Genomic DNA, 72,089 nt, shown 5'->3' on the forward strand with positions numbered 1-72,089 from the left:
AGCTGCTAAGTCCCATCTAGAAAGCACAAAACAAGGAGGCGATTGACAGCTTGCTGCCTCCAGGTCAATAACCCCCACTTGAGAGCACACCCCTGGGTTGCCCTGAATCTCATGCCTCAGCCCGAGGGAAGGGGTCAAGGACTAGTCGCCGAGGGCGACTTTTAGGTCCAACCATTTTTCTGGACAACAGGCTAGGAGGACCAATGCTTGGGATGGCCCCAAGGCCTTCCAAGACGGCTGCTGGTGGGGCTGATGCTCAAATCTCTCAAGGGAAGGGACACGTGGCAGCTCATGGAACCTTAAGGGAAATTGGAATTTCTGGCTGGAACATCATGGCAGAGGAGCTGTGTATTAAGTAAGAGCTGTCCCCAAAAGTGCCTGAAGCAGCATCGCTGAAAGCCTAAATAACAGTGACTCCGCCTAGGCTTCCGAACGCCATTGGCCTAAGCCTGGGCCACGGAAAAGCAGCCTGTAAGAAGGAACAAACCAAATCTGGAAGAACACTAGCCCTATAACGCCTCAAGTTTTAAATTTGGAAATATTTTTTTTGGTTTTTATTATTTACTTTCATAGTTATCAATATATATGGCATTCAAAATATATTTTAAAAGCATAAAATTTTCAGTGTTTTTGAAATGTGACCAAATTGTCACATTAATAATTTGGGTACCAGATACGTTTTCATTAAGAATTATGACAATTTTGTGCTTGGCGTTATAGGGCTAGAGCAGCTTGTTTGAAAAACCAGGAGAAAGGCAAAGGGAATGGAGGGGAAAAGGGAAACTTTTGGCTCCCGGGACCAGGCAGGGCTAACTCCCAGGCCTCTTCACCCAGCTCCCTAGGCAGCGCCCTTCCACATGTTTGGACTGGTGGGTGCCATCTTGGCCATGGTCACAGCCCCTGTTACCTCTCGGCTACAATGGCGACTGTGTAGGATCTCTGGGAAAAGCTGAAACAGCTTTGACAAGAGTGAAGCCATTTGGGGCTGACAGAAGCCACCATGAAAAAAAAATAAAGTAGCTAGGAAGTGTAAATCAACTAGCTGATATTGGGGAGGTAGGCTGTGCAGACGTCGCCCAAGGGAATGTCATGAAGGAAATGGGTGTTCAGAAGTCTTGCGAGAACGACCAGAGCAGTTTTGGTTCAACTAAGAATGGCTAACCCTAATACCCCGCTTCTCACTCGCCTAGTCCTGAGGAAGTATCCATGTACCTACTACACAAAACAGTGACATTGGAAAAATCAGTGCCTTGAAAAGCCCAGGAGATGCGGACGAGCCACCACTAGAGAGAACGGGCCTAGTCCTCGCCTAGAAAAATCGAAGCTACAGACAATAATGCTCGAAGCAGAATAAAGGTGTCCAGGCTCTGTTTCACTTGACCCCAAAGAGCCCATGCTAACTCTCCATGTAGGGAGCCAGCCAGTAAATTTCTAGGTGGACAAAGGGGTCACCTTCTTGGTTTCAGAAAAGACTACAGGTGCCTTGTCAAAAGGAAAGGCTTTCTTTACAGGGGCCCCAGGGCAGACCCAAGCACACCCATGGACAACGGCCAGAATAACAGATTTAGCACAAGAGACAGTTACACGCTCACCCTGGTAATGCCTCAATGCCCCTTTCCCCTAATTGATCGTGACTTATTATGAAAAATGGCAGCCATAATTACTTTCTCATCTGCTACAACCACCTTAACCCTTGAACTTGAAAAGCCAAAAGTTTTGCTCACCACTCCAATGTCAGAGTGATATGTGTTTTATCAAGGAGCAGAAGAGACTTCCTCAAAGGAACTTCTTGATAAATCACTAAAAGATATTCCTTTTGTTTGGGCAGAGAACAACCTGCCAGACCTTTCTGAACTTCAGGTGCCTGGGGTCGTACAACTTCTGAGCTCAGCTACACTGGTGTGTCAAGCTAACCCAACTCCCTGGATAGCAAAAGTGGGTATTTCTGTTCCCATTTGCAGACTAAAGAGGACAGGCATTTTGGTCCTCTGCAAGTCCACATGGAATGCTCCCCTGCTGCCCATGCAGAAGCCGGGAACTGAGGACTTCCAACCGGTGCAGGATCTCAGAGAGGCAAATGAGAGGATAGAAACTGGCCACCCCACGTGCCAAACCCTGAGATCCTCCTGAGTACTATCCCATCAAACTGAATTTGTTATACTGTTTTGCACTTAAAGATGCTTTGTTCTCCATACCCGTGTCCCCTGCACATCAACCCAGTGAAGACTTACAGGGACACAAGGAGGAACACCCCCAAACCACCTTGCTCCAGTATGCAGATGACCTCCTACTGGCCTCCAAAACCCTGGAGGAATGCCAACGGGCTACCAAGGACCTGATAATAGTCCTTGGCCCATTGGGGTACAGGGTATCTGCAAGAAAGGATCAACTGTGTGTCCATAAAGCTGTATCCCTAGGCTACCAACTGGAGGAGGGAAAACGGACCCTGTCCCCCAGCCGCACTGAGGCGATCCTCAAAATCCCAGTCCCTGAGACGAAGAAGCAGTTGCAAGAGTTTCTAGGAACTGTGGGGTACTGTCCATTGTGGAATTTGGGATTTGCAAAAACAACGAAACCCCTATATGCAAGTACTGGGGAAAGGAAAAAGAACTTAAATGGACTGAAGTAGAACAACAAGCGTTTGAATCCTTTAAAAAGTCGCTCATATGGGCAACGTCCCTTGCCCTACTAGACATAGTAAAGCCCTTCCAATTGTCTATGTGAGGCCAGAGGCACAGCAAAAGAAGTGCTAACTGAGAACTTGCGGCCATGGAAGAGACCTGTGACCTATCTTTCAAAGAAACTGGACTCTGTAGCTGCAGGATGGCTGAGCTGCATGCGAGCTGTGGCTGCCACGGCCATCCTAGTCATAGAAGCTAGGAAGCTTACACTGGGACAGGATATTGCTGTGGTAGGGGGACCTATGGTTGAACCACTCCTAACCAGTCCCCCGGACCGGTGGATCTCGAATGCCAGGACTATACCACACACCCCAAGGTAGTGGCTGTGACCATGCCATCCCCAGTGTTACAGCCACAACCTACATACTCAGAAAATGATCTAAAGATAAGCCATGAGCTGGCCTGCCAAAAAGGCTGGGAGCATCCAGGGTGGCTGCTCCATCCTGATGGAAGAAGATTCATGCCAGAAGCTCTGGGAGAGATCTGACTCAAGGACTACATGAAGGTATGCATTTGGGATCCTCTCTAAACTGTCTCAGTTGCTTCTCAGGCACTTTTACATACCCAGGCTTGGACACTGGGTGGCAGATGTCACCCACCGTTGATTGCACTGTGCTCGGGTAAACAACCCCAGAAAGAAAAGGAGCAACCCCAACCACGAGCTTGAGGTTGTAGTCCTGGAGAATTCTGGGAGGTGGACTTTATGGATATCAAATTTAGAAAGTATGACTACCGATATTTGCTGTTGTTCGTAGACACCTGTTCTGGATGGGTGGAAGCCTTCCCAACAAAGAAGGAAACTGCTGCCACTGTGTGTAAATTATTAGTAACTAAAATTGTCCCTAGATTTGGCCTTCCCACCACCTTGGGGTCCAACAATGGGCCAACATTTATTGCTCAAATTACTAAAGTCTTAGCAATGCTTCTAAATATTAACTGGAAGCTCTTCAGGGCAAGTAGAAAAAAATAAACAGAACCCTAAATGAATTGTTCGTTAAGTTGCATTTAGGACCTGGCGAGAACTGGGTTGATCCTTACTTTACCTTTTGCCCTACTTCAAGTCCGATGCACTCCCTATGTGAAAAGCATGACCCCATTTGAATTTATGTTTGGCAGACCTTCCCCAAATCCTCCCAAGATTGAAAGAAGTAGAAATAATGGAAGTCACTAATCATTCCTTCATCGAGTGCCTGCAGGCTGTGCAACAGGTCAGAGACAAATCATCTGCTCTGACACCTTCATTTTGGGCCTAACCAAGGGAAAGGGAACAGGCAGCCAACAACGTGCAACCAGGAAACTGGACATGGGTAAAGAAGCACCAACCTGACACCTTAGAACCTAGGTGGACTGGCCCATACCAAGTGATACTTACAACACCAACTGCAGTTAAAATAGTGGGGAGGGGGCCGTGGATTCCTCAGTCATAAGTAAAAAAAAAAAAAGCCCTCCCTGGGCATATCCTGGAAAGATGGACACCGAGAAAGACGGAAAATCCCTCAAAATTAAGGCTTTACAGAACTTAATTGTTTTTCTCTGAGTATTGCTGACAACACCCAGTGTTTCCCCCAAGTACAAACACATCTGTGGACTGCTATTCTAACCTCCAGCAGTGAATATGTAACCTCTTATACTGGGTATGACCCCCTTTTTTCATTTTGATTTGTTTGATTTGCTAGGAAAGAATTGGCATTCTGGATCCTTTAAAGGTAAAGGGCACAATGGGACCTATACTCGAATCCCGTCCTATGGGTGCGGAATACCCTCTATAGAAAGAAGGCTCCAAACAAACCATGTCTATATATGCCCGGCTCATGGACTCCCTAACTGCCAAGGGGAGGGACATTACCATTGCGCAGCTTGGGGTTGTGAAACCATCATTTTCAGAGTGGAAACTTGTTAAAGATGACCCTATTATTTTTACAAGAATGAGACTCAAGTCGGAAGGGTTTGATCCCACTACGTGTATGGTTTCCAAATATAACCCAATAAGAATTGGATTCAAGCGTTATTGGGTTCACCGGGAAAACATGGGGAATTCAACATTATGTAAATGATAGAGATCCCGGGACAACCTTTTCTATCCAGCAAAGTAAAATATGGCAACCTGCCATCAGTACAAAGGCCCAAACCTCGGGATAAATCCTGAAGAGCCACAGCTTGTGTCATTAAGATTCCTTTGCCGCACCCTCCAGACTCTCCAGTAACTTTCCCGTTCACTGCCAGCCCAACTCACAGGGCCCTTCTCATTCAGGAGCCACCTCAAGGTTCTGTGTTTGATTCTCGGGATGCTGTATTCCAATTTATGAACTCAAATCCTCACCTCACAGCTGATTGTTGGCTTTGTCTGAACGCTGCTTCCCCTTACTATGTAGGCACAGGTACAAATAGCACTATTGGTACAGAGTGTAATCCAATTAGAAATGTTAGTAAAAAGGATTACACGAAGCAGCAGTCTATAGGTGATGTTAGTATGGACTCAAGTCTAAGCTCACTTTAAAAGATTTGCAAGGGCAAGACTGTGTTTTTATTCATCTAAGTATCCCTTTAATATATCAAGATATCGAGATTTTTGCCTTCAAGCTGTTCCCATTGAACCAAATGTTGATCCTAATTTGTTATCTGCTCCAATGAGTACTTGCTTTACTTGTTCCACAGGATGAACACCCTGTCTCTTTTCCCCGGGTATTTGTGTGCTAGTGCATGTTAGTCCTCAAGTGTACCTGTGTTCTGGTGAAGGAGGTGTAGGGATAACTTTGGAATTTCCGGATGAGTTCAAAGAGCCCCAGTATTGGTCCCACTGGTAACAGGGCTTGGGATTATGGGATTAGCTGCAGTCGGGTCAGTTGCTTTAATAAAAGGAAACTTAAACTATCAGACTCTTAGTCAGCAAATTGCTTTAGATCTACAGGGATTAAAAAAAACCTGTCTCCCATTTAGAAAGATCCCTAGACTCCCTGGTAGCAGTTGTGTTGCAAACCCGCCGAGGGCTTGACTTGCTCTTTTGGAAACAAGGAATGCTGTGCACAGCATTGGGAGAAACTAATTCTATGCAAAGCATTCGGGAATCAATAAACATAGATGAGCCCTGGTTAGGAAAGGATTAGAACAAAGAGTCAAGAAAAGAAATGGAGGAACCAATTGGTTTGAAAAGCTACTTAATTGGTCAGCCTGGCTAACTACCCTATGAACCGCCCTAACAGGCCCCTAATCCTCCTCCTGCTAAGCCTCACATTTGGCCCAGTAATAACCAATAAGCTAGTGGCATTCCTTACACAGAAAGTACAAGCCACAAAACTCTTAGTGCTGAGCCCACCATACACTGGGCTGGCTACCGAAGATTCAATGATTTGAACTTGGCTAAGAACAGGAGAGTATATAGCAGCTCTGGGCAAAGCTTAAGTAGCCTTGACAAGAGAAGTCATTTTGAGCTTTCAGAAGCCATTATGAATGGTAAATAAACTAGCTATGAACTGCCAATGAACTAGCTGATACTGGGGAGTTAGGCTGTGCAGACATAGCCCAAGGGAACGTACAGAAGGAAACGGATGTTCAGAAGGCTTTCGAGAACGACCAGAGCAGTTTTGGTTCAACTAAGAATGGCTAACCACAATACCCCGCTTCTGAGCTCTGCCTGCTTGCACACCTGCACATTGCAAAAGTATAAAAACCTTTGGAAAATTAGACTGGGGGGCCGCTCAGTCTCCCCTCAAGAGAGCTGATGGTCTGGTCCCTGAGCAGGAAATGAAACTTGTTCTGCTGAACTTTCCGGCAGTCTGGGCGGTTTGCTGTCTGGGAATGGAGTGTAGCTACAACAGACACAGGTGGTGCCATTCTGCCTGTGAGTGGAGTCACGTGGCTGGGAAAATGGAGGCCCCAGGTTGCGGCCTAGCCGAAAGCCAGCCTGGAGCCGGCCACCCAGCCAGAGTCCTGCCCAAACCAACAGGGTGGACGCAGGCGCCCCCAGGCCTGCTGCTTGCCGGAGCCGCGGCACAACACCGTTTCCCAGTCTTGGCACAACAGACTCCATTTTGAGTCCTGCACCTCCATCTTAGCTCTCAAGGCTGACCCCTAACCGACCTCCCCTCCCCAGCTCAACCCCAAATTCCTGGAACCAGCTCGTCACAAACCCAGAATGTTTTCTGAAGATATGGTCACTCCACGCGTCCCTGACATATAGGTAAGATTAACGACCTTCTCCCTTCTGAAGCACCTGTGTGCGCAGATCCTCCCCAGCTTTGATCCTCCCCAGCTGTGCCTGCCAGCAGTGGGCATAAAAACGCTGCCAGGATTTTTTCCCCCTGCGCGGCTTCAACAGCTCAATACCCTGAGTTGCTGAACCCGCCCGCAAGCTTCTCAATAAAGCCTGCTTCTAAAACTTCGTTAATTGCATCTTTGATTCTGTTTTCACGTCCAAATAAACCTTATACACTGAGCCTCGGGAAGGCTTTTGGAGTCAAAATCCTCCCAGCCTCCAGGCAGCAGCGTCCCAGCCCCCTCACAAATGCAGCCCAGGAAGGCAGGCGAGTTCCTGGGAAAGCAGGCACGTCAAGTCCCGCACACCAGCAAGAAACGGCGCAAAGACGGACACCAGCAAGAAACGGCGCAAAGACGGACACCAGCAAGAAACGGCGCAAAGACGAACACCGTGAATTCAACCCAACAATTCTCCCGAGGGTGTTGAGGTAAAAGGAGCCCAGAGGGGCCCCCAATCCGTGAGACCAACATGGGAGGGCCCACTCCTGGGGCCGGCTTACCTCATAGCTCCAAATCACACAGCACCGCTTCTTTTCGACCTCTCCGGGGACAGGTGTGCCTCGGTCCATGGCTCCACGCGAGAAACAGCTCACGGCGAGGCCTGGTTTGGGATCCCCGTGAGTTTTATGAGCGGTTAGGGAGGCGTGGTCGATGATGTGGGTCGACCCCATTGGCTGAATTGTTGAATTGAATTCACCTGGCCTAGGTGAGCCAATGCAGGTACAGCCCCACCCAGGTATAGCTCCCCCTCCTGGCTGGAAACCTGAACTGCTGAGCATGCAGTGAGCCACTGCTTCATGAGCCGGTAGCTCGGACATCTGAGCATGTGTAATAGGCCTGCCAGTCCCTATGCTAGCTCCCTAACAGGTTTTCCAGCCAAAGGTCTGCCTTCTGGAGCTGTTCTACAGAAAGCACTTAGTTCCTGACCCCTATGCATTTGGGGTAATGGATGCCCTCGCTTCCGTGCTTGCTTCTATTTCATTCTGGAATGGTCCTTGTTTCACAGGTCGGCGAGGTCAGGAATTCTGGGCTGGTTGGCTACCAAGCACAAAATAAATAGCCAACAGATTGAAATCTCAACCCCTATATTGGTTTATTATCGACCACACAAACTTGTCTTCTGGAACTTCCCTCCTAAATTTCTGAACCCTTGAACTCCTTGACACATGTACTTGGAAAGCAAGGATTCCAAACTCTGATCACCATATCTGACTGCTCCCCCAGTCCCTCTGCACTGTCAACCAGCAAAGTCGGGCCTCTCCATTTCTCAGAAGCTGCAGATTGTTACGTGACATCACCCTGTGTTTAAATGTTAGTGATTATGCCATTTAAAAAACAAATGTGTGAGCCAACTGGGGGCAAACAAGACTCGTTTCAAACACCAGCTCTGTCTCCTCTAAGGGCCCGTGTACAACTGCGACAACACAACAGTGGGTCCTGCTGGGTCTCCATTAGCATCTGGGAGGAAGGTTATTTATTACAGGGAATCCTACCTTTGTCCCTTGGTGTTAATGGCAGACTCACTGGGTGACGGATTGTATCTGACACACACCACGTTTGCCGCAGCAAACACCAACACTTTGTCAAACTCCGTTTGGTATTGCTCCATCCCTCCATTATTCTCCCTAATCACAAAAATAATTAACACATTCATATAAAAGCACAGGATGAGGATAGCTTTAATTTATGCATCTAGTTCAGGGTCATCCCTCTTATCAAGATATGACAATCTAATGAGGCTTAATTAAAAGTAGCAGTGAAGCAATTTAGGAAACTGAGGGATTGTCACGAGTCCTGGTTGTGACAGCATGTTCTGTGCACCATGGAAGATAACAGATTTGTCTTCTGTGGTATCTCATATCCATCATCCCCAAACTACCTGCTCTTAGGGGTAGAGAGAGCGAGCTTGTCTTTGAAAAAAGTGCCTGGGTTTGGTAGCTGCTCACAGGATGGCAGGTATAATGTATTATGAGAACTTAACAAGGCTCTGAGAAGATGGCTATTGGAAGGTCTGGCTGGAGGGCAAGGTCATGGCCCTGAAGGATTCAGGATCCAGAAGTCAAGTCAGAACTGGATGCCAGAGACTTTCTCAATCCAGCCCTCTTTGCCCCTCCCCTAAGGCCAATACATTTCTAAGGGTTATGGATTCTACTGCAGAATCTTTCTCAAACCCAGGGCACTCTTCACCATTATTGTCTAGACCTGGTCACCTCTTGCCTTATAAATACAAATATGGGTTTATTGTAAGTCTGGGTCTGTTAGGTTTCTCGGGTGGGAAATGTCTCGGTCCTTGGCTACACACTGGAAAGAAATTCACACCAAAGCCTGGGTGGTAATCCGAGTGGGTTTATAGACATGAGAGAAGAAGGTTCCGGCGTTACACTAAACTGAACACGGGCACCCTCATGACACTGCACACTCAGCCCTGCTGAGTGGAAGGCAGAGAAGCAGCTGAAGGGAAGGGGCGGTGGTCTCCAGATTCCAGCCTTGTAAGGGCTTTCAGCTGGGAGGCATCAATTAAGCTCTCCTGGCTTGGGCTTAGCCCGCATTGGCTTCCAACCTCCTGAAGGGGGCCCCCTAAGCATGGAGAGGAACAACCCCTTGTCTTGCTACCTAACCGGTCTACATTCCTGCATGGCTACATTGAGATGGAACTAGCCCCTTTAGACAGCCTGAGGGGTTCACCAGGAGACACGGGCCCCAGTGTTCCCTGTGACCACCTTAAACCTTAAACTGCTGTTGGAGTTTATATTACCTGTGTGGGTCTGTGGGCATGGGACGTTTCCATGACAGAGACCTGAAGTTACACAAATAGGCATCCAGAACAGAACTCATACAGGCTCTAATAAGATGCTCGGATGCTTCTCGCTAGGATGAGAATTTAACGAAGTGTGTGAGCAGTTCAGATCTTGTAAGGGAGAACAGGTCAGTAGGGTATCCAGAGAAGAGAGCAAAGGTCAGGGGAAAGGGAGGGGGCCCACAGACATCTGTGCTCTGTGTTTGGCCACAAGACAAGAAACCGGGTCTTCTTGCAAAAGAAAGCAGAACAGCAAGTCCCTCAGAACTACGACATTTTTAAACATGACCTATACAACACTCGGCTCTGGGAGGCGCCTTGGAAAACCATAAAAGCCCTAAAAGAGGGGCAAGGAGGAAGCCCAAGTCTTTGATTTTCCCTGCTGTGTTTCAGTGTTGAAATGTCTGTGCACGGAGCCTTTGAAATTTCAGAATCAGAGAGTGGATTCACAAGCCAAGCTCCTGCTTTATTCTTCAGTGCATTTTGGCCCAGCTTCTCCTTGGTGAGACATATAACAGAAATTCTGGACTTAGGAGCCACTTGGTCCTTGGACACTAGGAGATTTCAGTGGAATCTGAAACAGGGCTCTAACCACCAGCTGGACTGGCCTAGGAAGCCCAAGTATTCAGTCTCCCAAACACCAACCTCCCGTTGCTCTTCATCTGCCTGCACCTTGTTCAGCTTTAGTTGTCCGTGGAAGCGTTTGGCACCCATCTGATGCTTCGGAACCCAGAAAGGAGGAAAGGTAAAACTGGGATTCAAATGAAACAGACTTAAGCAGGACCATAGCCAAGATGTGCCCAGGGCTCCTCGCAGCATTTGTTACCTTCATTTCCCTCTTCGGACTCAGACGTGGCAAGGTTCAGAAACAAGCTTTACCAGACAGAACAGCTGTGAACCCAGCCTGCTTCCAAGTGAGAAAAAGCCCTTTACACATGAGTTCCTGAGGTCAGCCCAGCCCTGTGCGTCCCCACCCCTCCCAGAGTCCCTGGCTCTCTGGCGAAGCATTAAAGCAAGTGGAAGCAGAGATTTGCTCAGAATAAAAAAATCGTTTTTCACAATAGCACGGCACGTTCTGGATGGCAATCACGGCTGCACAAACCATATCCGTCCTCCAGCCATAATGTTGGCACCTCAGTGACCATGCACATACATTGTGTGGCGAGACTCAGAGCCTGTTCCATTTGTGGTCAATTGTTTCCTCCCTCTCCATACTTTGCACTTAGGAGACATGCTCTCTGGAAGTGGTTGAGGCTTGTCTTGTCACCAATAATCATCTCCTACACCTTCCTTTACAGTCACTAATTTGATGTGTTCACTCAAAGAAATGCCAATAATATGAGGTTTCAGAGGAGAGCTCCTAGAGCTCCCCCAGACAACAAGGAGGCCGAGTGTCACCGTCATTATCCTGAGCTGGGAGGGGGCACTAGTGTTCTGGAAGCTGGGGATCCGTCACTGCCTGCCCACCGCACAGACAGAGCAGGTGCTGGTTATAATTGCTTCTAGACGTCCTGCCATGCTGAGTTGAAAGTCAAACCCGTAAACGCTGCCCGACTACAATAAAACTGGAGTACACAGACATTTCTGCATCATTGCTGGGTGAAAATATACTGAGTGGAGTTGGATGAGATGGCAGCAAGTGCCTAAGGAGGGGATGCTGTGGGAATACCAACAAGATGACTGTCAGTCGCCGTTTCCTCCTCTCGTCTGCTTTTTCCCCCCTTTCTTTCAGGCCCAAAAGACATGACAAATATGTAAGGAAACAAATTTGTTCATTTTTAGAGGAGTCTCCCACCCCACCCCACCCCCATCCAACTCTGGCCTCCTTTGACCAAGCCAGTAGAACTTTTTTTTTTTTTTTTTAAACCTGGCTTCTGCTATGGCAATTTCCGGAGTTGCTATGTGGCTGTGTTTAAAAGTCGCCTTTGGGATCCAGAGCACAATCCTTGTCACAAAGGCATTCTCCCAGTCCCAAATAGCAATGCGACCTCCTTTCAGAAGGTTGTTCTTGTTTCTGTAGACCCAGAAAGGAGTTCAAGCTGTTGATCTTGACCGTGGTTGTCAAGTCAGCCTCTCATGGACACCTCATGGGAAGCGGAGCAAACTATGCCAGTCTGTGCTATCACCATGGCTGGGAAGGGAAGCCAACCGTGGAGGGCCATAGGTCGATGTGTGGATGGAGATAATCAGGTCTTTCGTCCTTATTCTATTTCAGTCTGGAAACATCCCTGAAGCCTGCTCAGTGTCATAGCAACACACAAACTTTCACTGACAGTCTGGGGCACATTGGCTGCAAATCGAACCCGGGTCTTCCCGGTGAAAGACGATGAGAGATCTACCACTGAAGCACCGTGGCCCTCACCTCAAACCAGGGCAGTCATTTCCCACAGATCTACCAGAGTTCAAACCAGACCACAATGCGTGATGACTAAGATTGCCACCAGAATCTGATACTGATGCAGAAAAAAACCTAACTACCATTTTATTGACTCCCACTCATACCGGCCCAATAGGACAAAGAACTGCCCCTTTGGGGTTTTGAGACTTTAAATCCTTACAGTAGCGGTTCTCAACCTGTGGGTCGCGACCCCTCTGGGGATCAAATAACCCTTTCACAGGGGTCAACCATTTCATAACAATAGCAAAATTACAGTTATGAAGTAGCAATGAAAATAATTTTATGGTTGCATGTGACCACAACATGAACTGTATTAAAGGGTGGGGGCATTATGAAGGTTGAGAACCACTGCCTTACAGAAATAGACAACCTCATATTTCTCCCACGGACGGGCTAGTCAGTTCAAACCCCCGACCTTGCGATTAGCAGCTTAATGCACAGTCCACTACACCACCTGGGCTCCTAATGCTATAATAAGAGATACTATTGTTAGATCTCTCCTGGGAGAGATATACCTCAGGCCTTGGCTTCGCGCGAGAAAGAATTCAATTCGAAGCCTGGATTGTGATCCAAGTGGGTTTTTTGAGAGAAGAAGTTTCAGGTTTACACAGGCACCTCGGGGCCCCTCACGGGGCACAGCCTACCTAGAAGCTGCTGGAGAGAAAGTCACTCAGTGGGCTCCGGGATCCTGCCTTTTTTTCTTTTTTTAAAAATCGTTTTATTAGGGGCTCATACAACTCTTATCACAATCCATATATACATCAATTGTGTAAAGCACATTTGTACATTCATTGCCCTCATTATTCTCAAAACATTTGCTCTACACTTAAGCCCCTGGCATCAAGTCCTCATTTTTCCCCTCCCTCCCCACTCCCCCATCCCTCAAGAAACCTTGATAATTTGTGAGTGGTGATACTGAGAGGGTTGTGGGAGGGTGGATTGGAAAGAGGGAACTGATTACAAGTATCTACATGTGACCTCCTCTCTGGGGGAAGGACAACAGAAAAGTGGGTGAAGGGAGACATCGGAGCGGTCAAGATCCTGCCTTTTCAATTCCTCCATAGGGAGGCATGGTTGACGGTCATGGTCAACCCCAATGGCTGGATTGAATTCACCTGGCCCAGATGGGCCAATCTAGGTGTAATGCCCACCTAGGTGTACCACCCCTTCCTGGCCGGAAGTTTGAACCTGAGCATATGTAATGGATGACCCAGTCCCTATGCTAAACCACCTAATAGTATTTGCAAGATGCCAAGCACCGTTCTAAGCTTTTTGTGTATAATAATTCAATTATTCCACTTAACAAGCCTATGTGTGGACTCTATTTGGTCTCCTTTTACAGATGAAAAATCAGTGGCACAGAATGATAAAGTCATGAGCCTAGGACCACACAGTGAGGAAGTGGGAAGGAGAGATTTGGACCCAGGCTACAGAGCCCATGCCTTGGGTGCCTACAGCTGCCATGTAGGACACAGAAAAGCATGGAGCAGACTCGGCGTAAGATATTAGGGAGTTGGGAGGACTGTAGCATGAATGTATGTGCTATGACTTCATGAGAGTAGCTGCTACTCAGATCCAGAAGAGAATACAAGCCTTTTGCAAAAATTATTTTTGCCAAGAGAGGGTGGAAAACTGCATCTTGTGCGAAATCCCCCCAACCTGCACATGTGCATAGCTATTTCAGAAGGTTCCAAACAATGTGTGCTGTGCGGCAAACCAAACTGAGCTCAGGGGGAGCTGGTCTGTGGGTTATGTTAGCCAGAAAGTGAGCAGTTTGAACTCACCAGCCACCACTCCAAGGGATAAAGAGGAGGCTTTCTGCTCCCATGGACTTACAGCCTTTGAAGTGGCAGGGAGCATTTCCATGCGTCCTATGATTAGGATCTCAGAGGGTGAGGGTGGAGTTGGTTGAGACCTGTCTTCAGGGCATTTCCCAGAAGGGCTTCCTGCAGTGGCTCTGCCTTCAGGAATGTCTGATGACCTTGAGGGCAGCAAAGTCCTAAACACACTCAGGCAGAGGTTCTCAACCTTCCTAATACAGGTCCTCTTGTTGTGGTGATGCCCCCTTCCCCCAACCATTAAATGATTTTCTTGCTACTTCATCACTGTAATTTTGCTACAGTTATGAATTGGGTGAGCCCTGTGAAAGGGTCATATGACTCCCAAAGGGGTCGCAACCCACAGGTTGAGAACCACTGCACTAAGGGTTCCCCTCCCAGGCAGCCCTACCAGTGTCTGGTGTGCATAGTTCTGTGAGGTGAGAGAAATGGACTTAGTGTCTGCTTCTGGTGACAGTTGATGTGGGTGGGCTTTCTCCCTATGTCAAATCCCTCTCAAGCCATTTGTCACCACAACAGAGGGAGCCATGCACAAAAAAGCAAGAAGAGGATGCAGCACAGCAGGACAGCAAGCAGAACAAAGATAGAATAAGCACAATTCACTTCAATCATGAATCGGGTGCCCTTGAGATGTGAGGAAGACCCCAGTCTAGTGACATTAGATCAGGTTTAGGGATTGAGTGAAGCGACCCCTCTGGGCTCCCCTCAGCCCCTATTTTGCTTTCCCATTGATCCTGACCCTTGCATCGTGATTGGTCCTTATTCCAGCATGATGGTTGGTTTCATAACCACGGCATATGGGAATGTGTTAGTCGATAGGTTATACAGGCACAGCCTCTGGAATGGGTAAGTGAGGAGGCGATTTGGGCTCACTCATGCAGACCTCTAGTTGTCCTTGACATGACTGGTAGAATGGATCATGTGAAGTGATTTGAGATCGGCGTTGAGATCTGATAGGTCATGCAGACTTCTAGCTGATCCTGGCAGTACCCTATTTTAAGGAAACAGAATGTTTGGCGTTTAAGTCGTATTTGAGCTTAAATTTTGAGCAATAGGCTGTGGCTCACAGTGAGAGTCTATGTGGAGACCCTACATCCATTTTGAGGGGCCACAGATTCAGCCGCCATTGAGTTCTTTCCTACTCTGACTGGCAGTGGAAAGCTTGTCCCTCAGGCAGTGTGCTTGCGTCCACTCCCCGGGCCACACTCAACGATATACGGTAGTGTGCACATCCCAATGAAGGTCCCGCTCATGCTCTCACAGGCCCTCCTGAAACTCCAGGAATTGATCTGTCTTCAGTCACAATTTTGTGACAAAGTTGTTTGTTTTCTATGTCTTATTTAAGTTTTCAGGAGCCCAGGTGGTAATGCTGGATAGTGTTGGACTATTAAGAGCAAGGTCGCTGGTTCAAAGCCACTAGTCATTCCACAGGAGAAAGATGAGGTTATTGCTTCCTGTAAAGGTAGCAACTTCAGGATCCCTACACAGAGTCACTATGAGTCAGAGTCAGCAGGACAGAATGGGTGTCATTTTATTTAAGTCACTGTGGCTGTGGGTCCTTCCAACACCATTGTGGCCACATGCGGATGCTCTCCTTCATCCAGAACAGCAGTTTGTGCCTTTTTCTTGTGTAAAACTTAGCAAAGGAGTTCCTAATAAAATATAGTTGGATTGGGAGTCTTTTTCCCCTAAAAACAAAGTAAATACAAAAATAGAAATGAGACTATGGTGCTAATAACCAGTTGGAGAGTTGAGAGAGCTGAACTCTCAATCCTGATAGAAAACCATTGTGACTGAGCACCTGCTCAAGGTCATCCACAGCCTATGAGGTTGAGCCTATGTGTTGGGGAGTAATTGTGTACATAAAGTTAACCATTTCTCTTTCTAAAGATTCTGTCTAAAGCTTACTTTAAATAATAAGTTTTCCCCTGGGCTAGGTAAAGTTCAGCATTCATCATGTTAGGCCAGAGGAGGCAAATCACACCCACTACCCAGGGAGCACTGCTTCCAAAAGCACATTGCCTGTGCCGGGGAAGAGGGGAGGTACCCGGACCAGAAATGCTGACAGAGTGGAACCAGAGAGCTCAACCCCCAGCTTCCCGAGGGAGCAGCTGTGATGGTTCACTTCTGGATGAATATGTTTAAGCAAAGGCCAAGGGCATGACTTGGGCAGCACGAAAAGCAGATGTGCAGAGGTTGTTCACTGCATTCCCGAAGTTCACACACTCTCCTGAGGCTCCTTGGCTCAATGGTAGGAAGTCATTGGTGGCTTCCACCTTCAATCCCAAAAGGTCACTGCCGTCCAGTGGATTCCAACCACAGTGACCCTATATGGAGTTTTCAAGACTGTAAATTTTCATGGGAGCCAGCAGTCTCATTGTCCCCCCTGGGACAGCGAGCTAGCAGCCCGTTTTGCCACCAGGGCTCCTTCCTCTCAAATTCTGGATCCAGTCCCTCCGAATATCCTGCCCTGCCCTTGTCTAGGCTTCTTAAATGCGTTCCACGCTGCTTATGTTGGTCTGGGTGCATTCGAGAAACAAATCCACAGAAACACGTATGTATAAGAGAGTTGTATATAAAGGGTGAGTGCACATCAAGAAAACATGCTCACATGTGCTTATGCACCCGCTTTGTCTTCAGCGATCATGTTGGTGTAGGCTGGTGTGCTTTTTCCATGTGGACTTTGTTGTTTCTTAGCTACATGGCCCCCTGTTTATCTTCTAGCCTTTAAGACCCCAGACGCTATATGCTTTGATAGCCGGGCACCATGGTGCTTAACTACTACACCACCAGGGTTCATTAGCATGTGACTTATCTCCTGTCATTCACACTAGATGCTCAAAATAGCAGGAGACCAGGTTTCTCCTTTGTGGCCACACCAGGTACTGACAGAACCAAGAACAGAGACACAGTTATATATCTTGACTATCATTTGCATATTATATGCCAGGAATCCCTAGGAAGTGTCTTGGAATTGTTCTACTCTGGTTCAAATTTCACACACCCTCCCAGTTTCCATACTGACTCTGCCAAACCCCTAGTAACTGATTTGCACCTCCTATCAACTTGGAGAAAACACCCTAGGCCAGATATAGAAGTGGACATACTTGGTACCCAGAAAAACTGTTCAGTGTTTTGAGGGCGGCTCAGCAAACAAAATGGGCACAGTGATTAAGCATTCAGCTGCTAACACAACGCTCAACTCTGTAGTGGTTCTGCAAGAGAAGGATATGGTAGTTGACCCCCCAAAAGAGTTACAAACTTGGAAACCCTACGGGTATTTGTATAGGGTCGCTATGTGTTCCAATTGAGATGATTGTCATAGGTTTTGTTTGGTTCAACCCGTCTTACTGAGGAGACTCCTTCTTTACACGCGATCAGTTACTTTAGAGGAAAAAGGCATGCCTGTCCCAGAACAATCCAAGGACTGGTAAAGGCAACACCCACAAAGACACTCCCTCTGCCTGCCTAACTCTAAAATGCTGCCCATAAAACACTCTGCCTGGTAATATCTGGGCAGCACACTGGGGAGGTGCAGCAAATGTGTGTTGAATGTATGAGGCCATTTCATAGTTTGGTTGCACGATCAGGGTGTCTGTCATAAAGCCCATCTCTTTGACTCCACCTCTCAGCAGAGATGAACACAAGCTTCCCGTTTTTTTCTCGGCAATGTCCTTGTCAAATAAAAGTTCCTTGTAGATCAGTAACTTGCCACAGAGCAAAATATATGGGAAGAGGCTCATCTTTCTCCTGGTTATGAAATAGAATGGCAAGCCCCTCCCTTCAACACACACACACACGCACGCACACACACACACGCGTACACGCACACCCCTGCCTTACAACTACATTCGGTTGATTAGCAAACAAAGCTCTACAACCCAACTATGTGTTTTTCTTCTCCAGAGGAATGACGGACTTATATACCCTGCATTGTCTTTTTTTAATGGAATTGCCCCAGTTCTCCTCACCTTTCCTTAGATAGTGCAGTGAACTATTAGATGACTGCAGGTATTGAAAACTAGTATTGATTTCCGGTTTGTGTCACCTTTGGCTTTTAGCACCCTCCACTTCTCTAGTAAGCTTTCCATTGCTTTGGGGAAATTTTCTCTCTCTGAATTTATTATGTGAGGGTGGTAGTGTAATAATCAATGTGCCTATGGAGGACTATCCTTCATGACCTAAACTCATTAAGGGGCAGTGCCTGATGGAGCATCAGGTTGGAGGAAGGCCTATTAACAACCTGCATTATACAGATGACACAATTTTGCTGAAAATGAGAAGGACTTGATTCACTTGCTGATGAAGATGAAGGATTGATTAAAGCCTTCAGTTTGGATTATGACTCAATGTAAAGAAAGCCCAGACCCTCACAACTGGACCTATTGATAACATCATGATAAATGGAGGAAAGATCGAAATTGTCAAGGATTTTGTCTTGCTTGAATCCACAATCAATTCTCATGGAAGCAGCAGAGAAGAGAACAAATGACACATTTCACTAGTCAAATCTGCTACACGAGACCTCTTTAAAGTGTTGAAAAGCAAGAGATTACTTTGAGGACTGGGGCGGGTTGACCCAGGCCATGGTATTTTTAACTGTCTCATATTTATGTGAAAGTTGAACACTGAATAAGGAAGACCAAAGAAGAATAGATATATTTGATTAATAGTGATGTAAAAGAGTAATGAATGTACCATGGACTGCCAAAAGAACAAACCCATCTAACTTGGATGAAGTACAGCCAGAATGTTCCTCAGGGCAAGGATAATGAGACTTCGCCTTAACTTTGATATGTTGTCCGGAGAGATCAGTCCCTGGAGCAGGACATCGTGTTCTGGAAAGTAGAGGGGCAATGAAAAAGAGGAAAGCCCTCAACAAATGGGATTGACACAGTGGCTGCAACAATGGGCTCAAACTTAAGAACAACTGTGAGAATGGTACAGGACCGGGCAGTGTATGATTATGTTGTATGTATGGTCACAATGAATCCAAACCCTCACTATGACACTGAACAACAACCTGACTGAATCCTCTAGGAGGACTCTTGAATGTGAGAAAAATGGAACGAAGCCAGAGGAAGGATTGGAGGATGTCTTAAGTTTCTGTCTTAATCTCCTTAACCAAAAATTATCCAACAAGTCAGTAGCCTTAAAACACTTTTCCCCCTGCTTTGGAGCTTACAGGTTCAAATTTGGGGTGCGACTCTAGGTCAGGGTCCTTCTTTGTGGATACCAGAAAGTTCCTTGGCATTCCTCGCTATCTTTCTCCCCGTACTGTGTGTTACTGGGTCTATCCTGGCCTTTAACTCAGAAGTGTTTAGGTTTAGGCTCAAGCCTATTCCCATATGGCCTCATTTTTTTAAACATTTTATTAGGGACTCATACAACTCTTATCACAATCCATACATATACATATATCAATTGTACAAAGCACATCTGTACATTCTTTGCCTTAATCATTTTCTTTTTTTTACATTTTATTAGGGGCTCATACAACTCTTATCACAATCCATACATATACATACATCAATTATATAAAGCACATCCGCACATTCCCTGCCCCAATCATTCTCAAAGCATTTGCTCTCCACTTATGCACTTTGCATCAGGTCCTCTTTTTTTTTCCACTCCCTCCCCGCTCCCCCCTCCCTCATGTACCCTTGGTAATTTACACATTGTTATTTTGTCATATCTTGCTCTATCCCGAGTCTCCCTCCCCCCCCTTCTCTGCTGTCCATCTCCCAGGGAGGAGGTCACATGTGGATCCTCGTAATCAGTTCCCCCTTTCCAACCCACTCACCCTCCACTCTCCCAGCATCGCCCCTCACACCTTTGGTCCTGAAGGTATCATCCACCCTGGATTCCCTGTGCCTCCAGCCCCCATATGCACCAGTGTACAACCTCTGCCCTATCCAGCCCTGCAAGGTAGAATTTGGATCATGGTAGTTGGGGGGAGGAAGCATACAGGATCTGGGAGAAAGCTGTGTTCTTCATCGGTACTACCTCGCACCCTGACTGACCCATCTCCTCTTCTAAACCCCTCTATGAAGGGATCTCCAGTGGCCATACGGCCTCATTTATATTACAAAAGAACTCCCTTCTTTTCAAACAGGATCATGTCCACCAAGGTTCAAATTTCTCACATATTTTGAGAGGGCTACAGATCAATCCATAATGGTTCTTTTGGGTAGCTGTAACAACTGGCTACCAATCGAGTGACTTAAACAGCAGGCATTTGTTCTCTCACTTTTCTGAAGGACAAAGGGTTAAAATTAAGGTGTGGGCAAGATTCATTCCTTCTGAGAGCTCTGAAGGAGAATCAAAGTAGCCTCTCTCTGCTTCTGGTCACTGCTGCTAATCCTTGATATTTCTTGGCTTATAGATGCACTGATCCAATCTCTGCCAGTGTCTTCACACGGGGTCTCTGTGTGCCCACTCCCCTTCTTATAAGAACACACCAATCAGTGCATGTAGTATCCATCTGAAATCTAAACCCAGAAAGATGGAGCTCTTGAAATACTTATCTAAGCACATCTGCCAAGACCTCCTCTCCAAGTAAGGCCATAGCCTCAGGTCCCATGTGAACATGAATGGGTGTGTGTGAATGTGATTTAATGTACTACAGAGGGCACGCTTTGGCCTCAGGAGGAGTGTTTCGCCATTACCTGCTTCACAGCCCTGAGATTGCCCAGGCATTTGCCACATTTTCTTCTCTTCCCAACATTTATCCACCATTAGGCCTTTTTCCCTAAGTTAGTCAAGCGTCAGTTTCTGTCACTTGTGATCATGACCCTCCCTCCCGCCCAGGTCACAAATTTAAAGTGACACAGGCAGTTTCTTTAATGGGCACTATGTTATCCTGACTAGCAAGCATTGCTAAGGAGGGAGGATGAATCAGGGAGAACCCGCTTGCTTCATCTAGCTTCGGGGCAGTCCACAGAGGATTGATCCCTGAGCCACTAACGAATTTTGCAACTGTCACAGAACAATGCAAATAAGTAAGATCCACATCTGCTGAACACCATCATGAGGTCAAACTGTGTGTAAATAAATGCCTGTTTCAAAGAGTGAGTAAATCCTATGGTAAGGAGTGACAGGGCTTTGTTGGCATAAACCCAGCAAGGCATTATGGGTCGGATATTAATGAACTCATGCTCCTGGGCCTCACAGAGCCCCAGCTCAACTGCTTCAGCTTGTTGACAAACTGAACTCAGGGTACCCGGAGAGAGCACTACCATTTTGATGAACAAGGTTGATTGGGGATGATGCTTCCTAACTTGCATTTTATTATAAATTTGATGATTCATCTGAGCAATGTGGAAAGAGCATTCAGATAAAAGAGAGGGACAAACATCAAGTGACCAGAGGATGAAACTTCTTTCTAATCTGTGCCCACTGGAATTGCTTCTTGGGAAGGTATTTTTTGGGGGTGTGGGGTTGTTCCCCTACCCTGCTCCAAGCCTTCCTCCTCATGCCCACCCCCACCCCAGCATACATCCTACTGGGAGAATGTCTATGAATAATGAAGTTTTAATAAATGAAGCTTTAATGAGCCTGATAGTCTGCCTAAGACCCCTTCAAACTGTAGTCTTTCATTTGTATTCTTCCATCCTTTCTGAAGAAATGAACCTGATGGCAGGTAGTATGTTTCCTTTCCAGGATGAGCTGATAGAGCCTCTCGCTGCTGCAGTGGGAGGTGAAACATTAAAAGGCCCTCTGTGGCCATGAGACATGCCCACTCTCCAAGAGACACTGGGCAGGTTTGCTGAAGCTCCTCAGAATTGACTAGTGGCCCTGGTCCACCCATCTCAACCAACCCAGTCTTCATTTGCACTCCATGCCCTCTCTGAGCTCCAAATGCATGCTTCATTTGAGGATGACAAAGCCTCTATTTTCTGAGAAGATGCGCAGACATGTGAACTAATCAATGCTCCCCCTGTCCCCGGGGAGTGTGAAATTCTCCCATCATGACCCACCAGCTTCCCTGGAAATTCATGTCTTAACTCAGGCACTTAATATCAATGGTGTCTCTGCTTCCTTTCTTCTTGCACACCCCCCAGGCATTAACTGTCATCCTTCCTCTCCCTAAAATATACTTTGAATCTATTCACTTCATGCCATCCCTACTGCCCCAAGGTGTGTCTTGCATTGACTATGAAACTAGATTCTGTATCCATTTTCCAGGGCTGTCAAAACAAAGCATCGTAAATCAGGTGGCTTTTAAGAACAGTCCACCACCTGTCTATCAGTTCGTGGTGCAGTGGTAGCTAGAGTGCTGCTGTGAAATTGGAAGCTGTGCCACCGATATGACAAACCCCAGAAGGGTCAGCAATGATGGGCAGGCTTCAGTGGAACCTCGAGCCCTGTGGTGCTCAACCTTCCTTTAATACAATTCCTCATGTTGTGGTGACCCCCAACCATAAAATCATTTTCCTTGCTACTTCATAACTGTAATGTTGCTACTGCCATGAATCGGGTGACTCGTGTTAAAAGGTCGCTGGACCCCAAAAGGGGTCACAACCCACAGATTGAGAACCACTGCTCTAGCCTAAGGCAGACTAGGAAGAAAGACCTGGTGATCTACTTCCAAATATTAACAAATGAAAGCCTATGGGTCACAAAAAAATATGGTCCTATAGAGTGATGGAAGATGAGCCACTGACCTGCAAACAACAGCTACAAAAATAGACTCAAACACACCAACAAAGGCCTGCTGAACTCCAAAGCCCTAACAAACCCACTGCCCTCAAGTCCATGCCAACTCATAGCGGCCCTATAGGACAGGGGCGAACTGTGTATTAGTCTGGGTATGCTAGAGGAAAATCGAGGGAGACTCATGTGTATGAGAGAGAGTTGGTGGTTTTTAAAAATCATTTCCCTATTATTTAATCATTATATTAGGGATTTATACAACTCTTATCACAATCCATCCATCCATCGATTATAAAGCACATTTATACATTCATTGCCCTCATCATTGTCAAAACATTTGCTCTCCACATAAGCCCCTGGCACCTGCTCCTCATTTTTCTCCTCCCTCCCCACTCCCCCCTCCTTATGAACCCTTGATAATTTTATTGGGGGCTCATACAACTCTTATCACAGTCATTCCATCCATCCATCCATCCATCCATCCATCCATCCATCCATCCATCCATCCACCCATTGTGTGTCAAGTACATTTGTACATGTGTTGCCCTCATCCTTCTCAAAACATTTGCTTTCTACTTGAGCCCTTCGTATCAGCTCCTCATTTCCCCACTTCCATCCTCCTCCCCCTCCCTCATAAATCCTTGGTAATATATAAATTATTTTGTCATATCTTACACGTCAAACATCTCACTTCCCCCACTTTTCTGTTGTCCGTCCCCCAGGGCAGAGGTTTTATGTAGATCCTTGTAATCGATTCACCCTTTCTACCCCACCTTCCCTCCACCCTCCTGGTATTGCCACTCTCACCACTGGTCCTGAAGGGAACATCTGTCGTGGATTCCCTGTGTTTCCAGCTCCTTTCTGTACCAGAGTACATGTTCTGGTCTAATTCTACCTTATAAATCCAGAGAGAGAGTTTTATATCAAACAGTAATTGTACATTAAGCAAACGTCCCAGCCCAGTGCAGATCAAATCCATAAGTCTGGTATTAGCCCATATGTCTGATACCAATCTATAAATTCCTTTTCAGACCCATAAAACATGTGCAGTGATGCTGAATGCAGGATAATCACAGGCCAATGGGTGGAAAGTCTTGTGGATCCAGTGGCATTGTAAGCATCTCAGTGCTGGCTGCGATCTCTCTGAGGCTTCTTTGGCTTCAGAGGTCTGGTCGCATCCATTTGGCTTGCCTTCTGCAATGTCTCCCAAGGAGTAGCAGAGAGAGAGAGAGAGAGAGAGAGAGAGAGGTGTCTTCCACCTCCAAGGAGGAAGTACCAGATTTCTCAGAGTTCTCAGAAGGAGGCTATGCCCACATAAAAATCTCACTGACTATCTCCAGATTGGCAGCCTAAACTCCACGCCTACACTCCTAATCCTTAACTTGACACAAGATTAGGTGACTACCACAGGCTCCTAATCCATAACAAGCCCATTTATTTTTTCCCTGCATACCGACACCAATCCAATACCCAAAGCTTTACACAATGGGTGGAGATCTACTTCTAAAACATGAATATAGAAAAATCGCTTTTGCTTGAAGGCTCTCAAGGAAATGCTCACTGAAAACTCCATTCCTATTATCTCATCTCCCCCAAATTAGTCTTCTTCTGGGCTTTCAGTCACAACAAGATCTCTCCTGCCCCAAGGCCTTTACATGCACTGTCACCTCTTCCAAGCCCTGAAGTGCCAAGTTCAAAGTTCCAGTTAATCTCCCTGATCCTGAATTTTAAGAACTGTGTGTGTGGGAGGGAAGGGGTTGGGCTGTTTGTTGAACTGCTGGGTTTTGGAGCCATTTGTCATGCAACCTCATTTTGTCAATGACTGCTTAATTAATGCAGCATTCATTTGCCCTTCTTCCACTCACAGAACATGGCTTGTATCTTTGGGATCACACTTCCACCATGCTCCATCTCCATGCTTCTGCTGGCATTGACCCAATCTGCCAGCTCCAGGCCTGGCTAGTCAGGGCATGACTTTCCTCTGTCCAAAGGGACTGGGTCAGACTCAGTATGAGACTCATGCTAGGTTAATGATATCTAACCCTAAAAAATGCCCCAGAAACAATTTCCCCATTGCCAATGAGTCCATTTTGAATCATAGAAGGTCCCTGTGGGGTTTCTCAGACTGTAAATATTTATGTGAGCAGAAAGTTCCATCTTTTTCCCTATGAGGTAGCTGGTAGGGTAGCACTGCCAACCTTGCAGTTAGCAATCCAATGCTTACCTGATAGTACCACCAATGATTAGAAAGGAAAAGAGCCTCTCTCTAATAGAATTCCTGAGCTTCTAGATAAAACTACAGCTGTCATCAGGAAGCCTGCGTGAAACTCAAAAGGAAACAGCTCTGAAAGGAAAAGGTTCAAACTCTGATGGTATCAACTGAGTGCCAGAACCCAGCTATTCCTGATGCTCTGTCTCCAGACTTACAAATTCCATAAACCTACCCATTAATTCCTTCTCCTGCTCCTTCCCTTCTCACGCCCCAAGGTACTTTGACTTAGCTTTGAAGGCACTCACAACTTCACGGGTTCTGCCTTGCACAGGTGTCTGCTTGCTTCCAGTTCAGTCCTGACATTGTCCCTATCTTTAGCCATGTTAGGCTTGCGTCCTAGAGCTTTCCTTTGCTTGTCTCCCTATTGCTCTTGTCCTATGAAGTCTGTGGCTTTATCTTTAAGTCTAAGTCCTGCCCTTTCGCTTTCGTAGAAATCTGTCTCTGTATCTTGGCTCATGGCAGGTTGTGTCCTTCAAAGATGACTGTCCTAATGTTGCACATCGCACATTCTCTTGTTACAAGATGAGTTTGTGTTCATTTTTCCAAAAACAGGGCCTGCTTTCCCTCTTCCTTGCATCTTGGCAGGCCTTTGACTATGGCAGAAGTGTTGCTCTGTGACTTCCACCTGGTCGTATTGGGTTGTTCACCATTGGGACCCTGTCAGGATGTTGCAAGGAAGACCAAGCCAAATGAAAATGTCACATATAGGGTTCTTCTTGAGCTCCAACCAATAGAAGTATCAGTCGTGTGAGGGAGTGAGTCTTAAGAGAGCTGCAGCCTCTGTCCTTTGAGCTACCCCAGCTAATGCTTGATGAAGCCAAAACTAGTGTCCTCACTGAAATCTGCCCAGATTGCAGATTTGTGAGCAAAATTGATATTATCATTACTTTAAGATGTTATTTGTGGGGATACTTTCTGTTAGCAGCAGATTATCAGAATACTGCCTAATCAGACTGCATTGCCAGTTTTACTCTCTCTCTCTCTCCATATATAGATATAGATATCCTCCACTCATCTGTCAGTTGGTTGTACTATAATGGTTTGTGTATTGTTATGGTGCTGGAAGCTCTGTTCCCAGAATTTCAAATACCAGCAGGATTGCCCATGGTGGACAGGTTTCAGTGAAGCTTCTAGACTAAGACAGACAAGGAAGAGGGGCCTGCTAGTCCACTTCCAAAAATTACTGAAAGAAAACCTTATGGATCACAAGAGAACACTGACTGACTAATGTGTTTTGGACACACTATCAGTGGACAATTGCTAGAGGAAGACATCATATTTGATGAAATAGAGGGACATGGAAGATCCTTATTGAGGCAGATTGACCTAATCGCTGCAACAATGGACTTCAACATTCAGGAATGTGTGACAACGGTGCAAGATCAGACAGCACTCCATTCCATTTCATATAAGGTCTCAATGGATCACAGTAGACTTGATGGCACTCTCTATATGTTTGTCTTCAGTGACTTCCCAGAGGGCTGCTCTGCCTGGCAGCCTCTATTCTTCATGCTTCCAAATGGGGAGCACAACAGGTCCATAGTCACTGATATTCCCCTCAATCCCCAGGTCAAGTAAGGAGGCATGAAACTAACTATGTTGTTCTCTTTGCCTTGTCTCTCTTCCTTTTCCCCTCCTCCAACATGGCTAGAGGGGGTAAATACTTACCTTGCAGTCTAGAAGAGAATTTCTTCCACACCAAAATCTTCTCCTTCCTCAAAAGGCACATACATGCTTTTCGCCTTGTTTTGAATTAAAATGGCAGATGGGATGGTAGGAAAGAAAATGAACTAGTCTAACAGAATGGCCAAACAGATTTACCTTCCACATAAGAATGTAAATAACTCCTCAATCTTGTTATAGAGTCATGATATGATGAGCTCCATCAAAGCAGAGTAGAACACCACGGAGGTCAGACCAGAAAGACCATATTGAGTTGATTTTGTATGAGAGATTCTAGTTGCTAATTATACTTTTCATAACAGACAGATGGCAGGTATAGAAGCCCAGACTTAAAATGTCTTTATCTAATTGCCTGCCTAAATATATATTTGCAATATGGTCCTCAAAGGGAATACTTTCTTTACCTTAAATTCCATTTCTTTTTCCGCTCTTTTATGTAATTTTATTTAAGTATCATTGATGTACAATAAACCATAGTGTGTTTTGCTCTTTGAGGTTTTTAAAAAGAATCATTTTATTGGGGGCTCCTAAAACTCTTATCACAATCTATACATACATCCACTGCGTACATTTGTTGCCATCATCATTCTCAAAACATTTGCTTTCTACTTGAGCCCTTGGTAGTAGCTCCTCATTTCCCCTCCTTCCCCCTTCCCCTCCCTCATGGACCCTTGATAATTTATAAATTATTATTCTGTCCTATCTTACACTGTCCGAAATCTACCTTCACCCACTTTTTTGTTGTCCCTCCCTCATGGAGGAGGTTATATGTAGATCCTTGTAATCAGATCCCTCTTTCTACCCCACCTTTCCTCCATCCTCCTGTTATTGCTACTCTCAGCACTGGTCCTGAAGGGGTCATCTGTCCTGGTTTCCCTGTGTTTCCAGTTCCTATATGGACCAGTGTATATTCTCTGGTCTAGCCAGGTTTGTAAGGTAGAATTGGGATCATGATAGTGGGCGCGGTAGCATTTAGGAATGAGAGGAAAGTTTCATCGTTGCTACACTGCATCCTGACTGGCTCATCTCCTCCCAGCGACCCTTCTGTAAGGGGTTGTCCAGTTGCCTACAGATAGATCTTGGATCCCCTAACTGTACCCCCTCTCATTCACAATGATATGATTTTTTTGTTCTTTGATGCCTGATACCTGATCCCTTCTACATCTTGTGACCGCACAGGCTGGTGTGCTTCTTTCATGTGCGCTTTATTACTTCTGAGTTAGATGGCCAATTGTGAACCTTTTAGTCTTTAAAACCCTAGACTCTTTATCTTTTGATAGCTAGGCTCCATAAGCTTTCTTCACCACATTTGTTTATACACCCACTTTTTGTCTTGAGTGATTGTGTCGGGAAGGTGACCATCATGGAATACCAGTTCCTTAAATTCCATATCTATAGGCTTAAGTCTTACCCACAGGAAACCTATTTTTATTTTATCCCTGGAACAAAATCTTGCAATAATTTTCTCTTTTTGGGCAAGTCCATCCTGAATCACTTATCCTTTAACATTTACAAGAATTTATCTGTAACCAACCCCATTTACATAGTCTCATTCATGCTATTTCCACAATAATTGCTAATAACCCTATTTTTTAGAATCGGCAGAAAGCATCAGCATCAATATCCCATTGCCACTGGGTTGATTTCAACTCAGTGGTACCCTATAGGACAGAATAGTATTGCCTCATAGGTTTCCAAGGCTGAAAAAAAATATCTTTATTGTGAGTTGGGTGAAGGTTTACAGAATACATCTGTTTTCCATTTGACAGTTCACACATATTTTGCTTCATGATATTGACTGCAATCTGCTCAACGTAATATCACTTATCGCACTTCCTCCTTGTATTTCCTGTTTCCATTCCCCCTTCTTTCCTGACCCTTCTGAACTTTATCTTTGAATAAATTATATCCTTTTGATTCAAAGAGTTGATTAGTGTTACTTTTTACCTTATAGATCTACCTATTGTTTGGCTGAAGATTGAGCCAAGGGAGTGAGTTCAGTTCCAGATCTGAAGGTGCCTAAGGACAACAGTCTTGTGGGTTCCAAGAATCTCTCTCTGAGCAATACCACTGAACATTTAAAATAAGTTTAAACTTTGTTGCACATATTTCTCCTATTCTATCCCAAAATTCAAAAGCAAACTCATTATCATTGTGTTGAAGCTGACTCATAGAGACCCTACAAGATAGAATAGAACTTCACCCTTTGATTTTCCAAGGCTTATATCTTTACCAGAGCAGACAAACTCCTATTTCTCACATGGACCAACTGATAGGTTAGAACCACTTTCCTTGTGGTTAGGAGATCAATGAGGAGTCCACTCTGCCATTAGAGCTCGTTAAGAATGCGATCCAGCATCCCCTAATTCTATCCCTCTCAGATCAGTTGGTAGTGGTAATCAATGTAAATCTTAAGGGGGTCAGACTGCCACATCATAACTCTTCCTTGGGGAAGATGGTGGGTTTGAACTGCTGATTGATTAGCCCTTAAGTGCTTAATTACTGCCTCACCAGGGTTCTCCTTAACATCAGAACAGTGGACACTTATTGGTTTATCTTTCTGGTCTCTGTTCCCTAAAAATTGCACTTCATCCACAGGGTTTTCTTCCACAACACACAGCTGCTAGTGTTTTTGGTTTGTTTTTTCACATGACTTCACCTTCCTGGTCAAAGCTGATTTGTCCAGGGCTAAACACACAATGAAAACATAGCCATATTTGCACACTACAAAATTTGAAGTGAGACAGCAAGCTATTTGTTGAGTTTTTTGAATGACTGAAGTCTATAAGGAAGTGTTATGATACAGGAAACAGTGAGTTTTGATGTCCAGGATCTATGCTGGGGACCCAGTTGGCACTCCGAATGACTATTCAAAGTGATGGTATGAATTCTCCTCTTCCATGATCTACACATATAATAGCTATAACCACTAAGTCCATGATTTGACACATGTCTTGTGTGATTGAGTTTGGGTTCCCCATAGGATTAGATCCTGAGACAAAGGTTTTAATTAAGCCATTTTCTGGGGAGATATCAATAAGGAAATGGGAAATAGAAAAGAGAAAGAAGGCAGCCAATGAAAAGTACATTATCAAACAATTTAAAATTGTGAGCAACTGGAGGTTAATCTTACTGGAGACACTGTAGAAAATCCACTAGTTATTCTGCCCAGAATGTGAGGGAGTGTGGCTATTTGTCCAACAACTCCTATGGGTCATTGGTTAAGGGTTACTCCAGGAAGCAAGAATTAACTCCACAACCTCCTAAGCCATGCATGCTCAGGTACAGTGGTCTACAGAAACTAGAGAAAGCAAGAAGAGAGATGTGCTGGCCATTCGGAATTAGGCTAGCATGCCAAGTTGTCAGACATGTCAGGTTCTTGAACTATCATAACTTGAAAGTCATCATGATCCTGTGAGATATACCACTGGTATTTCAAACACAAGCATAGTTACCCATGGTGGAAAATTTTCAGAAAAGCTTACAAGCTAAATAGACTAGAAAGAATAACCTGCCAATCTACATCTGAAAAAAATAGTGGTGTTTGTGGAGCACATTGATAGCAGTGGAATATTGTTTCATATAGTGCAGGATGATGAACCCCTCAAGTTGGATGACACTCAAAATATAATTGGGGAAGAGCTGTCTCCTCAAAGTAGAGTTGACCTTAGTGATATAAAGTTTTCAGGACCTATATTTGTTGATGTGGCAATGACTCAAAATGAGAAGAAACAGCAGTACTGCAATAATCACTAACAAGAAGATGGGATGCATGAAATATGGATCTAGAAAAATTGGAAGCCATGAAAAAATGGAACACATAAAGATCAAACACTCTAGGTGTTATTGAACTGAAATAGACTGGTATTGGCCATTTTGAATGTCACAATAATATGGTTTACATACCAGAGTAACAAATTTGAAAGGAATGGATGACTTTCATGTTAAAAATGAGAATGTTTCAACATCGATTCCAATGTTCACCATTGTTAGGTGTAGGATATATTACACCTACAAGGATGAATAATTAATAAAGTTATTATTCAAATTTACACACCAACCACTAATGCTAACAATAAAGCCATTGAGGATTTTTACCAACCTTTTCAGTCTGAAATTGATGAAACATGCAATCAAGATTACTGATGACTTGAATGCAAAAATTGGAAACTAAGGAGGAGGATCACTAGTTAGAAAATATGGCCATGGGGATGGAAGCCACATGGGAGATCTCATGATAGAATTTTCCAATAAGGATGGCTTATTGATTGAAGATTTATTTTTCAGGGATGTAAACAGTAACCATAGACATGGATCATGTATATTCGATAGAAATACACACGAATTAAATCAACTATATCTGTTGAAATAAACTACTATACATACTCGAGTATAACCCAAGGCAACTAATTTATCCCCCAAAGCTGGGGTGCTTTTTCAGCATAAAAAATGTGCTGAAAAAACCTCGGCTTATACTCAAGTATTTACGGTATAAAGAAGTTCAATATCATCAGTCACGAGACTGGAGACGAACTGTGGAACAAACCATCAATGGCAAATTCAACTCGAATTCCAACAAAATTAAAACAAGTCCCCAAGAGTCAAAGTATGAATTTGAGTATATCTCATCTAAATTAGAGGATACTTCAAGAAGAAAGTTGACACATTGAACACAAATCACATGAGATGATACGAGTTCTGCAATAATATCAAGAACATCATAAATAAAGAAATTCAAAGATAATTAAAAAGATAGAAACTAAAGAAAAGACAAAACGGATGTCACCTTGAATGTGGAGTAGCTGAAGCCAATGAAAGAAATGATGAAGTACGAAAAAGAGAGAGAGAAATATAGAAATAATTGATGAAGTAAAGACGCTGAATAAAGAAGCTGAACATAAAATTTCAAAGGGGAATTCAAAAAGATGGAATAAAGAATTATATGAAAAGGTGCAAAGACCTGGAATTAGGACAGCAAAAATGAAAAGCATGTGCATTTCACTAGCTGAAAAAATTGAAGAGAAATTCAAAATACAGAATTACACAGATAGCATCAAAAGAAGATGAAAGGGGTTCACTGACCACATGAAGCCCAGGCTCCACAGCGCTGAGTCCAGAAGACCAAGATAGCATAGGGTTCTCACTGCAGATTGCTCTGAAAGTGCTCACAGTAGTAGGCCCTGGATCAACTGGGGAAAATGTAGTACTCAAAATAAGAAGACTAACCTTAGGATATGATAGGCACTAGTGGAATTCCCATTTGACATCTGACCTCACCTCCATGGCTCAACTTTCAGCCCCCAAATAGGAGACCTATACTGTCAACGATGTACAATTCAGAGCCCAGCATTTGTCAGGGAGTTACTCAGAAGGCAGGAAGGCATGGGAACGAAAGACCAATGGAAACGGCAAACAAAGGGAGGGAATAGGAAAAGTAGTATTGCATTGTAGGTATTGCAATCAATATCATAAAACATTGCATGAATTGTAAAGAAAATCAATTTACTCTGTAGATTTTCCCTCACATCACAATCAAAACAGTGTAAAAAGAAAATAAGTCATATGACTGAGTACACTGGTAGATCTTGCTGAAGACCAATTTCCAGTGTTAAAAGATGTCACTTTGAGGAATAAGGCACAGCTGAGCCCTAGTGGTATAGTGTTTACAAACATAATGCGTCAGAACCAACCAAGTTGGGTTGCTCAACACAAGATCAGCAGTTCTGCTCCCATACAAAGTTCTAGTATTGGAAACCCACAGGGATATCTCTCCCCTGTCCTATAGAGTTGCTAAGGGTTGGAATCAACTTGATGGCAGTGAACTGGATGTAAGACAGGCTGACTAGAGACACAAATCAAGTGACACTCATATATGTGCAATAAATAGTTTTTAATCAAGAAGTCATTATAGTATTTCTATTTCAAGGAAATATCCCAGGCCAGTCCAACTCAAGTCCATAAGTCCAACACTAGCCCATAAGTTCCTTTCCAACTTACACAGTTACATGCAATGATGCAGAATGCAGGGATGTCAAAGGCCAGTGATTGCAATGTCGTGTGGACCCAAGGTCGATGGAAGCATGGCAAGACTCTGGCAGCTCTCAACGTGGGCAGGAAGGAGTCAGGTGAATGCAAAAAGAAGGGGAGGTTCCCAGGGCCCTCCTTATGAGAAGGCCATGGTCACAAAGAGGCACCATCAGGCTATGGTGTGATTGACAGATTGGATACCAACCTTACACTTTCACATATCTTCAAACTGACATAAAATTATATAACTATCATACTATGGCATTTTCAATCACCTCATATGTACTTGAAAATGGACAATAATTATGAAAGGTAAAATAAAAGTTGATGTCTTTGAATTATGATGCTGGTGAAGAATATTGAATATTCCATGGACTTTCAGAAGAAGGAACAAATCTTTCTTGGCGGAAGTAGAGCCAGAATGCTTCCTAGACGTGAGAATGGCAAGACTTCATATCACATACTTTGGACATGTTAACAGCTGAGCATAGTCCCTAGAGAAGGATATCATACTTGGTAAAGTGGAGTGGTGAAAAAAAGAAGAAGGTCCTCAATGGGATGAATTGGCATACTGGCTGCAAAAATGGTCTCCAACATTAACTGTGAGGAAACAGGCTGTGGGTGCTATGAGTTAGAGCCAAATTAACAGTGTCTAACAATGACAACTCCCCTCCCGCACCCCATCTGTCAATTTGCTGCACTGTGGTAGCTTGTGCTTTGCTGTGATGCTGGGAGTTAGTCCACTAGTACTTCAAATACCAGGCAGGATCACCCACGGTGAACAGATTTCAACACAGCTTCCAGACTAAGAACTGACAGGACGACAAAACAATCAGTCCACTTCTGAGGGATTCACCATTGAAAACTTTATGCATAGCAGTAAAATATTGTCTGATATAATGCCAGAAAATGAGTCCCTCAGATTGCAAAACAATCAAAATATCACCGAGAAAGAGAGCTTCCTCAAAGTAGAGTCCACCTTAATGATAACTCAAAACCTCACAACAGGAGCTGTAGATAACATCATAATAAATGGAGAAAATATTGAAGTTATCAAGGATTTCGTCTTGCTTAGATTCACAGCTAATGCTCATGGAAACAACAATCAAAAAACCAAATAACATATTGCATTAGGCAAATCTACTGCACATAACCACTTTAAAGTACTGAAGATCAAGAATTTCACTTAGGATTAAGTTGCGCCTGGCCCAAGGCATGGCATTTTCCGCCACACCTTATGCATGCGAAATTTGAACATTGAATGAGAACGACTGAAGGAGAACTGGCGCATTTGAATTAAGGTACTGACAAAAAAATACTGAAAGTACCATGGGTGGAGAGAAGAACAAACAAATCTGTCTGAGAAGAAGTGCAGCTAAATGTTCCTTGGCAGATAGGATGGCGAGACTTCATCTCATGTACTTTGCAGATGTTATCAGGACAGACCAGTCCCTGGAGGACATCATACACATTACAGTGGAGGGGTTGAAAAAAGAGGAAGACACCCGATCAAATGGATCGAGACAATTCCTACAACAATGGACTCAAACATAACAAAATTTTTGAGTATGGGGCAGGACCAGGCAATGTTTCATTCTGTTGTGTAGGCATTATTATGAGAAAGAACTGACTTGAAGGCATCTAGCAACAAAGTGTACTAAAGCTTCTTCTGGCACCTTCATTTGCTAATGGATTATAATTCAAAATGAGAAAAATCATTGCAACCATTCATTAATAATCAGAACATGAAACGTGCAAAATAAGAATCTAGGAAAATTGGAAATCATAAAAAAACGGAATCTGACCTATAAAGATCAATATCCTAGGCATTGGTGAGTTGAAATAGTCCCTTTGAATCTTAAAATGATAAGAATGACTATGCTGACAATGACAAATTCAAAAGAATGTCTCTTTCATCCTCAAAAAGAGCATTTTTAGATCTATCTTGAAGTGCAATGCTGCCTGTGACAGAATAATATCTATCTTCATACACAAGGAAGGCCGGTTAATAGAACCATTATTCAAATTTTCTCACAAACCACTAAAGCCAATGAACAATTGTACCAACTTCTTTAGTCTGAAATTGACCACACATGTACTGAAAATGCATTAATAATTGCTAACAATTGGAATGCACACATGGAAACAAAAAGGAAGGAAGAGTAATTAGAAACTATGGCTTTGGGGATCGAAAAGAAGCTGAAGACTGCATGAAAGAATTCTGCAAGAGCAATAACTTCCTCATTGCAAACACCTTTATTCAACAACAGGAGCGGCATATATACATGTGGAAAACACAGGAATGGAATTGATTAAATCTGTGGGAAGACATGATAGAGAAGCTCAATATCATTGAGACAAAACAAGACCGGGGGCCAACTATGTAAAAGACTATCAATTACTAATATGCAAGTTCAAATCAAACCTGAAGAAAATTAAGATAAGAACGCAAAAGAGCCCAAATACAGTCTATATTATATTTGTGGTCGGCTGGTGTTTCTAGAGAAACAAACCAGTGATACTGATACATGTAGAAGAAGGAAATTTATATCAATAAAGAATTTTACATTAAGAAGTCCACACAACAAGAAACCCCAGTCCAACTCCAGCCCATAAATCAGATGCAAACTAGAGGCCCTTCCAGACTCCTGAAGCTGTTGGAGGAATAGCCCAAGAAACAGGAAAACCACAGGTTGGTGGAAGCAGAGTTGGGAGAATCCAATGTCAACAGGCAGTTGGCAGGCCACAGACAGCTCTTAGGGTCAGCAGGTCTCATGGTGATTGCCATCCCAAGAAGCCAGACGTAGGGTCCAGGGTCATTTCATCAGGAAGAAAAAGAGTGAGCCCATTCTCCACAGTCTACTTATAGCTATGAAATAGGTCATACCCCCAAGGAGAGTGTGAGCTGCACCTTCTGAAGATCCTGGTCAAGCTAAATTGACACGAAACCTTACTATCACAATATCTCACCTGAATTTAGAGCCTATCTCAAGAATGGTTCGGACATATTGAACATTAATGATCAGCTACCAGAAGACTTGTGAAATAGCATAAAGGTCATCAATCTTTTTTTTTGTCATGTCACCTGTGGCTATTTATTTATTTATCATAAATCATTTTATTGGGGGCTCCTCAAAAAGATCATTAATAATACAGGAAAGAAAGAAAATACTACAGTGGATATCAGAGGAGACTGGGAAACTTGCTCTTGAACCTAAAGCAGTTAAAGCAAATGGAAGAAATGATGAAATAAAAGAGTTGAACAGAAAAATTTGAAAGGACAGCTTGAGAAGATAAAATAAAGAATTATATTGTAACGTGTAAAGACCTGGAATTAGGAAAGCAAAAGGAATGAGTACAGTCAGCATATCATAAATTGAAAGAACAGAAGAAAAAATCCAAGCCTCGGATTACAATGTTCAAGGATTATTTATCAAACTATTGAATGATGTAGGGAGAATCCAAAGAATATGGACGGAGTGTACAGAGTCTCTGTTCCCAAGAATTAGTTGAGGTTCTACTAGCTCAAAAGGCCAAGAGGAAGTTGAAGCTGCAATGTAAGCATTAGTGAAAAGCAAGGAAGGGATAGGAATGGAAATATTTCAACATGCTCATGCAGTGATAGTCCATGTCAAGAAATTTGGAAGATAGCTATCTGGCCAACCAACTGGAAGTGATTAATATTTGTGTCCATTCTAAAGAAATATGACGCAACAAAATCTGCAAATTAATTTAAAATAACATTAATATGACATGCAAGTACAATTTTATTGACGATAACTTTAAAAGTAGTTATAACAATATGTCAACAGGAAGCTGCCAGAAATCCAGGCTGTATTAAAAGAGGGCATGGGGCAGGTATATCATTGCTCGTTTCAGATGGACCTTGGCTGAAAACAGAGGATACAAGGAAAATGCTTACTTATGTACTATTGACTAGGCAGAGGATTTTACTGTGTATCATAACAAACTTTGGGTAGCATATGAATACATATGAGAACAATGGGAATTCCCGTACATTTAATTGTGCTCCTGTGGTACCTGTACACAAACCAACAGGAAGTGGTTCGAATAGAACAAGTGGATAGTGCATGGTTTAAAATCAGGAGAGTGTGTGTTGTGGTTATATCCTTTCACCATATGTGTTAGACAGGGTTCTCTAGAGAAACAAAACCAGGACATTTATGATTTGATAGATAGATAGAACACGAAGGAATATAACAGCTAATTAGTCCACATAGCAGTACAAAGGACTCAGTTTAACTCACTTCCATGCAACAGTAAATATGGCAGTACAGCCAGGCAGCAAACTGCAGAACTAGGTAAGGCAGCCACACACTGGTCTGATCACCAGAGAGCAACTGAGAGATAGGTGTGGCTTGCTGAGCCATTTATCTCTTTGCCCACGAATCAAACTGCGAACTTATTAATCCCACATGTTCTTATTGGCCAGGTTGGCACTATAAACCTACCTATCTATCACACTATACTTATTCAAATAATCTGAGAAGCTGCTCTGTATGAAGAAGTTGAGGCTTCTGGTTTGGAGGAAGAATCATTAACAACCTGTATTATGCAGATGACCCAATCTTGCTGGCTGAAAGTCAATAGGCCTTGAAGTACTTACTGATAAAGCTCATATAGTACACCTTCAGTATGAATTAGTCTTCAACACTAAGAATACAAATGTCTTCTCAACTTGACAAATATAAACACACAACATCATTACAAATAGAGAAATGTAGCTAAACTCTATTTTACTTGGACCCACAATCAATACTCACAGAAGCAGCAGTCAATAAATCAACGTATTTCATTGGAAAAATCTGTTGTAAAAGACCTCTTTAAAATGTGAAAGAGCAAATGTTTTACTCTGGGGATTAGCAAATTATGCCTGCTTTTAGCCTTGATATTTTTAATCACCTTAGATGCATGTGAAAGGAGTCTTAATTTCAGTGTCTGGTATGGGTTGAATGACTAACAGCAAGGTTGGTGGTTCAACCCACTTGCTGCTCCACAGAAGAAAGAGGAAGCTATTTGACCCTGTAAAGATTTACAGCCTTGGAAACCCTATATGGTCACTATGAATAAGAATAGACTTGATGGTAATGTTTGACATATGCATGTGAAAGATGGACCATAAATAAGGAAGACTGAAGAAAATATGATGCCTTTAAAATATGATGTTGCAAATAATATTGAATATACCATGAATGCTCAGCAGAACAAAGAGGACTATCCCGGAAGAAGTACAGCCAGAATGTATTTTAGAAGTGAGGATGGTAAAACTCCATTTCATATACTTTGAACATGGTATCAGGAGAAATTAGTCCCTAGAAAAGGACAAAATACTTGGTAGAGCATCGTCAAAAAACAGGTAAGCCCTGAATGAGATGGATCAACACAGTGGCTGTAACAATAGGCTAAAATATGACCATTGTGAGGATGTCACAGGACGAGAAAGGCTTTTATTCTATTGTGCATAGGGTCACTATAAGTGGCAGTGCGTGAGTTTTTGTTGATTAACAACACTGGGATATGAACAATGTGCCCATGGCATATGCTAAACTGTCACCATGCTGGACACAGTTGATCTTTGTGGCTTTAGAGGGTAATTATTTAGAGGGTTATGATTCCACTGAATTTTTTTCTGTGTATTCAAACTATTCCATCCTAAGATTCCACAGATCTATCCAAACCAAGCTCACTGCCATTGAATCAATGCTAACTCATATCGACCCTACAGGACATGGGTAAAATTGTACCTGTGAGGTTCTGAGACTGTACCTCTTTACAGAGTAGAGTCCCATCTTTCTCCCGAAGGGCAGCCGGTGATTTCAAAATACCGACCGTGCAATTAGCAGCCCAATGTGTAACCAAGAACTATTCAGGGAAGCTAGAGGGAGAGCATGAAAAGAAATGAGTAGTTGAGGTGGTTGGATGCGCATCCATCCCTTTGTTCTACTCTCTATGACTTTTTCTGAGTTCATTCAAAATGTAAATTAAGACACAAAATAGAATTCTACCCAACCCTGCTATATGCCTAAACAGTATCCATTTTTCTCATTCTTACTACTAATAGAAGCTCAATTTTGTTTAGGGTGATAATGTACCTACTTAAATCGCTCCCTCCTAGGCTCCCTTGCAGCTATGCATAAGCATTTGACCCAGTTTGGGCCAAATATGTGTAGGTGAAAGATACTGAGTAGGACTCCCAAGAAAGTTTTTGTTGTTGTTTAAGGCAAAACACTTGTCTGGCATAACCCATTTCATTTTTGTCCTTGGCTCTTCTGCTGTCATGCTCCCTAGTCAGAATATTGAAAGATGAGAGAGTCACATAGGTTACATGAGTTTGGCAGACCAAAAAGCATGCATTCTCCTATATCCAAGATGAGTCCCTGAGCAAATACGCCAGACCTAGGCTACCTATTTCAAGACTTACTATTGTATAAGACAAACCCCTGTGTGGTGCAAAGGGTTAACACAATTCACTGCTAAGACAAAGATGCCTTGGAAGAAAAACCTGGCAATCTACATTTAAAAATTCAGCCCTTGAAAACCTCATGGGGCACAGTTCTACCCTGAATCATATGGGGTAACTGTAAATCAGAATCAATTCAGTGGCAACTGGTTTGGTATTTTTGGTGTTAATATAAGAAAAATGAAGCTTTTGTGATTAGACCACTAGTGTCGGTTTGTTTTTTCCCATGTAGCCAGATGCAATTTGGACTGATAGAGAAATAATTAAAAGAATGTAGAGTTAAGTAAGCGTAATGATTATGGAACTAATCATTTAGCAATGGGCTGCTAACCACAAGGTCAGTAGTTCAAATGCACCAGTCACTCAGGGGGAGAAAAGTGAAGCTCTCTGCTTCTGTAAAGATTTACAGTCTTGGAAGCCCTATATGGGGTTGCTATAAGTTGTAATCAACTTGATAGCATTGTATTTGTTTGAGTTTGGTGACTAGTATGAAAGCTTTGAGGGGGTAGTAATAGATACTTTGAATACTATTCTTAGCACTATAGGTATTATGTCTTTTGCAAATGGATAAACGAACAAAAGCGATATTCATTTTGTGTTTTCTGTAGTTTGCCTTATTCTTCCAAGAAGATTGCTCAAGTGTTAAGACCCAGTCTTCTCTGGCATACTTGAATAAAAGAATAACTGATAGACACAGACTTGAACCCTGGCCTGTGTGATCTTGAGTATGTCACTGTTTTTCAATCCATTTCTCATCTGCGAACTGGGGATTACACACGTAGCCCACAGGGTTGTTTTGGAGATTCAGAGTAATGTGTGTGTCTTGGATTGAGTGCCCTTGCATACCGAGCTTATTCCTCAGGCCTGGGTGCAGGGAGTCTATTTGAGATCTGATGGCAGGGAGTGGGAATAGGAAAGCAGACACAAGACTGAGTTAGGGGGAGAAGCAATCACAATGGGAACGGGGTGTTGAGGCTTTTAATTTAGGATACAGGGGCTTGATTCCCCCAGGACTTCTGTGCAACATGGGTTCTGTCCTAGAATTGTCTACCAGAAACAGGAGGCTGGGCTCTTCTTCGCCTGTAGTGGTGTTGAGCATTCCTCCTAGTAAGGTGCCCTCTCCTACCTTCCTGGGTTTGGCTTTCCATGCCTTTGAAAAGGCTTCGAGGCAGAAGGACATGGAGAGCTGCGTGCTGCACAGTTGTGATAAGACACCATTTCAGCAGGAGCCTGCACTTACATAGAGCCGTTCGTCACTGCTATGATGGATATCAGGAGGAGCCCTGGAAGTGCAGTGGTTACAAGTTGGTTTGCTAACTTCAAGGTCAGCAGTTCAAAACTACTAGCTCCAAGGAAGAAAGATGGGGTTTTCTACTCCAATAAAGAGTTGTAGTGTTTGAAACTCGCAGGGGGCAATTGTACACTGCCCCACAGGATCGCTATGAGTCTGTATTGACTGGAAGGCAGTGAGATGGTGTAAGAGATGGGTCAAAGGAATGTGGCATGGGAACCCTAAGAATCTGCTACAGAACCATAAAGTGCCTGGCATAGATGAGTTTACTGTGCTTGACCTTTTAAAACCATCAAACGGGCAACAGTTAGAAAGACAAACATACCAAGTGTCATTGGAGATCCGGGGAAAGCAGAGAAACACTGCTAATGATGCAGGTTTGCTGCACAGCAATCTGGCAGAGCTTAGTGAAAGCCCATTGAATGGACCCTAGGACCTAGTGAGCCCCTCCTGGGCGTAAAACCAAAGAAGCGCAATCACTGAGTTGACTTTCATTCCTCATGACCCTATCAAACAAAGCTGAATGGTCCCATGATGTTTTCAAGGCTTCTATTGGGAAGTAGACAGCCATGCCTTTATCCCACAGTGTGTGGAAGACGGCTTCAAACTACTGACCTTTGGGTTAGCAGCCAAGCTCTTAATATCTCCCCTATCAAAGCTCTCTCCTGGATGGATAAAAACAAACAAAACCCCAGTTGATTCTTCCTCATTAGCAACCCTACAAGGCACAGTAGAATTGCTGCTATAGGTTTACAAAACTAAATTCTTACGACAGCAGACAGCCTCTCTTTGCTCCATGGAATAGCTGGTGGGTTGGAACTGCTCACCTTGGGGTTAGCAGCCCAATGCATAATTCCTGGGTATATAGGCCAAGCTATTTATCCAATTCACAGGGCCCTTGGGGCATTTTTAAAAGAATGGTCACCACGCTGATACCTGCAGTAGAGAAGAGTTGGAGCCGAATTGGATGCCAATCAACAGACAACTGAAGAAGGAAACAAAAGAAAGATGATGATTGCTCATGACCAAGTGGCACGCAGCAGCACATGCAATTGATATGCAGCATGGCAATAACTCTTAATGACATTGCAAGGAGTTGAAAAGGTCAGAAACTGAATGAGATTTATATTGCAGTACCATTCATGGAAGCTGAAAGCCCATTCACCAAGCAGCATGGTCTAGTGCACATGGCTGTATGCCTATAAGGACACACACACACCAAGCACCCAGCAGGGGGTACTTGTCTGAAGAGGGGAATGGAAGTGATGTGAATGTGGAAAAGGAGGGACAAAACACAAGCAGGGCCTGACATTGATCAGGGTTCACTGTGTGCTATAAAGTAGGCATGATTAATCACTTCCCTGTACCAGAAGGCTGAGCTAGATTTTTAAAGCAAATCGAGTGCCTGGAACACAATGGTTGTTAGCTGCTGTTGAGTCAGCCTCCAGTCCAACTCACTGTGACAACCAGCTCCCAGTGACTCCATGGGCAATATTCTCCCTGGTCCTGCACCATCTCTTTGGTTGTGCATCAGATTGTGATTCACAGGGGTTTTCGTTAATTGGTTTTCAGAAGTAGAATACCAGGCTCTTCTTCATCGCTCATCTTAGTCTGGACACATCACAGAAACAGGTTCAGTCTCATAGCCGCACCCAACCAAGCTTCCCCATTTCAGTATCATAGCAACACAGAAATCAGTTCAGTACCACAGCAATAACCAAGCATCCCCCTGACAAATGAGTGTTGGATGCACATGAGTTGCATTGTCTTGGACTCAAACCCAGATCTCCCACATGGAAAAGGAGAATTCTACAACTGAACCACAATTTACCCTCAGAATATAATAAGTATCCAGTAAATGGTTATTAAGAATGTGGCTGCCAGGAAAATCCACCAATTTCCTGCCAAGGCTTAACACTAATATCTTCCCCCACACACTAGAAGGCTGCAGAGGAATGACTTTCTCCATGCCACCCCTGGTATCTAGACAAGGGACCCTAACACTGAACCACTGAGCCCCAGCAGGCTGGGGAGCAATGTCAAATTGGATGAGGGACAATCCTGGTTGAGTTAGTTCCCCTAAGCTCCTAGGGCAGTTTAGCATGTCCACAGCTGTGTTCTGAATAGCCATGCGATTACCACCGAGAGAAATTCTACATGCTTTCACACCCCATGCTAGTCGTTGCAGCCATCGTTGAGTACAGTTCATGCTCATCACTATCTAGAACTCACGGTGACACTGTGGGTGAGCCATTGGGCAGGTAACCTCAAGGTTGGCAGTTCAAAGGCACCAGTTGTTCTCTGAGAGGAAGGTGAGATGATCTGCTCCTGTCAAGATTTAGCCTGAGGAAATTTATATAGGGTCACAGTGAGTCAGGATCAACTCAATGGTGTGGGTTTGGTTTATTAGACCCACCATCAGATCATATTTAATGTATTTATTAACATGTATATTTGCCACAAATCCAATGTCTTATTTTTATCACTGCATTTCAATACAATTTGTGCCTTTGTGATTCTGTATTTCATTGGAGGTATTTGGAAATATTATTCTGGGGAGTGGGCAGGTGTTCCATAGCCTTTCCTAAATGCCAAAAGGATCCATGGGGTTGCAATGGTTAAGACCCTCTGATAGAGTTTATCAAAGAGCCCTGGAGGCACAATGGTTAAGTGCTCAGCTGCTATCCAAAAGGTTGAAGGTTTGAACCCACCAGTGGCTCTGTTCTTGGAAGAAAAACCAGGCAACTCATTCTTGTAAAGATTACAGCATAGAAAAGCCTAGAGCAGTGGTTCTCAAACTTCCTAATGCCACAACCCTTTCATACAGTTCCTCATGTTGTGGTGACCTCCACAACCATAAAAATATTCTCATTGCTGCTTCATAACTGTAATTTTGTTACAGTCACCCTGTGCAAGGGTCCCACAGGTTGAGAACCATTGGTCTAGAGAGCTCGGCACTGATGCATTGAGTCACTATGAGTTGGACTGGACTAGAAGGTTCCTAACAAAAACACCAACAATCATTTTTTTACCATGACCTTGTTAACTCAAAAAGATTAATAAGCAAATTCACAAATGAGGACATCCAGTTGCCCCTCCAAACTGGAGAAGCATGAGTTAAATGGTGACCCTGACCCCACGGTGTCCTCCAGCTGGTGCCATGCTGCCTTTATTCCTTCTGCCTCTCAGTTCTGTGGAGAAGAAGGGGAAAGGGAGGGAAAGAAAAAGAAAGAAATGAAAAGATAATTTTCCCAGCTTCTTCACATCACTGAATTGAACTTTACTTTTAATAAAAGTATTATGAAATGGAAATGGTGCTTTCACTATTTTGCTTTCAGGTGATATTCAGAGACATGGTGCTGGTAATTATTTGAGCCGGGGAGGTTAGTGTGCAGATTTTCTGAATATGGTTGAGCCACATGCCCCCTTCCAGGCCTAGCATTTCCCTGGGCTATGAGAAGTTATAGACAGTCTACCCTCTTCTTCCTCTGACTTCGCTGCAAACCATGGACACACTGGTTCTGACTTGACCTGGCTCCAGTACAGAAAAAAATATCCTCCTTGCATAATTGTAGTGCTTGAATTGGAAGGCACCCAGATACAAATCTCTCTTCTGGTGGCATAATGGGTTATGTGTTGGGCTATTAACTGCAAGGTCAGCAGATGGAATTCACCAGTCGCTCCTTTGGAGAAAGATGAGGCTTTCTTCTCCCATAAAGAGTTATAACCTTAGATGAGTATAAAAACTCAAAATGCATTGGCAGAGATTCCACAGAGAATAAGCCTCCATTAAATCCCCTGGGAACATTCAACAGGGATGGGATTAAACTCTGCTCAACATCAGTACATCAGAAAGTGTATTGTTGCAGATATGATTAGGTTAAAAATTAACATCTTATCATTTGTCTTTACTCTTAACACGTTTTTCATTTGTTCTTTTTTTAATTTTCTGCTTTCCTTTTTATTGAAAAATTAACTAATGTCACTAAACAAGTAGAGAATTTGTTAAATGAAAATCTAATCGGTTATGTAAATTTTCACTGAAAACATAACACAATTTTATTTTTACAAAGAGTTATAGCCTTGGAAACCCAGGAGGCCGGAGTATTTTCTCTCGATAGGATTGTTATGCACCCAATGGCAATGAGTGTTGTTGGATTTTGTTTCTTTATTGTTTTCTGTAGCTATGGTGGGGTATAGGGGTTATGTGTTGGGCTGCTAAACGCAATGTCTGAAATGGCAAATTTGAAATCCCAAGCCACTCCAAGGGAGAAAGATGAGGCTTTCTACTCCCCTAAAGAGTTCCAGTCTCAGAGCAGCCAGTCCACAAAGAGAACAACATGGCTGGCCCCACTATGAGACAAGATGCCCCTCAGTTACCAAGGGTGATACAGGGGACAGCACTGGAGACACAGTGTGCGAATTGCACCTAACCTGATTCCACCACACCGAGGCAAAGTGTGGTGGAGTGCAGTGGAACAGCAAGGGAATGGAGTGGCAAGGTCCCCAGGAAATGCTGAAAGTGGACTTTGGGGCCAGGTTGTGGTGCCTCAACAGACTGGATTGGAAAACACTCCTAAGGTCCAACAAATGATCCTTGAACTAACTACAAGCTCTTCTTTCTTGATGTGTTTTGTTTTGTTCTTTGTCAGTGGTTAGTTTTTGTTGTTTTGTTGTCTGGTTATATACTGTTGCTTTGTTTTCCTCTGTCTTGTTTTCGTGCATGTTAGTGTCTCCACAGGTCTGTCTAAATAAGAGAGGCTGGATGAACTATCTGGAGGAAAAACAATAGGACCGACAGTTCCGGGGGCACTTGGGATAGGGGGAGGTGCGGGAGGTAAGGAAGTGGTGTTAACAAACACAGGGACAAGGGAAAAACATGGGACTCGAAATGGTAGTGAGGGGGAAGTGGCAGGCCTGGTAGAGAATGATCAAGGGTAAGGTTACGTATAGTTGTAACCCAGGTGGGGACGGAGCATGGTAGTGGGACAGGAGGAAAGTCAAGGGAGATGGAGGAAAGAGCTAGGAGTCAAAGTGCATTTATAGAGGTCTAGACAAAGACATGTGCATGCAAATATATATATGGATGGGGAAATAGATCTATGTGTCTATATTTATAGGTTTAGTATTAAGGTGGCGGCAGGACCTTGGGCCTTAACTCAAGCACTCCCTCAATGCATGAATACTTTCTTTTATTAAATTGGCACTCTACAATGCTCATCCTCCAGACACAACTGCTGAAGCCAAAGCTGGTGAACAAGTAAATGTGGTGAAGAAAGCTGATGGTGCCCGGCTATCAAAAGAGATAGTGTATGGGATCTTAAAGACTTGAAGATAAACAAGAGGCCATCTAGCTCAGAAGCAACAAAGCCCACATGGAAGAGCACACCAGCCTGTGTGATCACGAGGTCTCGAAGGGATCAGTTATCAGGCATCAAAAAACAAAAAAATCACAGCATTGGCTGCACACCTCCATGATACGATTGCCAAAGACAAACTTGTGCATAAGCAAATGTGGCGAAGAATGCTGATGGTGCCCGGCTATCAAAAGAGATAGTGTCTGGGGTCTTAAAGGCTTGAAGGTGAACAAGCAGCCATCTAGCTCAGAAGCAAAAAAGCCCACATGGAAGAAGCACACCAGCCTGTGCGATCACAAGGTGCCAAAGGGACCAGGTATAAGGCATTATGAAAAATATATGGTATATTATATATATATATATATATATATATATATATATATATATATATATATATATATATATATATATATATATATATACACACATAATAGTGAATGAAGGGGGAAGTGCAGAGTGGAGACCCAAAGCCCATTTGCTGGAGATCCCCTCACAGAGGGGTTTAGGAGAGGAGATGGGTCAGTCAGTGTGCGATGTAGTACCGATGAAAAACACAGCTTTCCCCCAGATCCTGGATGCTTCCTCCCCCCAACTACCATGCTCCGTATTCTACCTTGCAGGACTGGATAGGGCAGAGGTTGTACACTGGTACATATAGGAGCTGGAGGCACAGGGAATCCAGGGTGGATGATACCTTCAGGACCAGGAGTGTGAGGGGCGATACTGGGAGAGTAGAGGGTGAGTGGGTTGGAAACGGGGAACAGATTACAAGGATCCACAAGTAACCTCCTCCCTGGGAGACAGACGGCAGAGAAGGGGGGGGGGGAGGGAGACTCCGGACAGGGCAAGATATGACAAAATAACGATCTGTGGATTATCAAGGGCTCATTAGGGAGTGGGGAGCGGGAGGGAGGGTAAAAAAAAGAGGACCAGATGCAAAGGGCTTAAGTGGAGAGCAAATGCTTTGAGAGTGATTAGGGCAAAGAATGTACGGATATGCTTTATACAATTGATGTATGTATATGTATGGATTGTAATAAGAGTTGTATGAGCCCCTAATAAAATGTTAAAAAAAAAAGAGTTCCAGTCAGAGAAACTCTCAGGTGCAGTTCTACCCTATCCTATAGATTCGCCATGAGTCGGCATCAACTGGATGGCAGGAAGGACACATAACGATTCAGACCTGGGCTTAGTTTGGGTTCTCACTGAAGCAGACCCTGGCCAAAGACTTAAAGGCAATGAGCTTATTTAGGAAACTCTGAGCATGCAGGTAATGATGTGGCATTGTGAGCCAGTGGAGGGAAGGCCACCGATAACAAATAGATTGTGAATCCAATTACAAACCTGGGAACCTGCTGCTTAATCACTTAGGAAGTCTCCAGGGGTAGGTGTAGCACACGCCTCTCAGAGTTTTGCCATCCAAGGAGTGAGGGGCCTGGTCAGGGCTGTTCCCAGGGGCATATGTTCCTCAGCACATTCAGCCAGCACCAGCAAAGGGACCTTCAGGGCTGGCCCTTGGTGACTGAGGCGAGTACATGGAATCAGGAATTTGGGAATGAAGAGAAGGAGCACCGGGAATGTCTGCTACAGATTGGAGACTGGAAAGTCAACTCGGTGCTCCTCAAGGGGACAGGTGCTCCCCTCTCTGGATCTCACTTTTAACATCGATACACAAAGGTCGATTCTGTGAGGGTCACAGACTGGGGACTCCCATGGCCAAATGAGGACCTGTGTGGACTCTGGTTGGCCTGCTTATTCACTGCCATCTAGAAGATTCCAACTCACAGTGACCCTGTAAGATCGAGCGGAACTGCCCCTGTGGGTTTCTGAGGCTGAAATTCTATATGGACTAGAAGGTCTCATCTCTGCACAGCCCCCCACCCTATCCCCCACCCCCCGCTCCCCCAGTGTGACTGGTGGTTTCAAACTACTGACCTTCTAGTTAGCTGCCCAACACATAACCCACTGTGCCATCAGGGCTCTTTGGCCTACTTGGCTTCTATCCAATGTTATTGAATCGCCTTTGAAAAAATCAGGAGGTTTTTAAGAAAACAGGAATTTTGACTTTCTCTAGAAAAATCGATCTGGCATCACTGGAACCTAAACTAGAGGATCCACAATTCCACGTGGCTCTGGGAATCTCAACATTTCTTCCTCCTGCTCAAAGTAAAATGGTTTAAGGGGACCTTTCACAGCTGGTGGACTGGTCTCCTTTCTAGAAAGTTGCCTCTGTAAAGAAAATGCATCTTTCTTCCCTTTTACCTAGTTGGGGGTGGTGAGGGTAGCAGGAGCCATTGGGTTAAGAAAAAACAGTCCAGGTAGCTTCAGTCTGCCCTGCCAGGGCTTTAGAGGCCAAGCCTTTTTTGCTCCAGCTGACTGGCCTGCTGTTTCCAGGGCAGCCCCACCATCTGTTCCCAGATGCAGGGAGGAAGCTGACTTTCCTTCATCACACCTGCCCCAAACTCAGGCCCAGAACTACTGTCTAAACACAGAACAACTTTTGTCTGTGGCCAAATGTGGGACCCCAAATTTCTTCCCTCTTTCCCGATACTCCTTCAGTGACTTGATGACCTGGGCCAGGCTGAGATGAATTAGCTTGTTCCTCACAGCTGGCTGCTGGGTTCCAGTCAACTCCCAGAGGCCACTGGCTGTGCCCATCAGTAGAAGTGGGAGTTGAGAACCCTCAGCTCTTGGCTGAGCAGCTCTGTCAGTCTGTAGCTGTTGACTGTAGCTGCTTCTGACAGCCAGTCTAGCTGGTGCTTTAAGTCATTTCAGTCGCTCCACTTCAGCTGTGATTAGTCTAGTCTCTGTAGCCTCAGAGGGAGGGAAAAACAAAACACCTCAATGACTTTGAATCAGAGTGGGTTATCCTCTTTTAAAAGGCAGAAAGTCTGAATTGGAGGATATTTTGGGGGGGGGTCTCTTTTATGCATTTCACATTTATGAAATAAGAACTAACAGTATTTATTCCAGTAAGTGGATCAGAACCACCTAAGGGCCCACTCCTCCCACCAGGCCACGCCTCACTAAAAATAGAGGTCCATCACTTGTCTGGCATTTTGTGGTACTGTGGTGACTTTTGTTTTGTGAGATACTGGGAGCTATGTGATTGGCATTTCATATACCAGCAGGGTCACCCAAAGAGCTTCCAGACAAAGAACAGACAATGAAGAAGGAATTGGCTACCTGCATGGGAAGAATGAGCCATTGAAAACCCTATGGATAGCAGCAATACTGTCAGTTACTAGACCCCCCATGAACAACAGAAGAACATTGTCAGAACGTGTGCCAGAAGATGAGCTCTTCAACTTGGAAAGTACTCAAAATACGGCTGAGGAAGAGGAAGAGCTGACTTTTCATAGGCAAGTCGACCATAATGATGCAAATCGAGGATAGCCATCAGGACCTTCATTTGCTGATGGGCCACAGCTCAAAATGAGGAGAAACAGTTCAAATCGTCATTAATAATTGAAACTTGGGATGTATGAAATATGAATCTAGGGACATTGGAAGTCATTAAAAATGAAATGGAATACATAAAGATTGATATTGTAAGCATTAGTTAGCTGAAATGGACTGATATTGACCATTTTGAAACAGAAAATCTTATGGTTTACTCTGCTGGAAATGACACAATCAAGAGAAACAACATTGCATTCATCATCAAAAGGACATTTTAAGATCTATTTTAATGTACAATGTTATCTTTGATAGGATGCTATCTGGCCCCCTTCAAGGAGAACCAATCAATACAACTATTGTTCAAATTTATGCACCAACCACCCAAAGCCGGTGATGCAGAAATTGAATAATTCTACCACCATATTCAGTCCCAAATTTGTCAGACTTGCTATCAAAATGCTATTGGAATGCAAAAGTTGAAAACAAAGAGGAAGGATCAGTAGTTGAAAAATATGGTCTTGGTGATAGAAACCAAGCTGGAGATCGCATGACAGAGTTTGCAAGACCAATAAATTGCTGATAGCATATACTATATTTTCCAACTTCTGTTCTTTCCTCTTTGGTTCCAACATTTGCACTCCAATCACCAATAATTACCAATTTATCTTGATTGTATGTTAGAATTTTGCATGATTAATGATTTCTTCAAACATGTGATCAACAACAAAAAAGGTGACCATAAATGTGGACTTCTCCAGATGGAATACACGGAAATCAAATTGACTACACCTGTGGGAAGAGACAATAAAAGAAGCTCAATATCAGCAACTGAAACCAGTCCAGGGACTGATTGTGGAACAGATCAGCAATTGTTCATATGTGAGCTCAAGTTGAAGTTCAAGAAAATGCAAACAAGTACACGAGAGTCAATATACAACCTTGATAATAACCCACCAAATTTTGAGAACATCTCTGAATAAAGCACAGTGTCATTTAAAAAAATGGAAATAAAGAAAAGATACAAGTGCATGTCAGAAGAGACTCTGAAACTTACTCTTAATCAGAGAGTAGCTAAGGCAAATGGAAGAAATGATGAAGTAAAGAGCTAAATAGAAAATTTCAAAGGACAACTCGAGAATACAAAGTAAAATATTATCACAAAATGTGCAAAGGCCTAGAGTTAGAAAACCAAAGCAGATCATATTTAGCATATCTTAAACTGAAAGAACTGAAGAAAAATGTCAAGTCTCGAGGTGCAATATTAAAAAATTCTATGGGCAAAATATTGAATGATGAAGGAAACATCTGAGGAAGATGGAAACAATATGGAGTCACTGTATCAAAAAGAATAGACCAACATTCAACCATTTCAGGAGGTAACATATGAGCAAGAACCAATGGTCAGGAAAGAAGAAATTCAAGATGCATGGAAAGCACTAGCCAAAAACAAGATGCCAGGAATTGCTGGAATATATATTGAAATGTTTCCACAAGCTGATAAAGCACTGGCAGCACTCACACATCTATGTCAGGAAATTTGGAATACAGCTACTTGGCTAACAGACTGGAAGAGATCCATATGTGTATACATACCAAAGAAGGGAGACCAACCGAATGGTCAAATTATGTAACACTATCATTGGCATCACATGTGAGTCAAATTGTACTGAAGCTAATACAATAACAGTTGCATTAATTCATTGACAGAAAGTTACCATATTCAGCATTCAAGAGCCATCATGGCACAGTGGTTACAGGTTGGATTGCAAACCCCAAGGTCAGAAGTTCAAAACCACCAGTCACTCCGTGGGAGAAAGGCAAGGTTTTCTACTCCCATAATGAGTTACAGTCTCAGAAACTCACAGGGGCAGTTACTTCTACCCTATACTATAGGGTCAGGATGACTTGTCATCAACTACAAGGCAGTGAGTTTGGTTTCCCAGAGATTTAAGCCAGATTCAGAAGAGGATGTGGAACAAAGGATATCAGATATCAGATGGATCTTGCCTGAAAGCAGTGAATACCCAAAAGATGTTTATTTATGTTTTATTAACACCCAAGGTATCTGACTGTGTGGATCATAACAAAACATGGATAGTTTTGAGAAGGGAATTCCAGAACACTTTGTCTTGCTCATGTGAAACTTGTACATGGATTAAGAAGCAGTAGCACAAATAGAACAAGGGTAGATTGCATGGTTTAAGAATCAAGAAAGGTGTGCATCCAGGTTGCACCCACTTATTATACTTTTTCAATCTGTATGGTGAGCAAATAATCAGAGAAGCCAAATTATATGAAGAAGAACACAGAATCAGATTTGGAGGAAATATTATTAACAACTTGCTATATGCAGATGACACAGTTTGGCTTGGTGACAAGGATGGGGGACTTGAAGCACTTGCTGGTGAAGATCAAGGATTGCAGCCTTCAATGTGGGATACAACTCAACACAAAGAAAACCAAAATACTCACAACTGAACCAATAGGTAACATGATGATAAATCGAGAAAAACTTGAAGTTGTCAAGGATTTTGTCTTGTCTGGATCCACAAGCAATGCTCCTGGAAGCAGCAGTCAAGAGATGAAAAGATACATTGCACTGGGTAGATCTGCTGCATAAGAGCTCTTTAGAATGTTGAAAAGTTAGGATGTTACTTTAAGCAGGAAGTGCACCTGATCCAAACCATGGTATTTTCATTGGCCTCATCTGCATGTGAAAAGCTTGCCATTGAGTGAAGAAGACCCAGGTAAACTGTATGAATTTGAACCATGGTACTGGCAAAGAATATTGACAGTACCATGGACTGCCAAAAGAACAAACAAAATCTGTCTTGGAAGTACGGCCAGAATTCTCATTAGAAGTAAGGATGGTGAGACTTTGGACATGTTGTCAGTGGAGACCAGTCCCTGGAGAGGCATCATGCTTAGAAAAATGGAAGGGCTGTGAAAAAAGGTTGAAGGCCCTTGAAGAGCTGGATTGACACAGTGACTACAACAAGAGGACTGAGCATAGGAACACTTGGGTGGATGGAGGAGGAGCTGTTATTGTTACATTCTGCTGTGAATAGGTTTGCCATGGACCAGAACCAACTGGATGGCAAACTAACAACAACAACAACAACAACAACAACAGGGAGAGACATTAAAAAGCCAAACTCACTGCCATTGAGTTGACCTTGATTCAGAGCAACCCGTGAGTTTCCCGAGAGTGTACCTTTTCACAGGAGGGGAAAGCCTGTTTAACCTACTACTTAGCAGCCCAGCCCATCACCAGGGCTCCACAAGGATAGAGAGAAGCACTGTTAGGGCTGAATAGGGCAGAGGCTGTACACTGGTATATATGAGGGCTGGAGGTACAGGGAATCCAGGGTGGACGATACCTTCAGGACCAAGGGTGTGAGGGGCGATGCAGGGAGAGTGGAGGGTGAGTGGGCTGGAAAGGGGGAACTGATTACAAGGATCCACATGTGACCTCTTCCCTGGGAGAGGGACAGCAGAGAACCGGGGAAGGGAGACTCTGGATAGGGCAAGATATGACAAAATAACGATGTATAAATTACCAAGGGCACATGAGGGAGGGGGGAAAGGGGAGGGAGGGGGAAAAAAGAGGACCTGATGCAAAGGGCTTAAGTGGAGAGCAAATGCTTTGAGAATGATTGGGGTAGGGAATGTATGGATGTGCTTTATACAATTGATGTATGAATATGTATGGATTGTGATAAGAGTTGTATGAGTCCCTAATAAAATGTAAAAAAAGAAAAGAGGAGAAAAAAATGATTAGGGCAAAGACTGTACAGATGTGCTTTATACAATTGATGTATGTATATGTATGAACTGTGATAAGAGTTGTATAAGCTCCTAATAAATTGTTTAAAAAAGTGATCCTCAATTCTATCTGAATCCTTGCCAGAGCTGCAAGTTGCCTTAATAAGCACGAGCAAAAAAGTACCTCTGGCAGCAGACCGCTCAGGTTCAAATCCAGGCTCTCTAACTTATTGACTATGTGACCTTGGGCAAACCTGGATCTCTCTGTGCTTCCAAAGACTCACTTTCCAGAAGGGAAGTCATAAGCCAACTTTTCTTATTCCTCACTGGGTTGCTTTGAAGATGAAATGAGACATCTGTCTAAAAATGCTTCTGACCATCCCTTGGTTCTCAGAGCTCCACAAATGCTATGGATTATTGTTATTAGATTATGAATGATTTTTTTCCAAGGGTAGTGCAAAGATTAACATCAGTGCTACTTCTCTCTGACAAAATATAAATCCAAATTTCTAAATAGCAGGGTCTGAATGGATGCGCTGTTAACAGCATCTTGCTTTTCTCCCATCACTTGTCACAGTAAATCTGATAAGAAATGCTGGGCTAGGGCCTGCAGCCAAGCCCCTCACTGGCAGCGTGCAGGACCTCAGGTTGTTGGCAGGCCAAGGGGCATCACAATGGCAAGAGGAGACTCCACAAAGGGCCCCTGCTTCCTCCACCACGCCCCCTTTCCCCACGTTCAGGGTGAAATGTCAAAATACAATTTTTTTGTCACCTGTAGAAATAATGAGCCCCCTTTCCCGTTGCCTTGGCATCATCAGAGCGCAACAGCCACGTGGGGTAATCACTGTCTCAGTGTTAATGCTACTCAGTTCAAACATTTACACAGGCCCTGGCGAAATGAAACCCGTGCTTTCTACCTAGGTGGAGTTTGAGGCGATTCAGCCCATTTGCTTCTGCTGAAGAGGCTACCTCAGAAAAACAGGAAATAAAAACATAGAGGGTGCCATTGACATTAGGTTTCTCGTTTTCTTCCTTTCTTCCCTACCTTCCTTTCTTCTTCTTGCCCTTCTCTTTCTCTTTTCTTCCTTCCCTCCCTTTGCTCACGTCTTCCTGCCTGCCTTCACCTTCCATCTTCCCTCCCGCACTCCTCCATTTCTTCATCGCTCCTCTCTCCCCACCCCCACCTTTCTCCTTTACTTCCCTGCCTTTTCCCTTCAGCCTCCCAGTCTCCCTCCTTCACTCTCTCCCTTTCCTCCTTCCTTTCCCCACCTTGTTTTGATCCAGTGATTTGTACTCCTTTCTTCCTCTCATCCCACCCCTCCCCATTGCTGGAGAAACATCAGTTCCTTGTGGCGCTGGTTTCTTGGCGCCAGACCCTGTTCTTTGGGTGTTCACAAGTCTGCGTCCTGTGTGCAAACATAAGACAGACATATGATCAGGGTTGGACAGAAGATGGGATTTGACAGGTGTTCTGCATCCCAAATGTTCAGGAGGCAAAGGTAAAGTCAGGCTCCTGCCTTTAAGGTTATCTCTCCCATTGTAACTGCATCCCACAAAGGCTCCTGCCTCCTAGCCACATGAGGCCTGCTGCCTGCCTTCCTCTAGCTCCTGGGGAATTGGGGCAGCAGTGGCAAGAACAACAAAAATCCCCAGGAGTTGACAAGAAGGGAGGCTGCCTTGCTCGAGAGACGGCCCCCTCACCCACCTGCATGTTGTTGAGATGCAGGTTCTCATCCCTGTGGCTGGGCAAGAAACGCCTCCTCCCCAAACGCAGTGGCTTCAAACAAGGACCATCATCGTGTGGTTGCTGGGAGGCCACTGGGTCGTGCTTGGAGTCTCCCATGAGTTGGCAGTCACATGGGAGCTGGGGCAGGGGCCTCTGGTGACTCCAGTGCCTACACGTGCACTCAGAGGGCTGGCAGCTGAAGCTGGCCGTTAGCTGGGTGCTTAGCTAGGTTGTTGGTTGGAGTGTCTCCATGTGGCCTTTCCAGGTGGCTCAGGCTTCTTTCAGCATAGTGTTCGGGTGCTGAGAAGTGTCCTGAGAGGTAGCACGTGGAGGCTAGACATTCTAAGGGTGAGCACTCAAGAAGAAGTCTTTGAAGGGATTTTTCAGAAGCCGTGAAGCACTTTGGGGGAGGAAAGGGGGTTGCCCAAACTAGATGTCACAGTGTCATCTTCTCCATAATCTATTGGTCACAGAGGTCATGAAACATCCCAATTTAAGGGGAAAGGACATAGACTCTACCTTCCTATAGGTAGCCTGTCAAGGAATTTGGGGGTCACATACGAAGACTGGGAGACCCTGGGTGGCACAAATGGTTAAGGACTCAACGTATCAAGAGGTGGGCAGTTGCACCCCTCAGAACAAATAACTAATGGCCTGCTTCTAGAAGCCCACAGGCTTGAGAATCCTGTGATTTGTAGTTTCTCCCTGGCACCCAGGGGGTCCTCGGGAGCCAGAACCAACATAACAGCAACGGGTTGGGTTTTTGTTGGTTTTGTTTGGGCTAATATTAAAATGACTAGTATGAAATGATATATGTATTGTGTTTAACTCTCAGGACTCTGATTATGCTGAAGTTGAACAAAACCGTCTGCCTCTTCTATGAACGCCAGCCGATGGAGGCAAAGGGTGAGGGTCTAGAGGAAGAATGAATGTCAAATTCCCGTCCTCATGTTTCAGCTGTCCTTAAAGGGCACAGGGGATAAACCAGATGTCTTTGATATGATTTTAGCCAAATGACGTGCTAGTATGATGATGAGCAGCCTGAAAAGTGGTTTTAACTAATGTGATCCAATATTTGAAAAGTTGACGATTTCACATCGAATTTTATATTCTCAGCATCTCAGTTATAAACAGAAAATCAGGCCTTAAAATCCTTGCATTTCCCCAAGGCAACAACAGTCTGGAGCTAGAATTTGAATGTCCCCTGTGGATGAGCTGACACGTGCCTGTTAACCACAGTCCCCATCCATCCCTATTGCCCCCAACACAGAGGTTGGCTACAAGTATCCTTTATCTATATGGCTAAAAAGGTTAGTTGGTTTGGATTGGGTTGCTAGTTTTTCCTGTTTTGTTTTTGCTTACTTTTGATTTTTGGGGGGCTAGGAAATGGTGTGTATTTTGGTACCATGTCTTCCAAAGCGAGAAAATAAAACCCAGTAAGCCAAGAAGGTCAAACAGTCTAGATTAATGATGAAAGGAGGAGCCCTGTTGGTGAAGTAGATTATGAGTTGGACTTCTAACGGCAAGATCAGAAGTTCGAAACTCCCCCCACCCCCACTCCATAAGAGAAAGATGAGATTTTCTACTCCTATAATGATTTACAGCCTTGGAAACCCACAGGGGCAGTTCTATACTCTGTCCAAAGGGTTGCTATATGTCAGAATTGATTCCAGGGTAGTGAGGTTTTCTTGATTGACATAAATAATTTTTGGTGAGTATTGAAAAAACCAGTCAATATTATTTTTAATACACATCAAAGAAGGTCCACATTAATTGTTCACACAACCCTGCCACCTTCTTTCTTTATTCCCTTGCCTCCCACTCTCCTTTCTTCCTCCCTATGGTCTTTTATCTCATTCTTTTTCTTTCAAGGGTTAGCCTAGGAGTGGGAAAGTCTGACTAATTCTTAACCAAAAGACTAAATTGGTTTTATTGTTGGTGTTATTACTTGGGTTAATTTTTTTTTCTTTTCTCTTCTTCTATTGGTTTGTGTCATGTAACCCAGAAAATGGGAAACATTTGGAACATCAAAACACTATCCTTTCTCAGTAGACTACAAGCATTAAAGGCAACATAGATAAATACTCCAATAATAACAATAACATACAAGGATAGCTAAAGAGATAAATAGATAGATAGAAAAACCACAAAATCTTAGCAGTTGTGGGAAGGAGAATGGGACTAGCCCCATGAATAAATATAGGTTTGCCAGAGAATAGTTCTATATACATATTAGCATATACTACAAATATGACCATGAATATAATAGTGCATCCAGGAGGCATAGTTATGAAAATGTCTTAGCTAGAACAAAACCCCTTGAGGGAGCGTGTCCTAAATATGGGGGATCAGGAACATAGCTCTGAGAGACCTCAAGATCAATTGGTACAAACTAGCTCACAAAGACAATGTTCTGTATCCATCAGGGAAGTGACTGGGGTTTTCAAAAGCTAGTGAGTAGCAAACTAAAAGTCGGTTCTTGGTCTCACCCTATGTGTTGGACAGGGTTCTCTAGAGAGACAAAACCATATTGCTAGTAATTATATATAAATATATCTATAAAGCTAGATATACAATACAAGAAATGAACCACTAAATTATATACAGATAGATAACACAAGAAACTAACAGTTAAATTATAAAACAGTGATACACTAGCAGTCCTTTAAGGCTTGAGAGCCGCCAGTTGCCAGTCCCTTTCTGTAGAGAGAGCTGGGCTATATATACCCAGGCAGCAAACAGCAAGGCAAGTCACCAACTGTCACCAACTGTCGGTCCCCAGCTCCAGAGACGAACATTCCAATCCTGTGGGATTAAATGGACCTCAACTTACAGCGACACAGTCCACAAACTAGGCATCCCACAGGCAGTGTACCCCTTTAAATTGAGGCACAGAACAAGCAAGGCGAGGCTCACGAAGCCATTTATCCCTCTGCCCTTCGATTAATCCTACTTGTGTTTATCGGCCAGGCTGGCACAATAAGCTATTGCACCCTGTCTGGAGCAAATAACAGTGAAGAAAATCAAGATGCCTGGCAACAATTAGTCCAAATCAGTAATGGACTATGCGTACCTCAGCCTCTATGATGCTAAGGTCAGAAGAACTAAATGGTGCCTGCCTATCACAAACAGCTGCTCTGAAAGGGATCATGGTACATGATGCTAGATAGAGTGGGGAGTAATGTGTAAGAAAACTGAAAGTCATACTACTACTACCAATAGTAATAATAATAATGATAAAAATGAGGTTTATTGGTTAGATAGACTAGTGAGATCCCCACTACTATGGTCCTTCATCACCCTTCAGGTCTGGAACTGAATTCAACCCCCTGAAAAATAAACAGGTTTATAAAGTAAACCTTATGAGAATCAAAGATTGCAGCACTCAGTATGGATTACAACTCAATGTCAAGAAGACACACATGCTCACAACTTGATCAATAGGTACCATGATAAATAGAGAAGTTTGTTGTTGTTGTTTTATTTGTTGTTATTTGTTGAAGTTGTCACGGATTTTTGTCTTGATGAGGTCTATAATCAATGCTCTTGGAAGCTGCAATCATGAGATCAAATGACGCATTGCGTATGGATACATTTGGTGCACAATACGTCTGTAGAGTGCTAAAAAGCAAGGATGTTACTTTGAGGACTAAGGTGCACCTTACCCAAGCCATAGTAATTTAAATTGCCTCATAAGTATGTGAAAGTCAGACATTGAATAAGGAAGGCTGAAGAAGAATTGATATGTTTGAATTGTGGTGCTGGTGAAGAATATTGAAAGTAACATGGACTGCCAAGGGAACAAACAGATCTGTCTTAGAAGAAGTATGGTCAGAGGGCTCCTTAAAGGCAAGGATGGTGAGACTTCCTCTCACATACTTTGGTCATGTTATTAAGAGAGACTAGTCCCTGGAGAAGGACATCATGCCAGGTGAAGTAGAGGGACAGTGAAAAAGAGGAAGCCCCTTAAAGAGATGGATTGACAGTGACTGAAACAAGGGGCTCAAGCTTGGGAACAATTAGGAGAATAATTCAGGGCTAGGTAGTGTTTCTGAATGTTTGGCATAGGGTCAATGTGGGTTGCAACTGGCTCAATGGCACCTGATAAGAACAACTACACCAAAATGAATCATAGCACTGAGGAGCACACATTCCTCAGAACCATCAACCATTCAAAAGCAAATAGGCAGTATTTGCCCAAGGCCAAATTCAAAAGGCAGGCAAGATTAGGGGAGAAGGGTGAATGAAAACAGGAAGCAGAGTTTCAATGGCATGAGTGATATTACATTGCAGGAGATTGTCATCAATGTCACATAACAAAACGTGTATAAATTGTTACATGCAAAGCTGATTTTCTCTGTAAATCTTAACCCACCTTACAATAAAAAGTTTCATTTAAAAAAAAAAGACACCATCGTTCATATAATAGACACAGCCAAAGATCTCCTGGACAATCCTAAAATGATCTCCCAAATGATTTGGGTAGTTAGCCCTCCCCAGGTAGTTCTACCCATTGAAACGCTGGGCGGTTAGGCTGCAATTATATTTCAGGCCAGAAGAGGCAGCAGAGGCCTGGTTGTTCAAATGCTGCAAAACTACCAGACAATGGGCAGTTTCTTTCCACGGACGACTAGCGGCTCTGTCATATCCATGTCTGGTGTTCAACACTTGGCGACAGAATCCAGCCCGCTGGGTTTGGGTGGGGTCTGTTTCTCACCCATGCTTGGCTTGGGATTGTTCTATGGCATCCACAAAGTGGAGTCCTCTCCTTTCTGATGTCCCGAGAAAGCTGTTTTCTCCTTTTTCTCTCTCTGGCCCTCTTCCCAAGAACCCTGGGGTTCACTCTGCTTTCCTCTGGTTGATGTTTCTCAGGCAGTTACTTGACCTTGGTTCATCTACTGCAGGTGACCATTTGCAAGGAACTGTACCGTCCTTGGATGGTGTTGTTCATGAGCTAGGCTGCGAACTACGGGTTAAAGGTTTGAGTTCACCCAGAGGTGCCTTCCAAGAAGGGCCTGGTGATATGCCTCTGGAAAAAAAACCCACCCCAGCCATGGAAAATTCTAGGGACTGGACTTCTCTAACACACTTGGGCTCTCCATGAGTCCGAGTTGACTCAATGGCAATTGGTTGCTGGTATTCCTGTAAGTACAAGACAACAATCTTTAAGCAGTCCCTCTTGGATTCATGGGAGGAGGATGGCTTCCTCTGAGAGAACTTCTCAGGGCTCCAAGGGCTCAATGATCTTACAAAAAATGAGAGAAACGATGAGCCTGATGACAGATGATATTGCTATGCAGGCCCCGTTTCAGGATGCTCAAGTTTCCAGGTCTTTCCCTGACTCACAGTGGAGCCCTGTGAGGTTCCAGATAGAAGGGCACCCTTGATCCCAGGACCTGGAGCCTTGTAGCTGAGCAGAGCAGTCATGATGAGAAAGAGGACCCAAGGGGGAAGTCAGGGGCTGCTTCACTTGTCTCGTTGTCAAGCAAACAAATGTTTTGGCAGGAAATTTATCTTCAAGAGTGTTCTGATTTCTTGAAGTAAATCTTTTTCTGAACCATTTCCTCAGGGGAAAACCACTCAACTACCTCTGGAAGGAAGATTTTTCTCCTTCCAAGCTTACCAGGCTGTGCTAACTCACAGAGGAGGTGTGAGTAGCAGGCAATGAAACTGATTTCCAGAGTCCTATGAAAATCAGCAAGTGCTCAGCTGCTAAGTGAAAGTTCGGCAGTTGGAAAACCCCAGCTGCTCTGCAGGAGAAAGTGGTGGCTGACTGTGTCTGAAAAGATGACAGCTTTGGAAACCCAATGAGGCAGTTCTCCTCTGTGCTCTACAGTTGCTTTGAGTTGGAGTGGACTTGACAGTGATAGATCTGATCTTTTTCCCCATGAAAATCAGTTTGCACGAATACATGTGCATTCATGGATGTCTGTGTCTGCTTTGGCATGCATGTGCACATATGTGCCTATTTGCACGTGGATGGATACGTCTGTGAATGTGGGCGTCTCTATTTACTTTGCCACGTGTGTGCACATGTCTGCCTTTGTCAGTATGCATGCGGGCTCAGGCAGCATAAAGAGATCGCAGAGAAACTTGGAGAGAAAGAGAAAAGTAACCTATTTTCTCATGGGTCTCCCATACCTGACGGTCTACTGCCATCCACCGCCACGAAGACCAGAGGTCACTTCATGCCATGTGTCCAGCTGCCCATTGCTGGTTGAGGTCAGTCACCAGGGAGGCAAGTCAGACTGGCCTCGCCAACCTACCACCCATCTGCAGGAGTGATTCCCACCATCTGTCCCGGAGCCCCTCCCACCTTACTCAGCCTCCCTAGACCTTGAGTGAAAGGCGTTTCCAACGTTTTTACATAAAGATTTCTGAGATTGACTGAAGAAATGATTTCATTTGACAAAACATGAAGCTTTGAATTTAAAGATTTGAGGCAAGTGCCCTCCAGAGAGGGGGACACAGGACGGGGCCATGCTCCCTTCCGGTATGCACAGGGGTTGCTATGAGTTGGAACCAACTTGATGAGCACCTGCCAGCAACAACAACAACCAGAAGTTGTCCAAACTTCTGTGGCCTCAACTCGGAAATGAGAATATTAATATTGCCTCCTAGAAAGAACTCAAGGTATGTACAATTGGTTCATAGGCATTTGGAAAGTGAGTACATTAAGTGGACTGATGACATTGATAAGGCAATAAGAAACTGAGAAGGCTTCACTAACAGATGCTTTCACATCTGTAACCAGTAGATTCCTTCCTTCTTCACCTCTTGCCATCTTAATCAGCTCCCACACTTTCCAGGCAGCTTGAGGGATTAAATGTTCAGTCTGATCCTATTATAAGCCTCAGAATCAGAGGCTTTACCTGAGGTTTGAGGAGCTATACTGGGAATGAGGGAGAGTAACTTGTCTTTTCTATTGCTCTCCTATCGCTCCCTCTTCCCTAGCCCTTCCCTGTCTCTGGGCCTGCCTTTCCTCCCTAGAGCAGTGGCTTCTGGGAGAAGGGGATGGAAACAATGAGCACATTCCTGACCAGGCCTCTTACCATGCTATGTTCCAACCCTCTCTTGGAAGGGCCTCCACGAAGTCCTCTTATGTCATCTCACAATAACTTGTTAGATACCATTGAGTGAGCTCCTGACTCATAGCAAAAGTACACACAAGAGATTGAAGCACCACCTGGTCCTGCACCGTCCTCACAATGGTCCTTGTGTGTGAGCCCATGGTTGCAGCAGTGTTGAGGAAATCCTGTCCAAGAAGGCTGCCAGTGGGTGGGAGGGGCTGCAGCTTTCAGAGACTTTGGAGGATGCCAAGGTGGATAGTTCACGGTGTATCATATGAGGTCAGCCAGCGGGCCTTGGGGGCCCTTCCCATTATCCATAGATATTTGAAATAAATGGAGGCCCTCAGCAAGATGGGCTGCAGACACCTCCAGGACTCACTTGATCCTTGGGAAGCTCCCTTAGCCTTAGGACACCACCTGCTGGAACTGTGGCTTTGCTGCCTCTCCTGGCTCTCAACTTCCCTCCTAGAGGACTCCAGCCACCCTTCTCCTTCCAGATCCTTCCAGCAGGAGGCAGATATTGGTCTCTATGCTTTTGCATGTGGCCAGTTTTCTAGGGACAGATCAGCCTCTCCCAAGAATTTGGGTTGACCAGAGTGAGCGTGCCCACAAGTCTGCAGAGCGTATAGCCAGGCCTCTGAAGAGAGAACTGCTGGAAGATTTGCCCCTTTTCAAAAGCGCTAATTCCATAGTTGAGAGCTCGTCTCCTGGGGACTCAGCTTGAGTCTCAAGGAGCACTTCCCCTTTGACACTGCTGGCAACTCGAGGTGCTGTGGGTCATTTTCTTGCCTTTGAGGAGTGCAAGGGATATGCTACAATCTGTCCCTTCACATGAACCACCAATCCTTATCTGGAGAACTCTCGGAGATGAGAGGGATGGGAGGGAGATGTTTCTGGGGCACGCTTTCACCTGCACATCTCTCAGGTGAGTCAAACATTTGACCCCCCAAAAGTTGAGTGTGATGGTGAGAGTTCAGGCTGGGAGATAGAGTGTCTGGGTTCAAATCAAGAGACTGCACATCTCAGCTCCCATGGTTCTCCTTCATAAAACCCAAGCCAAGCAGTTTATCACTTCCCTGCTGAGCATCCTACTGAGGCCAGCTAAACTCATTCTTTGCTGATGACAACGTTGCTTGTACCAAATGGCTTTGCCATGTAGCCCTTAGCAATGGCCAGAAGGGCTGCTCATCAAACCGCAGAGCAGGGCTTCTGGCGCACATGTTAAGAAGGGGGCTATTCACAACAAAGTCGGTAGTTCAGAACCCACTAGCTGTTTCTCTGGAGAAAAACTGTGGCTGTGTGCTTCCATAAAGATGCCCAGCCATGGAACCTCCCTGGAGAGGGCCATGATGAGCTGGAGTGAGCTCTACAGGAGTGGGATTTTTTACTGTGGATGTAATCCCACCTGGGCAGAGATTTTCTTTGTGACATTAAAGAGGCTGTACCTTACACCAATCACTTGGCTGATACAAAAGGATTCAATTCAACACTGAAGCAAACCAACTCCAAGGGAAGAAGGCAGCTGCCATGCAGAGAGCTCCAAGGACCACCAACCATGGAGGTTATTGAAGCCAAAACAAGAATACCGCCCACGAGCCCTCAGCCCCCAGGGATGGACAAAGAGAGCCTGCCCATCAAGCTGGTGCACTGGCATGATGCTGTCAGCCTCCGGTGCTGTGAGAACATTGACTTTGGTGTGTTAAAGGCACCCACTTGCGGTATGTTTGTGATGTCAGTGTGTGGAAACTATGGCAAGCCCCCCTCCCTGCCTCACAGCAGCAAAGCCTTGGCATTAAAACCCCGTGCCTTCTGGGGCGCTTGTCAGCTGTGAAAGGGCAGTAAATGCCCTTGGCTTTTCTGCTCCTTGTTGCGACCTCCCGCTGAGGCAGGGAGCAGAGGATGTGAGGTTGGAATCTGTTTTGTTTCATCACTACCCTTTGTCATCTCTCTGAACACTGTCATGTGCTCCTCACCAGTGCTTCGCCCTCTCTATCACCAAGCCATGTGCTCTTTAAAACATGCACACACACACACACACACACACACACACCTGATGTTCACATTTTGAGGCACATTTGTCTTTAATTCACTAATAATAACAATAATTATTCAAAGCCACTTTACCATCTGAAAAGAAATCTCTATGCATACACTTAGATCATGGATGCCAACTGCCTTCTTAAGAACATTTCCCAATGAAATATTCAGCAGCGATTATATTAAGCCTGAAGCTGTTCATCCAGTTTGTGTTAATCAAAACAAAAACAAGAGACGAAGGGATCCAAAAGGACATTTAAGATCATAGACTGAAAGTAGCCCCCTCGAGCACCAAAGGCTTGTCCAGAAGGGCAGAGCCACAGGTAAAAGCTATGTCTCTCTGGAGTTGCTGGCATTTAACTAGATGCAAAATGTCAGCGCAGGAAATTGCTTGCCCAATGCAAATACTAACAAGGGAGGCATGTGTTCCTGTGTAAATGGAGCTTCTGCCAATCCAGGCCTTCACGATCCAGCTCCCATCACAGCATCCACGGGAAGCACCAGGGGAATGTTCCATTTGCTTATTTTCCCTCTCTTTGCTAAGAAGAAAAAGAGCCTTTGTGGCCTAGTGGCTACAGGTTGGGCTGCTAATTGCTATATCAGCAGTTTGAAACTACCAGCTGCTTTGTGGGAGAAAGATAAGGCATTCTGCTCCCATAAAGAGTTCGAGTTTAAGACACTCACAGGGGCAAACTTACAGGGGCAGTTCTACTCTGCCCTATAAGTTGGCTGTGAGTCAGCATGGATTCGATGGCAGTGAGTTTTCTAAGAGTAAGGAGTATCTAGGGGTGTAAACAGTTAATGAGCTCTGCTATTAAGGGAAAAGTTGTCATTCCCAACCCACTTAGAGGAGCTGTGAAAGAGAAGCCTGGCAATCTTCTTCAGAATCCTCGGCCATTGAAAAGTTTATAGAATGTATTGGCCTTGGTTGTTAAATAGATCCAGGTATATGGTGGAGCATACAGGGACCAATGTCATAAAACTGGGTGGGGGTGGAAAAAATCTCTGAGACAGATGCAAAAACTGTGAGGGAATGAGTTGTTGAGCCTGGGGGATCAGGACCATCGTCTCTGGGATTTTCAAAGTTCCTGAGCAATCAGGAAAGGGGCAACAGTTGGTCTCTCCCCATCCAGAGGACAGCAGAAGAGGAGAACTGATTGAGCACAATGAATTAATGACTAGTGACTCAAGGAACGATCACCCTCCACCACTGGAGACCAGAAGAACTAGATGGTGCCTAGCTCCCACTATCAACTGCTATGAAAGAGATCACATTAGAAGGGCTTGATTAGACTAGAAGGGAAATGTGGGGCAAAACTCAAAATCATGATAAAACACCAAGCTTACTGTTTGGATAAAGGCTGGTGAAATTGCAAGACTATGGTGCTTAGTTACCATGCAGGTCTGGAACTGAACTCATCATGGCTCGATGTTCAACCAAACAATAGACAGGCCTATAATGGGAACAATGACATTAGAGACATACAAATACCGTAGAATAATAGATTACATGAGATCAAAAGACAGCATTCCCCCAAGAACGAAGTTCAAAAAAGTTGAGAATGAAGGCAGCTTGGAGACAAGAAACAAAAAGATGTGGGGGAAGTGATGGTACATTGTGGGAATTGCTGTCAATGACATGAAACAAAATGTGTATGCATTGCTCAATGGACAGCTGAGCTGCTCTTTAACCTTCACCCAAATCACAATAAAAATGTTTTTAATCAAAGAAAACTTCATGGTTCACTTCTACTCTGACACACACAGGGTGATGAGGAAAGAGTGTCAACCGGGTTTGCTGTGGTCCAACCACCAGACATGTGCTTATGGGAGAAAGAGCATGATGACGCTGGCAATACCGAGCAGGAACAAGATGGTTTTATTTGCCTGCATCATGAAGATGGTAGCCTGGTGGTGAGATGATTCAGAGCTCAAGTGCTAACCAAGAAGCCACCCAGTTTAAACTCACCCAGCCCTACTGAAGGAGATTTCCCTCCTTAAAGGTGTTGTTGGTTGTTATGTGCCATTGAGGCGATTCTGACTCCCTGTGACGGGAAGGAAAGGCACACTGTGCTATAGTGTTAGGGTTTTCAGCGGCTACTTCCTCTGAAGTGGGCAGTGGGACCCTTCTTTGTATTCTGTTCTTAGCCTGGAAGTTTCCCTGACACCTCTTCACTTCGGGTAACCCTGCTGGCATTTGAAATACCAGTCACGTGGCTTCCAGCATCACAGTAACACACAACTCACCACAGCACCACAAATGGACAGACAACAACAGGATAGGAGTCTTCATGGGAGCAGGCAGTCACGTCTTCACTCTCTCGATGGGGATCAGCGAGTTCAAACTGCCAGTCTCTCTGTTACAGCCGCACATGCAACCACTGTGCTGCTAGGTACATTTCCTTAAAATTCTGCCTAGAAAAATCTGTGGAACAGTTCTTCTCTGTCACAGAGGGTCACTGTGAGCCAGGATGGGCTCTGAGACACACAAATGCAACACCATGAAGTCACCTTACTCTGTCCTGCTCTTATTTAACTCTATTCTTTTCTGAGCTATCTTTTCCGTATATTCAGAAGAGACTGACACTGAGCAGTGTTAATTCCACCAAGGCCAGGAAGGAGGTCAAAGAGTCACAAAGGACTATCTCTTTGCTCTCATTCCACTGCACTAAGGAGGCTTGGGTGGCAGCTGGAAGCTGCACATGTCACTCCCTGTCCCTACACTCCTGGCTGAGTCTCCTCAGAGTGAGACTGCCCCTTTACCCAGCTCACTGCATTGGCTGTCTTGCTCTGAAAAGAGAATTCGCACATGTGAGTCTGACTGGGTGGCAGATGGGAATCTTAATGCTGCTCTTTGGAATATGAAAGGTCTTGGATCAGAGTGCTGCAGGGGAGTGATGTCTGCAGAAGACCTGCTGGTCTCCCAGTTAGAAAGAAGCCTTCCCCTTTGCCTCAGAGGTGCGTTCACTGTGGGTGGCAAGTCAGATCCTTGGGCTGGCACTCTCAGTAAACAGATCATATGGGCACCTTGAGAAGCGCTTGCTCACTGACCCAGCTCCCCAAGGATGTAAATATACCAACCAGGATGACTAAGGACACCAGTGCCAAGAATGATCACATTCTTTGCATGTGTACAAATGAGGTGGGCAGCCATCTTCGCTGATGGTGGCTGCACAGTGAGTGTCTGGAATCACACCTGGCTAGGTGGACCATTGAAAGAGTTGGTGACATGATAATAGGGAGTACACCCCGTTGCCAGTAAAGCTGAGGAAATGGCATTTGAGGAAGCAGGGGCAGCCGGGTCGCCAGCATGAAGTCAACGAGAACCTTGCTTGTGCCTCCTTTGTTCACTGGTGGCTGCTGGCATCTGGGTAGTGAGGACACCATGGCTACTGCCAGAATTCTCCACGGTCCCTGGTTCCACTCTCAAGTCGCTGGCTTCATCACTACCACTGCCATCGAGTCAATTCTGACTCACAGCAACCCGAAAGGACAGAGTAGAACTGCGGCTGGTGGGTATGGGGGGGGCTGTGGATCATTATGAGAGCATTTCTATCTCGCAGTAGCTAAAGGGTCCAAAATGCTGACCTTACGGTTAGCAGCCCAACATAACCCACTTGGTCATGAACCCTTGCCAGCTGATCCAGGGAGTCCATTCCCAAGTGCATATCTAAAAGAATGAAAGACGAGTACCCAGATGGATGCTGCACTAATCACTATGGGCAAAAGGTAAACAATAAGCCAACAATACCCATCAGTAGAAGAATAGAGAAAATATGATCTACACAGAGTGGGGTATACATATAGTCTGCCACAAGAAAACTAAGGCCTTTGATTCGGACAGACTCTGTAACACAGGTGAACGCAAGACATGAAGTGAAAGATGCCAAACACCAAATGCCATGTATTGTGAGTCCATTTAGAGGAATAATGCTGGACAGGTAAATCCCGTAGAGCCATAGAGTAGATTGGTGGTTTCCCAGGGTGGGGTGGGAGGGGCAATGGGGAATGACTGCTTAATGGCTGCAGGGTCGATGAAAATGTTCTGGAACTGGATGGTGGGAAGCTTTCACAGTGTCCTTAAAACTACTCTTAAAAAGGGGAGAGAAAGAATCTGCAGAAAGCACAGTTCTGATTGACTCACATGAATGCGATCACCAAGAATTGGAATCCACTAGAATTGGAATGGCAGCTAGACTATTGTTTCCTTGGGAGGTGCCTCCAGGAAGGACCAGTAGAGAAGGGTAATACTGATAGAGCAAAGGAGGGGGCCGATAAAGAAATGTCATTGAGTAGGTTCCCAGAGACAGTATAAATCCTCTTGTAGTTGTCCCACCCAACGGCTGAGGGAACTGGAGTGTGGCTCCACCTATCCTCATGTGTCATTGGTTAAAGTGGCATTAGGTCCTGGAGGATGTCAACTTCCCTGTCTGCTCAATGACTGTTCCCTGTGTGGGGAGTTACATGTGCTTCCTGTGAGACCATTGGCATTTATGGGAGTGGTGGGTGCCAAGTGCTAATACATGGGCACATTAGCAGCTGCTACAGCAAGTGCTGTACATTTTTAGCTGCTTGAGTGACAGGTGGGCCCTACCTCCTGCCTATATTCAGTGGTAGGGTGTTCAGATGGGGGGCATCCGAAAAATAACAAGGCCCTACTCTTTGCAAATAGACATTATTATTATTTTAATCTGTCCCAACCCCCTTTCTTATCTGTCCCTGTGAACTACCTCACTGGCTGAAATATCAGTTCCCTGAGGAAGACACCACATTTCAATACGGTCACAAGGCTGTTTTCATTGGCCCAGTGGAGACACTGACATAAGATGAGTCAACTAGATGCTTTTTCTGGAGCATTTCCAACCAAAAAACGAAAAAGAAAGTCCCGCTTTTGCAAGTGGCCTGGCATCTAAGAAGCATAATTCAGAAGCACATGTCCCGCCACGTGGAGGAGGCGGTCTATGTTGCGAGATTACAGCATGTGCCCTGAGAGACAGACACAAAGAACACAGGAACATGCCAGTGGTGGTCAGGAACGGTCGACAGAGCCAGCTGTCCTCTTGTTCTCCCCACCTTTCCATTTTCCTAGGATTCTCTCTTCCAAGTATTGGTCTCTTTGCCTGTTTACAACCAAATGAGCCCCAAATAAGATCCAGATCATAGAAATAGAAGGAGGAAGTTGGATGGAGACTGCAGTTCATACTCCCCGGAAGCCATTCAGACTCCCTGCAAGAAGGAGACACTGTGATGGAATTAGCTCTGGATTCCTGACATTTATTGAGGAATGCGCAGGGAATAAGCACCTGTGGGGGGAATCCAGGAAGGACACAAGAGGGAAATCTCAACAGAGGTCTCAGCCCTGCCTATGGAGAGTGTCATAGTCAGTGTTCCCTAGAGAAACCAAACCAGTTATATAGCTGTAACTGGAGATATCGATATATCCACCAGGGCTCCTATGGTTAACCACTGCACCAGCCACTCATTGCCATCAAGGTGGACTCAAAGTGACTGTGTAAAACAGTATAGAACTGACCTTTTGGGCGTTGGAGACTGTAACTCTTCAGGAGATTATGAAGCTTCATCTTTCCCTCAAGGAGCCCTTGGTGTTTTCAAACTGATGTCCTGGCTGTTGGATGCCCAATGGGCCACCCACTACGACACCAGTGCCCCAGAGAGTGAGGCTTATTTCTAGGAATTGGCTCACATAGGGGAATGGCAAGTTCCAAATTCAGAGGTCAGGCAACAGCCTAAAGAGCTCTGTAGATGTTCATCCTAAAATCGATAGGTTAGGTGATGGGAAAAGACAAGAATAAGAATGGTCAGAACACACCCTAGGGAAACTCCCTTTCTGTGCTGAAGGCCTTTGCCTGAAAGGTTTACCCCTTCCCACATTATGGAAGGTATTCTATTTTGCTTGAGACCAACACCTTCATAAGAGCAAATAGATGAGGTGAACAAGCGGCCATCTAGCTCAGAAGCAATAAAGCCCACCTGGAAGAAGCACACCAGCCGGTGCGATCACGAGGTGCCAAAGGGACCATGTATAAGGCATCATGCAAAAAAAAAAAGAATATATATACATATATATATATATATATATATATATATAATCTGTGTGTATATATATATACCATAGAGAATGAAGGGGGAAGTGCAGAGTGGAGACCAGAGGCCCAAATGTCGACCACTGGAGATCCCTCATAGAGGGCTTTAGGAGAGGAGATGGGTCAGTCAGGGTGCGATGTAGTACCGATGAAGAACACAGCTTTCCCCCAGATCCTGGATGCTTCCTCTCCCCAACTACCAGGATCCAAATTCTACCTTGCAGGACTGGATAGGGCAGAGGCTGTACACTGGTGCATATGGGAGCTGGAGGCACAAGGAATCCAGGGTGGACGATACCTTCAGGACAAGGGGTGTGAGGGGTGATACTGGGAGAGTGGAGGGTGAGTGGGTTGGAATGGGGGAACTGATTACAAGGATCCATATGTGACCTCCTCCCTGGGACATGGACGGCAGAGAAGGGGGGAAGGGAGACTCCGGAAAGGGCAAGAGATGACAAAATAACAATCTGTGGATTATCAAGGGCTCATGAGGGAGGGGGGAGCGGGGAGGGAGGGGACAAAAAAAGAGGACCTGATGCAGAGGGCTTAAGTGAAGAGCAAATGCTTTGAGAGTGATTAGGGCAAAGAATGTACAGATGTGCTTTATACAATTGATGTATGTATATGTACGGATTGTGATAAGAGTTGTATGAGCCCCTAATAAAATGTTTAAAAAACAAGAGAAAATAGATGAATGCTTGTTTGACCAAAAAACTGGGCACCATAGCCTGGCCACATTGATATGCAAAAGGAGCCATCACTGGGAGCTCTGTAACTGGGACCTGGCCAAGTGGTGACCAGTAGCCTGGGACTTTGTAGCCTAATACGTTGCAGTGAATTGCTTACTTGTTCTCCTCTAGCTATAGTCTTTGTAACTCCTACCAATGACAGAGGTTGGAACTATGCCACCGAGGGAAGTAGATAGCATGCTAATAATATCAGTAAGGTGCATGGCATCCTCGAAGAGGTGAGACCATTCAAATAAGACCTGTAGACCCCTAATGTGGGGATTGGTCGGTTTGGTCATCCTGGGTGAGTTAACTCAGAAACAGAAAGTGGAGGTTCTAGAGCACCGAGAAAGATGAGCCAGCAGTGGAGTGTGCTCTTTGGACCCAGGATTATTACTCTGAGCACCACCTCTGTCCAGGAGACAGAGATCCCTGACACTGGATGCATCAGGAGACAATGAAAAACAGTGGCAGATAAATAGCTCATGGAAGCACAGACAGCAGCACCAAGACCCCAGAACAGGGAGCTCGCCAGCACACAGAATGAGAAAGCTGAGTGTCTTTGGGCCAAGGCTTCCAGACAAAGTGGGCTGCCTCAACGCACTTATCAGCAGAGCTGAAAGAACTTTGTACACGGTCCCAAGCAGAGCAGAGGTCAAGGAGCTGCAGGGCAGAGGCCAAGGACCAGAAAAAGTTCTGCCTCTGGGCACCACTGGGAAGAGACTGTCCTGACTGAAGAACTATATCCCCAGTCATTTCTGATCCTGAATTGTCACCTGCTAGGTCCCCAATTAACCCCAGAAACATAAGTATTGTTTGCGAGTTCTGTGTGGCCATTGCCACTTAAGGATTATCAAACCCAGCAGAGAAGAAGAGAGTGTCATGGTAGGGATGGTTGGTGTCAGAAACTGTGAAAAGAAAGGAGGGTGGCGGTATTTTGATCTCTGTCTCATAGGAATCAGCCTTGGGCTGTTTATCTCGATTTTCCTCCATTGCCTTTTGTGAAGTTACAGGGGGGTCAAATGCCTCCACTATGCCATTTATACCCCTACATTGACAAGTCGTTGGATGAAGGTTAGTTTGGGGAAGGAGCAGACCTTGGATGAGCTCTCATCAGCTGAGGCAATCCTGATAGGGGCCAGACAGCTGGGACCTTTTCTATCAGTGGCTCTCTCCGCAGCTGGGGAAATCAGTCACTTGGCCCTGAGAGGAATCTGGGTGACACACTCATCTATGACAATACCCTGAAGAACAAGCTCCCACAAAAACCTGGCTGAGAACCCTCGCCTAGAAAACAGGAGTGCATGCCTAGCTAATAATAGCCATTTACTGAAGGCCCTATGATTGGAACTGTGCCTCATTTACAGACAGAAAACTAGAGGAAGGGATTTAAGGTGGCTAAGTTAATAAGTGACAGAGACAAGATTCAAACACAAGTTTGAAGCTGGTACTGTTAGCCTTTTATCCAGGGCTGGGTTTTAGATGAGGCAAATGAGACACTTGTCAGGCACACAAGGTAAAGA

The sequence above is a fragment of the Tenrec ecaudatus genome, assembly GCF_050624435.1.
Source record: "Tenrec ecaudatus isolate mTenEca1 chromosome 7 unlocalized genomic scaffold, mTenEca1.hap1 SUPER_7_unloc_1, whole genome shotgun sequence".
NCBI classification, from domain to species: domain Eukaryota; kingdom Metazoa; phylum Chordata; class Mammalia; order Afrosoricida; family Tenrecidae; genus Tenrec; species Tenrec ecaudatus.